The sequence below is a fragment of the Manis pentadactyla genome, chromosome 5 (assembly GCF_030020395.1).
Source record: "Manis pentadactyla isolate mManPen7 chromosome 5, mManPen7.hap1, whole genome shotgun sequence".
In the NCBI taxonomy this organism is placed as follows: Eukaryota; Metazoa; Chordata; class Mammalia; order Pholidota; family Manidae; genus Manis; species Manis pentadactyla.
Window position 1 is genome coordinate 10,081,373 of NC_080023.1, and position 72,089 is coordinate 10,153,461.

A 72,089-nucleotide genomic window follows, 5' to 3' on the forward strand; every position below is an offset into this window, starting at 1 on the left:
CACTTTCACTTAATATTATAAGATAACTTTACATATTACAAGGCTGTTAAAAGCATACACTTTAATGATTAAAAGCCACTAATTGGAGAGAGCACACTTTACATAAACAAGGCCTAAGCAATGGATATGTGGGTGTTTTGTGCTTTAGGTAAGTGCTGAGAAGTAGTATTTTGATGAGCATCTTTGCACTTAAAGATTTTTTGGCAGTTTAAATGATTTCTGTCGGATGAATTTCAGGACTGGCGCTACCGAATTGAAGGTCTCATGTACTTTTCAGCTCTTCCATCCTGAAGCCAACTTCAGTGCTTCTTTTGGTACCTTTACCCCTTTATATGACTTTTACATTTTCCTCTCTTATCTCCTTCACATATACAGCATCTCTCATAAATGTCACATAAACATAGTTGAGATTGAAGCTCCTGTGCCCTAAGAGAGACTGCTTGGAGTATCTTGTTTCCCTGGAAAGGAAATCTGTTGGAGGCGGGAGAGGGACTCCTAGGCATCCTCTGAATGATTCCTTATAACGCTATTGACCACAAGGTTTCTCTCTCTTAAGAAGAAGGCACAGCTCCCTCAGAGTGTGTGTCTGCAGCCATCCCCTGCCCCAGGGAGCCTGAGCAGTTGGTGTTTGTCTAAGGATTTTGTAGGTGGCTTGAGGCTCTACCTGGAGGCTTAGGAATGCATGACCTATAATACTGACTGAATGGTTAAGCGCACAGATGACTAATAATTCTGCAGCTCATGGTTTGTAGAACAAAGTAAGCAAGGCCTCTGCCCTGTTGTTCTGTGAGTCACTCCTGAATAATACTTACTGGTGAGGCAGAGAGCCTTGTCCTTGTCTCCCTGCCGACTTGGTCCACCTGCCTCTCCCACAGCTTGCCAGTCCCACTGGGGCTGCGCCTCCACTTTGAGAGATCTGAGGAGGGCCGACCGAGCACTGGGTCAGAATCAGACTTTGGACTTTAACGTGGCCGCTTCGCATTAGGCTCCATCGCTCCCCAGATGTGTGACCATGGGCAAATGACTTGGCTTCTCTGAGCAGTGGCTCTCATCTCTTAGGCAGGGATAATCAAATAAGTTCTTGTTGGGAGCCACACAAAGACAACAAGATGGCCACAGTTCATGAGGTTCCTGCTTCACTTCCTGGAGATTAGCTGCGAGCCCGCGCGCGCCAACAAGAAAGCCCGCGCGCGCCAAGAGATACTCTTCTCCCCCTCCTTCCCCATTATCATATACCAATCAGAATGTAACTCGCTGCGCCATCCCTGCTATGCAGCCAATCCCCTGCTTACAAGTATCCTATGGCCCACTCTGCCCCTGAACACTGGTGTATATCTACCCCCGTCTTACAATAAAATTTGAGGGCTTGATCAGAATACTGTCTTGCCTTCGCTCTTCTCTCGCCCCCATTTTCTTTCAGGTCGGATCCCCCTCGTCCCCACAAATAACTAGGTCCCGCTGGACGGGACAAGTGGCGCCCAACGTGGGGCTCGAGGCGCGGATCCTTCGCAGGCGGACCCCCGAGTAAGATATCGTCTGGCCAGACCCCTTCTTGATGAAACAATAGGAGACGCCTTTCGCCGCTCACGGAGGTCGTCGTCCCTGGTGAGTACCGGCCGCCTTACAAGAAAATGGGAACTAAATTAAGTAAAGAAGCGGTCTTCATAAGAGACCTAAAAAGTTCACTTAGGGAGAGAGGAGTTCGAGTTAAAAAGAAAGACTTGGTAAAGTTTTTTATTTTTGTTGATGAAGTCTGTCCGTGGTTTATCATTAATGGCCCCGAAATTCATCCTAAAAAATGGCAGAAAGTAGGTAGAGATTTAAATGATTATCTTATCAAAAACGGCCCTGACTCTGTTCCTGTTTCAGTATTTTCCTATTGGGGTCTTATCAGAGATATTGTTGAAAATACTGACCCTGATAAACGTCAACTCTTGTCAGTGGCAGAATATTGCCTCCGCCCCCTATCTCGGGCGGCCTCAAAATCGTCTCTTTCGAGTGATCCCCCTGCCCCAAAATCAGCTAAATCCCCCTCCCCTAGCCCGACACCATCTTTGCTCGGTGCCCTCCATGATACCCCTCCCAAATGTTGCATTTATCCGCCTCTCCCTCGAGATTCGGACTTTGTCGATACACAAAAGGTTTTTCCAGTCGTGACTAAGAGCCAAAATGGCGAGCCTTTAGATCCGGGAGACGCGGCTGAACTAGAAGACGAAGCGGCCAAGTATCACAACCCAGATTGGCCCCTTGCCGCCCCGTCGCTTAACCCCCCTTCTTACACACCCCCAGTTTTGAAAAGAGCCTCTTACACTCCCTCTATTCAGCCTCCCAATGTTTGCGCCCCGGCCTTTTTGCCCCCGTCGGCCCCTCCGCTACCCCCTCCGGCTCCCGGTCCTGTTAGCCCCCCTACCAGCACTAAAGACCTAATAGCACAGATAGTAGAACAAAGAATAACTTGCCATCTCCAAAAATTAGTTGTCTCCCAACCAGTTCGTCCCGCATTATATTCGCAAAGGGGCCTCTCTAAGAAACCGCTTACAGCCACAAAACCTAAAAAACAACCTAAAAAACTGCTCTTTCCTGTTCTTACCCGGGCCTCCGCCCGCTCTGGCCCCACCTCCACAACACATAGCCCGGAGGAGGGCGATCTTGAAAGCGACGGCGAAGACGCCCCTGCTGCTCAGGAAATAGAAAGTGAGGGAGAGGAGCAGGCTGAGCCAGAGCCGGCCGAGCCTGCTGATGGCCCTAGAGAATTTCACAAAATCCATTTCAAAAGCTTAAAAGAGCTGAACGCGGCCGTTAAAGCTTATGGCCCCAATGCCCCTTTTACCCTTTCTGTTCTTGATTCGCTGTCTCGAGGAGGACATTTACTCCCAGGTGAATGGCTGCGTATAGTCCAGGCTGTGCTTACCCGTGGTCAGTTTTTAACTTGGAAGGCAGATTTTGCTGACCGCTGTCAGACCATCGCTGCTGCCAATGTAAAAGACCCTCATTCCCCAACAGCGTCCTGGACTTTTGATAAGCTTACGGGACAGGGCAGATATATCTCTGAAACCAGGCAGCAGCGCCTTCCCCTTGGTCTTTTATCTCAAGTGAAAGATGCCGCTTTGGGCGCTTGGATATCACTCCCTGCTTCCGGGACTGCTAACACTCCTCTAACTAAGATCACTCAAAGCTCGCAAGAAGACTATAGCGAATTTGTTAGCAGACTGTTAGAGGCCGCCGAAAGGACCCTTGGTTCCGCGGCTGCCAATGATAAGATTGTAAAACAGCTAGCCTATGAAAACGCCAATTCGGCATGTCGAGCCGTCCTCCGCGGTAAGACTCGAGACAAAACTCTTGATGAAATGCTGAGAATGTGTAGAGATGTCGATCCTTTTACATCCAAAGTCCAAGCCCTTTTAGCTGTAGGTGCCGCTGTTCAAACTCCCCCGGCTTCTTATCCTCCTTCCTTCCCCAGGGGCGCACCGCCTATGCGTAACTGCTTTAAATGTGGACAGCCAGGCCATTTCGCTCGCCAATGCCCTACCACAGCTCCTCCTCCTAGAGTTGGGTCAGTCCCCGGTATTTGCCCTCGCTGCCATAAGGGGCGGCACTGGGCCAAAGAGTGCCGTAACAATCCAACAAATCCTTTTTACAGTACCACAAATCCTTTCACCCCCCCTTTTCAGGGAAACGGGCTGAGGGGCCAGCCCCGGGCCCCCCAGCCAATTCCATTTCAGCCGGCCTCGGGGAACAGCCTAGCTGTAGCACTCCCGCCCTCTATCGGGCCACACCCGGGAGTGCAGGACTTGACCTCTGTGCCTCCTCCTCAACAATATTAACGCCTGAAGAGGGAATTACAATTATTTCCACAGGAATTTATGGCCCACCTCCCAAAGATACTTATTTTCTAATTTTAGGGCGAGCTTCCACCACAATAAACGGCCTTATTGTCCACCCTTCCTTAGTTGACAATGACTATACCGGAGAAATAAAAATTCTTGCTAGTGCCCCCCAGTGCCCTGTCAGCATTATGAAAGGTCAGCGCCTTGCGCAGGCGCTCCCCCTCCCTTTAAGTACATCTCACCCTGCTATTCATAAGCAGCGAGGCTCCTCTACCCCAGGTTCTTCAGACTTATATTGGATCCAAGCTATTACTAAAGAACGCCCCACTCTTAAACTTAAGATCCAAGGAAAAGTATTTGAAGGAATTTTAGATTCGGGGGCCGACTCTACGGTCATATCTCAGGCTTCATGGCCCTCCAGCTGGCCCTTACACGCTTCCTTGACCCATCTACAAGGAATTGGGCAGTCAAGAAACACCTTACAGAGCTCACAGTCATTAAACTGGGAAGATGAAGAAGGAAATACCGGATTCATTCAACCCTTCGTAGTTCCTGGGTTGCCGGTAAATCTTTGGGGAAGAGATATCCTTTCTCAAATGAAGGTCATCATGTGTAGCCCTAATGAAGTTGTAACACAGCAGATGCTTTCACAGGGTTACCTCCCTGGTCAGGGGTTGGGCAAACTAAAACAGGGAGATCCCAACCCGATACTGGCCACGCCTAAGATAGACCGCTCAGGTTTAGGGTTTGAAAAACATTTTTCGTAAGGGCCGTTGCTCCTCCTGCACTCCAGGCAGACAAGATTACTTGGAAAAGTGATGTTCCTGTCTGGATCGATCAATGGCCCCTTACCACTACAAAATTAAATGCAGCCATAGAGTTAGTGCAGGAACAGCTGGCTGCTGGACATATTGAACCTTCTACATCCCCTTGGAACACCCCAATCTTTGTAATCCAAAAGAAATCAGGCAAGTGGAGGCTCCTACAAGACCTCAGGGCGGTTAATAAGACTATGGTCTCTATGGGCGCATTACAACCGGGAATTCCCTCTCCAATAGCCATCCCTAAAGGGTATGTCAAATTAGTAATTGATCTAAAAGACTGCTTTTTCTCCATACCTTTGCATCCTGATGATTGCAAACGTTTTGCCTTTAGTATACCCATTACCAATTGTGTAGGGCCTTCTCCCCGGTTTCAGTGGAGAGTTCTCCCACAAGGAATGGCCAACAGTCCTACTCTTTGCCAAAAGTTTGTAGCCCAGACTATAGACCCCTTTAGGTTGCTCTTCCCCACTTTGTATATTATCCATTATATGGATGATATTCTTCTTGCCGGTCCTGACCAGCAACAGCTCTATGCGGCCAGTCAACAGCTAGTCACTGCCCTCCGAGATCGAGGACTACAAATTTCCCCAGAAAAAGTCCAGGTCCACCCCCCCCAACTATTTTTAGGCTTTGAATTATTTTCTAATAAAATCCTCACTCAAAAAATTCAGTTAAAGAGAAGCTCCTTAAACACTCTTAATGATTTTCAGCGTCTGCTAGGAGACATCAACTGGCTCAGGCCTTATTTAAAGCTGACCACCGGAGAGTTAAAGCCCTTGTTTGATGTCCTACGTGGAGACCCTGATCCTTCCTCCCCCCGCTCGCTTTCATCAGAAGCACAAAGGGCATTAACCATTGTAGAGCAGGCTATTTCTGAACAGACCATTAGCTACTTCTCTCCACATCTAAGTTTGTGGCTGCTCATTTTCCCTACCCCCTTCTCCCCTACAGGAGTCCTTTGGCAAAACCATCCACTATTTTGGGTTCATTTGCCAGCCTCCCCCCCTAGAGTCTTAGCTACCTATCCTCAATTAGTTGCTGCCCTTTTACGTTTAGGCCGAGAGGCAGCTCTCAAGTTGTTTGGGAGAGACCCTGAAGTTATAACCCTCCCATACAATACATCTCAATTACAATGGCTTATTCAACATGATGATGATTGGGCAATTAGCTGCACCTCCTTCCATGGGACAATAGATAATCATTACCCTGCAGACAGATTAGTCCAGTTCCTTCAAAAGACCCCGGTTGTCTTTCCCAAAAGGACTAAAACCACGCCAATTGCTGGGGCCGTAATGGTGTTCTCTGATGGGTCCTCCTCCGGTATAGCCGCTTTCAGTATTAATGGGCAAGTTACCCGAATACAGACAGACCTCTCTTCTGCACAACTTGTTGAACTAACTGCAATAATCAAAGTTTTTGAGCTTTTAATAGATGCCCCCTTTAACCTTTACACTGACAGTGCCTATGTAGCAACCTCTGTTCCCCTATTAGAGACAGTGCCTTACATACGTCCCTCTACAAATGCTTCCCCCCTATTCGCAAAATTGCAAAAATTAATTCTAAACCGCGATGCCCCTTTTTTCATCGGGCACATACGCGCTCACACTGGCCTTCCAGGGCCGCTTGCCAAAGGCAATGACAGAGTTGATCTGGCGACTCAATTAGTAGCCTCTGTCACGTCAGACTCACCCTTGGCTGCAGCCCAACGGGCTCATGAACTACATCATCTCAATGCTCATACTCTTAGACTCAAATTTTCAATCACCCGAGAACAGGCCCGCCAAATAGTTCGGCAATGTCAAGGATGTCTAACTCTCCTCCCAGAGCCTCATAACGGAATCAACCCCCAGGGGTTAGTTCCAGGAGAGATATGGCAAATGGATGTCACTCATTACCCTCCCTTTGGTAAATTAAAATATATCCATGTGTCTATTGACACATGTAGTGGTTTCCTATGTGCATCCTTGCAAACGGGAGAGGCAACTAAAAATGTTATTACCCATGTTCTCTCATGCCTGGCATATCTACCACCACCTAAAATCTTAAAAACTGACAATGGGCCTGGATACGCCAGCTCTAGCTTTAAACAGTTCTGTGCGCAGTTAGGTATTAAGCACATAACAGGAATTCCCTATAATCCCCAAGGCCAAGGCATTGTTGAAAGAGCCCACTTAACCCTTAAAAACATGTTATTCAAACTTCAGTCGGGGGGAGAAGTACTCTATCCGAAAACAGGTAATGCAAAGACACTCCTAAATCATGCACTGTTTGTTCTTAATTTCCTTACTTATGACTCCGCGGGTAAAACCGCTGCTGATCGCCTTTGGCATCCCTCCACGGCAGATAATTATGCACAGGCTATGTGGAGAGATCCGATGACCAACACATGGCACGGGCCTGACCCTGTGCTCATATGGGGGAAAGGACATGCTTGTATATATGATGCTAAGGCACAAAATGCCCGATGGCTCCCAGATAGGCTCATTAAACTCCTAGACACAAATAAAGGCAAAAAACAATAATAATTCCAGCCCAGGGCATATTAACCCCTGAGAAGCCCTCCCTTTCTGTTTAATTTCAGGAAGCAAGGCCAAAAAGCCTTTCATTGCCTCACCAGTTCCAAGCAAGAGACCTAGTCTCTGTGAGAAAGCACCAGGCAAGAAACCTTGAGCCACAGTAGAAGAGACCTTTCACTGTCCTCCTGACCACTCCCACAGATGTAAAAGAAAACGACATCTCTTCCTAGAGATACGCTCCACATCTAGAGAAAAAACCCCCCGTCAGACGCGGACTGGCGACTAACTCAGACTAATAATCCTCTTAAAGGTTTGCTTGTATAGTATTGATCATGTCACTAACAATTCTTATGCTCCTGACCCAGTTACGTCCCACCTTCCAGAACCCTAACCCCCATGAACCCAAAGTGCTGACATGGCAAGTTTTCTCTCAGACAGGAGAGGCAGTGTGGTCTGTTTCTAAGACTGCCCCCCCCAAGACCTGGTGGCCGTCCCTGCACCCTGATGTTTGCGCCCTAGTTGCTGGATTAGAGACCTGGGACATACCTAGTACACCTTGGAGACAAGCCCACCTAATTCGACCACCCGACCACGATTATTCTGCAGCCCAGAGCCAAGTTTCCTATGGTGACAGCGGGTGTAGTTATCCTCGAGCACGCAATAGAATAAAAACCACTACCTTCTATGTCTGCCCCCGTGACGGACGAACCCGTCAACAAGCCCGGCAGTGTGGGGGCTTAGAATCCTTTTACTGTAGCTCTTGGGGCTGTGAAACTACGGGTAATGTTTATTGGAACCCCGTGTCCAGTTGGGACCTCCTTACCGTAGTCCGGAACCACACATCCCCCAACTGTGAGCAGACAGGGCTATGTAACCCCTTAAATATCACATTCAGTGATAAAGGGCGCCAATATGATTGGGGGGCTTGGGTCACCGGACGACAGTGGGGGCTCAGATACTATCAATATGGATATGATAAAGGCCTCATATTTACTATCAAGCTCAAAGTCGAGACCCTTCCAGCTGCCCCAGTAGGACCCAACGCTGTCTTGCGAGACCAGCCGCGTCTCCCAGCCCCACCTGCGCCAACCCTAGCCCCACCTGCAGACGCTGCCACCCCTTCCCTCGTCTCCACTCTTAACCAAACCGCCTTCCTTCCTAGCACCGGACAGCGCCTTCTCAACCTCCTTGAAGGAGCTTTCCGAGTTCTAAATGCCACCAACCCAAATACTACCAAATCCTGTTGGTTATGCTTTTCCTCTTCACCTCCTTACTATGAGGGACTAGGATTGTTAGGCAATTTTAACAATACGACCAGCCACGAAGCCTGTAGCTGGGGCATGCAGAAGTTAACCCTGACTGAAGTAACTGGAAAAGCTACGTGTTTAGGAACAATTCCCTCAACCCATAAAAGTCTGTGTAATAACACCATACCCATAGTTTCCTCGAGTGAATCTAGATATCTAGTCCCTCCCCGTCAAGGATGGTGGGCTTGTAATACTGGACTAACACCGTGTGTTTTCACCTCCGTTTTCAATTCCTCCCATGATTTCTGTGTTATGGTTCAACTAGTGCCGAGACTTATATATCATGATGATCCCTCATTTGTCACTGAGTTCGACCCTAAAAATAGGTACAAGAGAGAATTAGTCTCGTTGACCCTAGCCACATTAGTAGGAGTAGGAATTGCAGCAGGAGTAGGAACAGGGACAGCTGCCATCATCCAGGGGAACCAAAACTATGAAGGGCTGAGAACCGCCATTGACGACGATCTAAAAACCATAGAACAATCTATTACCAAACTTGAAGAATCTCTGACTTCCCTTTCTGAAGTCGTCTTGCAGAATAGACGGGGGCTAGATCTACTGCTCCTAAAAGATGGAGGACTGTGTGCAGCTTTAAGAGAAGAATGCTGTTTTTATGCAGACCACTCCGGAATAATAAGAGATTCAATGTCAAAGCTTAGAGAAAGGCTAGACCAGAGAAAGAGAGAGCGAGAAGCTAGCCAAAGTCTCTTTGAGTCCTGGTTCACTAAGTCCCCATGGCTCACAACTCTGATCCCCACCATCCTTGGACCCTTGGCAGGACTCCTCCTTTTAGTGTCTCTTGGCCCTTGGGCCTTAAGAAAACTAACAGCCTTTATTCGAGAGCAGGTTGACCAGCTCGTCAAGCCAGCGGTTGCTGTTCATTATCACAGACTTACAGCCTGTGATGAAGAGTCTGACACCGAACCAACCAGTGCTCCCGGCCTCCAGTTCTCAACCTTACAAACGCCTCAACCATGGTACCATCAATTCTGGCATCGTAATTAATGTGGCCCATATGCTGGTCGGCCAGAACCGGACAGACCCCTAACTATGAGGGTATGGGCATCGAGATGAGTGCGAGACAAAGTACCGCAAGGGAGGGTTCTTCCTAGAACCTCTCTGGTCCTCCCTGAGAATATGCCTGGCTTGCATAGAGGTTGGTATCCATATGTACATAAAGCCTTGATACATTAAGATCAATTTGGCTTTCAGCTCTGCCTCTCCTCCCTAAAAGATACCGAGAGCATTAGGGTGAGCATTCGCGAAATGTTACCCTGCTGGAGGAGCCAGGCCTCTATTCCCTCACTCGATTAAGGCCCACCTTTCTGAAATAAATAGAAAGGGAGGAGATGTTGGGAGCCACACAAAGACAACAAGATGGCCACAGTTCATGAGGTTCCTGCTTCACTTCCTGGAGATTAGCTGCGAGCCCGCGCGCGCCAACAAGAAAGCCCGCGCGCGCCAAGAGATACTCTTCTCCCCCTCCTTCCCCATTATCATATACCAATCAGAATGTAACTCGCTGCGCCATCCCTGCTATGCAGCCAATCCCCTGCTTACAAGTATCCTATGGCCCACTCTGCCCCTGAACACTGGTGTATATCTACCCCCGTCTTACAATAAAATTTGAGGGCTTGATCAGAATACTGTCTTGCCTTCGCTCTTCTCTCGCCCCCATTTTCTTTCAGGTCGGATCCCCCTCGTCCCCACAAATAACTAGGTCCCGCTGGACGGGACAAGTTCTAGGGTTGTTATGGGAACTAATGGCTATAAAGTGCCTAGTGCAATGCCTAGGTAGAATGAGAACTCAAGACCTGGCAGTTATTATTAAGATTAGCTACACATTGTCACTAGGCCATCTCTGGAGAATGAGATAGATGTATGATTCAGGGGTTTAAAAAAAAAATCTCTAATCTTTTGTTTATTCATTTTTATAACCAATCATAATAATTTCTACCTTGCAGTTTTATAGGGGAAATAAAACACTATATGATGAAGTGTCTGGCACAGTGTAGCTGCTTAACACATAGTCTCTCTCCCTGGTTGACCAAAGATTCCCTTGGTGTGTCCACCGTCTGGCAACAGCTCTTTGAGATCCTCAGAGTGGAAGGTATTAGTTCTTAAGCACCAACCTCAGAAGAATGATTCCCAAACCCTGGCTTACACACTGGCACTTTGGTATTTCTCTGACTTAGAGAAGAGAAGGAGTTTAGGGTATCTGGAAATGGCAGAGACTCGGCCCTGTTTGATGGGATGTAGCCAGTTACAAACCTAGGAAGGCTAGACACTGGACACACAGTTTAAGAATGACATCGAGTGAAGACAAGAGGGACCATCCCCAAATATTCTAGACCAGGAAGCATGATGGGCACATGTGTAACAGCAGAGAAGGGAGGGGCCCCCGGTAATGGCTGCTGTTGAAGCTTCCTGTTGTTCACTGGGGCTCACAGGTAAACTTAACTGGATTTAGACAAATGAAACAATGTCACATTTCTGGTATGCTCCTGTGGAATAAATTCCCATTGCATACCAAGCAAGGTAGGGCATGATCAGCAGAGCTTAATGAATAGTAGCCAGCACTGTCTTACTCTGGCAGCAAGCTGGGGTTGGAGGAATAATACTTAGTAAACAGTGGGACCTGGAGTTGGGGCAAGAGTGGGCTCAACACTTACAACCTGTGGACTCTTGGAGAAGTCATTGAACATTCTTGATCCCACTTGTTCCTCTGTAAGGTGCAAATAGTAAGAGTATCTCACCTTGAGTGCTGTTGGTCATAAGAATTAAATGACAGAACCACGTCTAGCTTGCAAAACGGATCAATATTGTCAGCTGTTATTAACAGCAATCATGACTGTGTAGTAGCTGTTGATGAAAGCTTTGGGCTTCCTCTTATCATCCTTCCAGGAGGTCAGTGTAGAAAGATAAATATTCAAGGCCATCAATTTCACTTACCTTATCCTTTTTAACATTCACTCTGAGGGTTCTGAGGGGCTTTATGGCCAATTACACATAGACTTAGAAAAAAATCTTTGAAAAAGCCACGCATTTTCACACAGACACTGCTGAAGCCGAGGAAGTATGACTGGAGAAAACCAAGGGCAGAGAGAAAGAGATAGGATATTTGGGGGAAATTTTTAAAACAAGTGTTTCTTTTTGGTGATAATGGTAGAATAAGAAGAATGAAAATTTTGGGAAAATGAAAATACAGAGAGTTCATTTAGAACCTTTAGAGATCTAAATTGATTTTATTGGTTAGCAAAATAAATTGTCATATAACTTTTTTTCCCCCCTTTTTTATCCTTTGGAGACCTAAAGGTCTGGCTCGGGGATGAGGAGAGAAACCTCTAAACGCTTGGAGGAAATTTTTCGTCAGGGCTTTTGCTGTTTGGCGGAGAACTTTACAAATGTCATTTAGAAACATCTCCTGCCACATTTTGTTGTGGAGACCTTCATGCTGGGATCAGCATGAGCTCTTTCTGTGTTTTTTCTGTGGTTCATCAATTCAATTCAATATATTTTATTTCAGTTGAATTTATATAACTTAATTATATTTATTTCTTATTCATTGAGCATGTGTATGCACCCAGACAATCTTAGTGATAATGAGGATACAGAAAGTGACACAGTCTCAGTCCTTGATAGACCTGGGGCCTCACTGCGTAGGTTCTATTGCTTTGCATGAACATTCGGAGCGACTTGGCAAACAGCACGAGTGCGGGTGGGAAGAGGCTCAAACGCACGACTCTGCTGCTCTTCATAGTCCCTCATGCCCCAGGCTTCAAGGTGCAAACAATGGCTTCCACGCTCGGCAGCCTTCGAGATCTCATGCACATTTATCTCGTATCCTCCTCTCTAACCCGGAACCTGACAGATATGGAATTCTGGAAAGTGACTCCCCCCTTAGATAAGCTGACACGTAGCAAAGCCACCACATCCTCTTGTCTCTCCAGACAGTCCTACACAGCACTTGGAAAGTGAGGGTGATGAGATCAATGAAGCAAGTCAGAGTGAGGAGACTGTCTAGGAAACCACGTTGTCCATCCTCATCCCGGTGTCCCAGCCTGAGGCCGGTGAGAGCTGCAGGGAGCAGAGAAACTTCAAACAGAACGAGAGGTTCTGTGAGGCTAGACTGGACTTCATTATATGGGAAGGTGTAGATGATGGAAACTGTATGAGATTCCATGTAGGTGCTGAGAAGGGAGGGTTACAGGGACAGGGAAAGAAGGCAGGGGTGAGGAAATAAAGTTGCTTTTGGACAGAGAAAAATTTTACCTTTTCCAGATTAAAATAATATACATATATGCATGTTTGTGTGTGCATGCATGCATGTGTGTGTGTGTGTGTGTGTGTGTGTGTGTTAGGTTTATGGAAGCACATCAGCTTTGCTAGGTTGCAAACATCAAATGCTTCCTCCCAGTCACTGTTCCCAGGTATATGTTAACTCTCTCTACCCAGTGGCCACAGATTCCTTGATTTCCTAAGTCCCTTTGATTATAACAACTTCTTCAGTTTGAAAAACAATGCCCTCTTCTCCCTGCATGCTATCCAGCTTCAGACTTGTGCATGTGAGTGGGAGGGGCCTAGCCTGTTCCCTGCTCTTACCCACCTTCCTTTTCTGGAAACAGTGCTCCTTGCTGCCCTGTGCAGGTGGCAGGTCCTGGGGTGTGTTGGGGAGGGGAGGGGAGAGGGCAAGGACTAGCACTGCTTATTGAGTTCGCTGCTAGTTGTCGTAATTTTTTTAGTGCACACCGATGGGACTGCAGAGCCCTCTCCAGGCAGAGTCCACTCCCTGTGCCTTCCCCTCTGCAGGGGCCTCCCAGCTGCAGAGATCTAACTCCAGTTGACAATTTCCAACTCTGCCTCAGATACCCCCTTGAGAGTTCCCATAGCCTCCTGCTTCTCAAATCCTCTTCCTTGGCAACCCAGCCTTGTATGTGCTGAAAGATGGGTCAGGACTGTCCGCTGTAGTGTCCGCTGAGGCTCCAGAAGGCTAACGCGTCTTTGCCACACCAGCTGAAGGGCAGGTTGCCCCATGGGTGTACCCTCTCTGCCCTGCTCTCGCTCTCGTGCTCTATCTTTCTACTTAGGTAGGAACAGAGCGTGTCAGCAGGGCTGCTGTCCCCAGGGAATGTGGGGTCAGTAGTCCCCTCTTGCCGGGGCTTCCAGTATTTATGAGTTATGTTCTCAGAAAGCCCTTTCTGTATCTCATAGAACCCTGTTTAGCTCTTGGATGTGCAATAGCCCAGCATCGCCTCTCAACAGCGTGGATTGCCCCGTCCTGCTCTCCTCTGCCTTTACAGACGGAAGGAAGGGGTGCTGCTGATCAAAGGTAGCAGTACCAGTTTAACCAGTTCTCGGCAAGGCTTGAGAGAGGTGTTTGCCTTTATTTAGGGCATGTGGCACTTAATGCCTCTTTGTTCACATTTTTATTTGCTAATTCTGGAGTAATAGGAAAAGCCCCACTTACTTTTTGTTTGTTTATAATACACACAGACACACACAAATGCACATGCACCTGCACCCCACAGGTGAGCGAGGGAGAGAGAGAGCAGGAGGTTCTGCACTGAAATGTTACCAGTGGTTGTCGTTGGGTGGGGGTAAGATTAGGAATTAGTTTTGTTTTCTTCTCTGTGCTTTACTGCACACTCCACATTTTTTCCAATGAAATTGTATCACTCTTGAAATAAGATGAAGTACAATAAACATGATTTCAAAAATATTTCTGAGCTGCAGCACTGTTCAACTGATGGGCCAGATGTGAGGGGCAGGGGCTTCCCAGGGCTCTCTGCAGGCTCATGATTTTATGAAACATCAGCTGCTCTGAATTCCGATAGCACCTGCCACAACAAAAGGAGGCCCTTTGCTGAGCATACTAATGCAGTTGTACATGCCTTTATAGAACAAAGAAGCCAACAAGAGGAGGTCACCAAGTCTCCCTTGGATGATGTCCATCCACCCTAGCCTCTGGGGGTGGGAGCAGTCCACCTGCAAGGGAAGATGCCCATGTCCAGAGTGGGTTCCTGCCGCTTCCCTTTTGTCGTCTCTGGGGGTCTCCTCCCTCCTTTTTCTGGTTCTCTGCCTCCTGCTTGGCTCACACCTCAGCTCCAGCCTCGTTCCAGGAACCATTTAGCATCTGCTCCTCTGATGTTGCCTTGGCATTCTCTTAGAGACCCAACTCTGTCCCACATGTCACAGCTGTGCCGCAGGGACACGTCGGCTTCCCAGGAGCAACGACTGCAGTGAGTGGGCTGCCTCTCAGTCCTTGAGCTTCTCTCAACCCATTTCTCACACACCCTGCTGGCTTTTTTACTCATTTCCAAAGTTAGCTACGCTCTGCTTGGCTTCACTGGCAGAAGACATGCTGATGCCCGTTTCTTTATATTATAATATCTTTATAAAGATTAGGTGGTTTCTGTCCATTCTTCCTATGTAGACCTAAGAGGGAGAGTGTGACCCTCTCCCTAATTCCTCATTCGCCCTGTCCCAAGGGGGAGGAAGGTCCAGCTTAACACTCACTGGGACTTGTTTGCTGGGAGGTGAGGTCACTGTGCCGTAGTGTTCTAACCTCTACTCTTCCTTGTGCTTGGACAGAGTAGGCTCTCTTCCGCCTTTTCCTCTAATGCGGAAAGCACTGTCTGTTAAAGATCTGTCCTTCCTCCACAGTGCAAATCAGGGCCTACTGAACTCTCCCCTTTGACCAGTGCAGTGAAGCAGGCCCACCATTCTCACCTATGCAATTGGCTGGCTAAATACATCAAGTGTTGTTGTTGACCAGTTACATGTCTTCATCAGCATTCCTGGGCATGCTCTTCTTAGGCCTTCAAATATAAGCCATGATCTTTGAGTCCAGCCTTCACCAGGATTCTGCACTGGAATTGTTACAAGCCTGGAAACCCATAGATCAAGTGGTAGGTTTCCATTTTTCTGTTGTTCTTTCAGTATAAATGTCAAATGGAGCTGTGAATGGAGGCTGGATGCAGCCTGCAGAGATGGGGGTTGGATAGACAGTCTACTTGTGGGGAACTCAGTTTTGGATTGAGCTGCCATGTATTCCCCTGGCCACACTCTCCCATTCGTCACATCAAGGTGCTGCCGTAGGAACTCAAGCCTTTTGCAATAATCTGGGTGGGAGTCTCATACTTTCTCCCTGGTCCAGAACCAACCTCCTTCCCAACCAACCATAGAAAGTTATGCAAAGAATTAGTGATGCTTGTGTGGGTGAGCAAATTACACCATGCATTATACTGGGCCAACTGGCCCAAGGAGGAATGGAATCTATGGTCTTGTTTGCAATAACTCAGACTAAGGAAACCTGGGAGGTTGTTGTGGGAGCTGGTGGAAATTATATGGGACAGAAAGTATAACAACTCACACCCCCCAACCCCTGTACCCAGGAGAAGAGTCCAAGATGAGTGAACTTGGACCCTTCCTTTCCAGTATATAATAAGAAGGGGCAGGGCAGAAGATCATGGTCTTCTTGCTTTAAGAGAACAGTAATTCTTTACATGGTGCGTGTCATGGTTTAGTGAAGAGAAGCCTCCAGGTTCAAGGAAGAGAAAATGTATAGTGTTTAGGAACCTGGGCTCTGATTCAAACCAGATCTGAAACCTGACTTTATATTACTTATAAATCTAAAACCTTGGACAAGTGACTGCATCTCTCTTAATATTCTTTGTTTCAGTGGCAAAATGAGAGGTAATTTTAACTAACTCATAGGTCAGGGTAAGGATTCAATGAGATGGCATGTGCAAGGTGCATTAGCACAGGGCCTAGAATGCAGCTAGCCCTCAATGCATTGTAGCAATTTTCTGTCTTATTATTTAACTATATCTTGTGTCTTAAGGTGACCAGTTAAGAAGGGAGAAGGAGGAACCAGGGAGAACAAGGAGAGGGGGTCAGAGGCAGGTTTCTAACCTTAGGTGGGGCCCTGGTGGAGAGGTCAGGGACAAGATGGGGAGGAAGTTCAGGACACATGGAAGTGTTTTCAGACCCATGCATATTTTCTTCCTAAACTTACTGGGGAGCTTGTTCAGGGCCTGGATGGGAATGCACGTGGGTGTTCCTGTGAAGGACAGTAGATGTCACGGAGGAGGTTGGTTCCAGTCTGGCTTTTTGCTAATTTGCTGGGTGCCCATGGAAGATCACAATGGTGGCTTCAGTTCTTCACCCTACTAGCCTTGTCCTTTACTCTGTGACTTTGCAATCTCCTCATTAAAGATGGAATCTTTTACACCCTGAACTTGGGCTGGCTTTGTGATTCAGCTAATAGAATCCATTGAAAGTAATGGTTTCCCGGTCGCAAGTCTAGACCTCAAGACGTCTGAGTGCTGATAGCAACTCTCTGTTCTTCTGCCGTGGCCCTAAGGACATGCAGGTAGCTTACCAGAGGACGAGAGGCACTTGGAGCGGAGCCGAGTTACCCATTTGTCCGGGCAGAGGCTGACCTAGTCGGCGGACCGCCAGCCATGTGAGTGAGTCAAGCCAAGATGGGCAGAGCCATCCAGCCTCACATCCTAGAGACACAAGCAATACATGCTTATCGATGGATGAGGTTCTGTGTGGTTGTTCTTACGTGGCTTTACTATGAAGACAGATAACTTGGCAATACTTAACACGGTCAGTAGCTTGGCCTTGGCAATATAACTTCATTTTATTCTTTATGTTGAAGTCACCCATTCATTCATCAGATACGGAGTATCTCCTGCATCATCCTTGCGCTAAGCACTGCTGCAGAGACAAAGGCAGTGGTAGAATCATTTTCACCAGGAGCGTGTATGGAAGGAGCAAGAATATGTTAGAAGAGCAGGGATTCTGTCTAGCTCATTCACCCATCACCTGGAAGGGTAAGCTGGCACTCGGTAGTGTTTGATGTATTTTTTATCTAATGCAGGTATGTGAGTGAGTGTGTGTGAGTGCAGGTACCAGATAGCTAATTAAATATTTCACAAAACTACATAGGTCCCTTTCTCTGGCCCTTCTTAGACTGGCAGAATGACTATTCCCTATTCTTTTCTCTGGTCCTTTTTTTTTCCCCCTTCCTACAACGTCAGCAGCAGAAACCTCAGTGTGCTATAAACTTACCTCCATAATAGAATGTAGATGCATAAATCAAAACAGTTTCTAACGGGTTGTCAGCAGTAATAAATGCTCCGGAGGCAGCCCAACTGGCAGTGTAAGAAAGATTATACAAACCGCTGCCTGGAGAAAACACAGCATCATGAATAAACTCAGGCTTGAATTATTTATATATTTAAGGCGTTATTTTCTCTGCTCCATCCTGCAAGGCCTGTGAATGATTTTCATGGAGAGGGGAGAGTGCCTGAATTTGGCTATAAAAGGAAAACAGTTTCTGTTTGTCTCAGGCCGGCTTTCAGGGTGAGCATTGCATTATGTTCCATAGGGACCCAGCGAAGCAGTCAGTGTTGGGTTTGGGGAGATGCTGCTTAGAATTCAGGATGGGATGCTTGCTTCTAATCTCAGCAAGTTGTTCCCTAAGGGGCTCCTGGGCCTTATGAACCCCTCAGAGTCACACAGTCAGAGGGGGCACCTTGGGCCCTGCATTCCCCGCCTCCACTACCAGGCTTTGCTTCATTCTCTCTCATGCAGTAGGTTTCAACTTAAGATTTCCTTGTGGGAAGAAATGGTTTTATTGTAAGAGAAAAAGTTTGGAGATTACTGGCCTTGCTGATCTTTGAGACTCTGAAAGTGGACCTCAACTCTAGCTGCCTTCTAGAGCCCCTGGGGAGCTTTTAAAAACTATCCAGGCCGAGGCTTCAATATCGATCAATTAAATCAGAATTTCTGGAGATGGGGCTGGACATCAAGATTTCCCAAGCTGTCTGAGTGCCTTGCTAGCCAAGGCTGAGAAACACTGCTTCAAACCTTTCATTCACCCAACAGGACGTGTGCCAGGAAGCGGCTGCAAACCCAGCACTCAGCAGAGGACTGGGAACCGAGATGAATGAGGCCGGCCTGTGCCTGCCTTCACGGGGTGCCCTATTCAGTAGGGGATTCTGGTAAATAAACATACAACTGCGTTCTGATGGGATGTGTCTTGATGTGGGAGTATATAATGCAAGGAGGATATTAACAGCCATGATAATAACAAGAGTGGTGACATTCTTTGTTGTTGGGACATTGTTTTAGCCCTTTCCAAAACCCAGGCTTTGAACTAATGGTTTACATGAAGTAGCTTATTGAATTCTCATCCCAACCCCCTAGATAGGTACAGTTATCATCTGTGTTTTACAAATATAGAAACTAAAGAAACAATCCCAGAGAGGGTAAGTAACTTGCCCAAGGTTATGCAGCCCATACTGGTGGAGCACGTAGGGGAAGGGGTGCCCTCACAGCCGTGGGGCACCAGGAGGAGGTCACCGTGCTTGGCATCCCTCTGAGTATCTCTCAGAGCTGTGGAGATGAGGCGGCTGAGGGAGTGTCCATGTATATGCTGTGGAAGAAAAATTAATCTTTTCCAAAGCATTGCACTGGCATAAGGCAGGATCTTGTAAGCACACACAGGCCCCTCTGGTTTATCCTCTTTCCAGCTGGTTTTGTTGTGGAATCTGATTATAAAAAAACTTCTAGGTAGACAAATAAGCCAGCTGTGGGTCTAAAGGAATTTCAAGTAGTCCCATCACGCCTCCTTGAACGCATTTCCCTCCCAAGCTGCTCCAGGCTTCTTCCCGAACCATTAAAAGCCCTGACTGCTTTCTTAATGACTTCTGCGTCTTCACAACCTTCGCTCCATGTGGCCAACATCCCATCACCAAACACACCTTCCAGGGAGAGAACACAGTGACCCCTAGAGCTACCAGTATTGGCCTCTGTCCATTTGAGAGTCGCTGGAAACCAGACGGAGGCCCACACTTGCCTGCAGTGCAGGATCCAAGGCCTTAAATGCATACTCTCTCCTGGTTGGTCAGAGAATGTATGGCTGAGACAGCAGTGGTTCTGGATAAGGTCAGAGAGATAATCAATCAATATGTGTTTAAGAACCATATGAGCCCACGAATGAGGGCATGCATATAGAGCTGCTCTTCATTTGCTGCAAGCCTGCTCTTGTAAACCCAAATGTGCTCTTGAAAACACACTCTAAGAATTTCATGAAAATATGTTGCTGTTGAGAAAGAGTAAAGCAAAATCCAGGGCTTAGCTCCAGTCAGGCTTTGCTTCTCTCATAAGCACTATAACACATGCACACACACGTGCACATACTCACAAAATACTACAAGTGGAAACGACTAAGAGATGACACTTTTATTTTGCAAGGGAGCAAATAGGCACGGTGAGAGACATGACAGGCCCATGCTTTGCCATTCCTGGTATGAGAATCCAATTCTCCTGATTCCACATAGAGGGCTCTTCACTTGACCCCTCAGCTTTCACTGAGTATTCTTTTTGCTTACAGTGTGTCAAGATGCAAGTGAAATTCCACCTGATGTCATCAGATACAATTTCACCTGAAATTGTATAATAAGGTCACCCGATTGTGAGGCCATTCACACTGTAAGCACCTTGGTCACCCCAGCCCACAATTCCAATTTTTAAGGCCCCATTCTTCCCTTAAGCAAGTGTATACCTTCATTAGGTATGGATTTGTCATAAGAATATTATCAACCTTTCTACTTGTTTGGAATTGGTACTTTTCAAAGTGCCTTAACAACTATTATCTTACATAATCTTGCCAACTTGTCCACCTAGTAGATAGGAAAGTTGTCATTTTCGACCCATTTTGTAAGTGAATTGAATTAGATTTAGGAATGGCCTTCCCAAGATCCTTTTACAACCTTGATGTCATCACCATGGTAACGAAATGACTATGCTCTTTGGTAAACTCCAGTGATCTTCTCATGCCCTCAAACAACGCCTTCACCAGTCCCATGCGCATTTCCTCCGGCTTGGTTCCTACTGCTAACTTCAGTTTCAAGTCTTTTCCAAGCCATTGGAAAATGACTCCCATATTCTAGACCCTTGGAGATCCCTATACTTAGATGCTTGAGCGAGGAAAATGTATGTGTGTGCGTGCGTGCGTGCGTGTGTGTGTGTGTGTGTGTGTGTGTGTGTGTGTAGCTCTTTATTAAGTCTCCATGAGAGCACTTCAGGATATTTGGAACTGCTCCTCTTCCCAGTATTTACCTCCCCAACAGATAGAAATGCTGTTCTTTCATCTTTCCTAAAGTAGATTTACAAAAGCAACTGTTCCTATATTCACACTGATTTTTCCTCCTTTGCCTCTTTCTATTCTGATTCCCTCTTCCAACCATCATCAAGTTTAGTCAAGATAACATAAAACAGTTATCTAGAGTCTGGCCCAGTTTGTTCTCTTAAAGGCTCATATTCCTTTGAAAACTTATATGATGCCATGAAAGGAGACCTTGTTTCTGAAGTTCTCTGAGCTTCCCTGCTTGCACGGCTGGCAGATTTCATCCAAGGGAGGGCCTTTGGAGAACTCACAGATTAGGGACAGCTGCCCTTGTGGGATTCCTTCCCTCATTCAGTTGAAGCAGAGACTCCGGTTTCTAGAATCAGGATGGGTGGGGATAGATCCCATTCAGCAGATACCATACTCAGCAGGATGAGTTCCAAGAGAGCTGATCGGAGGGAATTTTAGGGCTTGGGCCAAATGCAGGCCTTTCAGGAGCCCTGTTGGGAAGAAAACATACCAGGCTGTTTGTAGTGTCAGCAAATACAGAGACCCAAGGCCAATGCCGACAGAAGAGACTGCAAGGAATCCGGCTGATTAGCAGCAACTATAACTAGGTAGGTTTGACCAACTCTGTGCTCATTTAAGCCTCTTAACTGGATAGAATTTTTAAACATGGTCTTGAACAACAAAGCTGGCTTACTTGAAGCCCAGTCATTGCATGAATGAGGTTTTATGGAGGATTTAAAGCTAAATTTATGTTAACTGATAAAGATAATTGAAATGCAAGGCTCTCCTCGGGTCTTTACAGACATTGGTAGGAAGAGGGCCGAGCAGGAGACCTTTGAGGTTTCATATTCCTGCAACTGGGAAGACTTTCCATTCCAGCCCTCCCACCCTCAGACTTACCCGGAAAACCTGAGAGATGCCTGTCCTGGTGCTGGATGTCATGGGTTTAAAGGCAAAAGGGACTGTTCCTCTTCTGTAGGGCTCCTAGTCTAGTGGGACCGGGTCCTTGGAAGGGGGAACTCGGAGAACAATCCCTTTTTTTGGGGGGGAGAGAGGCTGTTGAGACCCTGTCACTTTCGTTTGATGATTTTCCATTCTCCCGGGAAGCAGAAGAGATTAACAGACCGTGGCAATTGTTTATTGTCCTTAAGCAGAGGATAAGCCATTTCTGCAATGAAGCAAGAGAGCATGTAATGTCTGAAATGCCCTTCATTGTTGGGAAATATGCCTGCCTTTTCAAAATATATTTTTACAAAAGGATTAGGGAGAAAGCTGCTGCTCAGAGTCCCCCATGAGGGAATTGAGGTGTTTCTGTAATTTCTGTACTTTCTTTCCTCTCCTATTGCTTAGAACAGAAACCCCGTGGTGCCTACAGAGCATTAAAGTTCCCAGCCAACCCGTCCATGATGCATCCTTGAGTTCTGAGGCAGAGCACCATCTGCCTGATTGAAAGCCTCATCTTTAGGCAAAGACCTGGGAGCAAGGCAAATCATAACTGGGTGTTGTCTGGGGTTTTTGCAAGGGCACAGGAGGTGGAAAACTCACTCAAGTTTTTCCTTCACTGTGCTGAAGAAAAGATTAAAGTGCTGTGTTAGTTTGCTGGAGCTGCCATATCAAATTACCATAAATTGGGTGACTTAAAACCAGAGAAATTTGTTTTCTCCTTGTAATGGAGACTGGAAGTATGGAGTCAGGGGGTCAGCAGGGCCATGCTCCCTCTGACAACTAGAGAAGGATTCTCCCATGCTTCTCTCCTAGCTTGCTGAGAATTCTTGGCATCCCTTAACGTTTAGATCCATCACTCCACTATTTGCTTCTGTCATCACATGGTGTTTACTGTGTTTGTGCCTAATTTTTCCTCTTCTTATAAAGATACCTGTCATTGGATTAAGGCTCACCTTAATCTAGGATGACCTCCTCTTAACTTGGTCACATCTACCAAGACCCTATTTCCAAACGTGGTCACAGCGCCAGGTACTGGGAGTTAAGAATGGGACATATCTCTTTTGATGGACCCTATTCTACCCACAACAAGTGCACTCCGCTAGCTAGACAGGGGAAGCAGATGCTAGACAGCTATTAGGGGTATACATTATTCCAAAATGTATTTACCAACTGTCAAATATTTCCCACTCATGAGCTGGGCACAGGGGCAGAAATGGAGCCAGTGATTCTCCAGACACCAGCTTGCTTTTGGCGTGGCTATTTTTTTTGTGTGAGGCAGGCAGCCCTTGTTCACTGCTGGGACTTGGCCCTGGACAGGCTATCACTGTGGTGCCTCGCCCTGGGCAGTGCTTGGTGCCAGGAAGAAGCACCCATCTCTCTCCTTTCCTGTCTCTGGAAGCCAGGTAGGGCCTCAAAGCTCCCAAACTTGGAGTTAGCTGGTTGGCCCATCTGCTTCCTGTCTTTCTGCTGTGATGTAGCAGGCTGGTTTCTTCATTGGAGAGAACTGTTGTCTCTGTATATGCTTATTTGAAGGGATTTATTGGGGTTGCCAGTTTGGCCTTGGTTCAATCTTCCAGGGGAGAGTACGCTGGTTTAAATCCACTGCTTTGGGGCTCTTGGCGCACGCAGATGAACAGGGCTCCTGGCCACTTGACTTGCAGCTGTAGAGTTAAGGTGGGTCCTGGGTGGTGGTCACATTATTACAGCCTCTAGAGGGAGCTCCAGGCCTTTTTCCGTCTCTGTCTCCCACAGCTAGTGCCCATGGAAGATGCTCTGGTAGATTAAGGAGTGAATGACAGACACAAAAAAGTCACAGTGCTATGTAGAGAGAAATACTTAGTGGGAAGGAAAAAGGAGGGTTTGGAAGGAGCAGGGGCTAGCAGTCCACTCTATCTATGAGTTCAGTGGGGATAAGAAAAGGCCTAGGTGTCTTTCCTGTTTGGCAAGCAGATGCCTGTGGGCAGGTTTTTGCCCATGGGGAAAGGGGAATAGAGAGGCCAGTTGAGGCCAGTTCTCTTCTAGGTTGCTGGCAGTGATGGGGGGAGGTTTTCTGCTCTGTTCCTCTTACTCTCTTGGAGTGGGAAGATCTGAGGACCGGTGCTCCTGAGCAGGAGGGCCACTGAAGCTCAAATGTGTGTCCAGTGTGGAAGAAATAAGGAGTTAAAGCTTAACTTAGTAATTTTAATGAGAAGGCACTGGGACAGCCTATATTGTGTCATGAATCCCTCTGGAAGTTGTGGGAGCTGGTTGGGACATAGGGCACTGCCTGCCCCATTTAAGACAGAAAACAGAGGCCTAGGACTGTGGAAAAGGGGGCAATTCATTCTGCTACGAAGGCTGTCTGAACAGTCATGTGATATTGGCTAAGTTATATAGCCTCTTGGAAACCTACTTTCTCCAGCCATAAAATGAGGATAATACCTCTTTAATGAGCTGTTCGAGATTTTAAGTGAAAAAACAAATGGATATAAAGACAATGAACATAGAACATAGCGCATAGTAAGTGTTCAACGATTGGTAGCTGTTACGATGGATGTGACTCTGGCTAATCTGATAATGGCCACCACTAATGAACACCAAGGAACAATCAGTATTAAACACATTGTGTCAGCTCATTCAATCACATCAGCAGCTCCATTAGTATTTTATTATCACCCCCATTCTCCAAATGATGAGGCTGAGTGACTTGCCCAGGGTCACCCAGCTAGTAACCGTCAGAACTGGAATTTGAACACAGGTCTGACTATGCCATGCCAGTTCTTTAACTGTCTCTCAGAAGGTGATCTTGAGCCAATCAATGGCAAATTCTAAGCCCTTGTGATTCTGCTGTACGTGTTAATACATCAAAGGTCTTGCGTGAGCAAATCTGGATGGTGGATGGCCAGCCTTAGTTGTTCCCAGGGACTGGCACCTCTGAATTAGGCACTAGCTGTGAAATCACCCTCTCCTCCCTGCATTTGAGGGTGCTTATATATCTGAGAGCCACTTTTTAATCAAGGAGACCATCTAACTCCTGTTGTTATTTGATCTTTTTTGAAACAACAGCCCCAAATCTCTAGGCAACACAGACATGACTCAGACAAAATGAAAAAAGGAGGAAGTCACATCTTTCTCTCATTAATGAGAGAGGAGAAAACACACAGCTTCTGCCTTGAGTGTTTTGGAGATGTGTTATTTTTAGAAAAGAACATTTTGTGATTTTCATTATTTGATTTCTGAGAAGGCTTTCCTTTAAAATTTTTTTTGCAAGTTGCTGAATCAAAAAGGAATAGTAGATGGAGCAATTAGCAATCAATAAGCAAAAGTATATTGAGCACTTCTATGTGCAAAGCATGGAGATAGAGACAAAGAGAGTGCAAGGCTTTGTCTCTGCTCTTTAGATGCTTAGACCCTGTAATGAACGAATGTATAATTATGTGCACATATAGCTCAGAAAATACGGCGATCCGATCTATTGTAGCTCACAGGAGACAGAGTAACGGCAGAGATGAAAATCGTCAGAGCCTGAAGAATGGATGGAGCTGTTCACTCATTTGTTCATTCAGTGAATATGTATTGAACCCCTTCTTTGTATGTAGCAGGCACCGGGGAAAGAAAACTGAGTTAGACCTTGACGCTATCCTTGAAAAGTTTGCAGTCCAGTGACAGATACAGAATTATAGTTATAAACCAAGAAATGCCATGGATTTGTGCAGATGGCATGGGGCCACAGTGGACAAGGTGGTTCAATCTACCTCGAGGAGAGAAGGTATCAGGAAGACCTCTTGGAAGAGATCAGGATGGGGAATAACTGACCAGAGGAAGGTGAGGAAATGTGGTTCAGGCAAAAAAAAGCAACAAATGTGAAGATGTCTGAGCGAGGGCTGCATCAGCAGGGCTCTGTTTATAGTCCGAATGGTCAGAGTTCTGGGGCTCCGGGAGATAAGGTAGAGAGGTAACTGGGGACCCCCTATCTGGAAGCAATGAGGGAATCTTTAAAGGGTTTAATGAAATGTGGTGACTCGGTCAAATCTTTGTTTCAGAAGCATGGGTCACACGGACAACCAAACAAGCCAGTATAATAATTACTACTAAGGACTAAATGTTACTGCTCCCCTCAAATTCATCTTTTGAAATACTAATCCCCAACATGCTGGCACTAGGAGGTAGGGGCTTTGGGAGATAATTAGGTCGTAGGGTGGAGCGCTCAGGGATGGGATTAGCACCCTGATGAAAGAGACCCCAGAGAGCTCTGTTGCCTTTTCTCTGCCATGCGAGGACACAGCAAGAAAACCACTGTCAGTGACCCAGGAAGTGTGCTCTCCGCAGACACCGAATCTGCTTGCACCTTGATCTTGTGTTTTCCAGCCTCCAGAACTGTGGCAAATAAATATTTGTTGTTTAAGCTTCCTGTCTATGGTGTTTTTGGTATAGCAGCCCAAGCTGGCTGAGATATGTCCTGTGTTGGGAATAGTTCAGGTTCCTGTATGAGTGCAAAGGGAAGCACCCCATGCAGATGGGGCCTTTCTGCAGAAGGCTTCTTAAAGGAAGGGACTGCAGCAAAAAATAGCACAATGGATCTAGAATGAGGTAGCAGAAGACGTTCTCCAGGAAAGAGGGAGGTAGTTTGGGCACAGCACACTGCTCTGTGTGGCTGGGAGATCAAGTGAGATGTCCGTGAAGTGAGGGAGGCGGCCAGCCAGGAGTGAGTGGATCGGCCCAGCAGCCTTACAAGGCCTCTTCAACAGACTACTGTGACTTGGAGGGATTTAAGCCATGTGACCTGATCATATCTGCCTTTTAGAAAGAACATTCTTGCTGTTTGATAGGGAATGGATGGGGGGATGCAAATGTGGAGGAAGAGGTGAAGGCGTGCACATAGATAGTTTGAATGTAATGTGTCGTTGTGTTGGTAGACCTATGTACAGAATCGACAAACATTGACAAGCACCTACTCTGTGCCAGGATGGTGCTGGAGCTTTGGATGTGGCCCTGAGTGAGTCTAACAAGAGCCTTTTGCTTTAAGGAGATGGTCTTTGATTGGGGAAATTCAATATATACATGCAAACATAAAATAGACAAAGATTCAGTTAAGTACTGTTGGGTTAGTTTAGGTTCTGGGAGAAGTAGAAGGAGGACTTGGGGCTTGGAAACCTGGGGAAGGTACAGAGAGGATTGGTCTGACTTGGTGGAGAAGAGAGAAGGAAGGAAGGCTGGTAGGAAAATCTCAGACTGCCAGGCAGACAAAGATATCTTCAGGAAAGTGGATGGAGGGTTTTCTAAGACAAAAATCACAGGTCAGAGGACTCCCCTGGAAATAGACTGCATTGGTAACCCTGCTCAGCCATTGGCTAGAAACAGCCCATGGAAGTGGGGCCTCAGCATGCCTGTGGGTGGGTTTCAGACAGCAGCAGTCCTCAACAATTGTGCCCTGGCATTTGGAGATCTGTAAGGAGACTCATATGGCTGCCACAACTGTACTATAAGTAATCTAGATCCTGAGAAAGAGTTACTTAGGAGGGTATTTAGATGATAAAAGATGAATGGCCTTTCTGGGAAGATGACATTTAACCTAAGGCCAGAAGGTGAGAAAGATCCAGCTGTGTGAGAAGCCTGGGGAAGCATTGCATATGGAGGAAACAGCAAGTGCAAAGGCCGTGTGGTGGCATCCAAGGGTCCCTTCAGAAGGCCAGTATGATGCATGTAAAAGGAAAGAAAAGAGTGGCGGACAGTGCAGACAGGATGATAATATAGAGTTTTGCAAATCATTTAAAGGAGTTTAGATTTTATTCTGACTACAAAGGAAAGCCAGTGGAGAATTTAAGTTGGGCAGTGATATGACCTGATGTGTATTTTAAGAAGAACACTCTGGCTGCTACATGGGGCATGGCTTACAGGTTTTCAAGAGTGGGAATGAATCAGATGGTGACAGGTGATGATGAGTTGCACAGTCAAGGCACACTGACCCAATCAGGGGTTGCAGAGGGGTGATGCTACGGTGAGAAAAGGCTTCATGGGGGAGAGGTCATCTGAACTGAGTCCTCAAGGGGTAGGTTTTTAAGGGAAGCTGCAGAACAGAGGTGACATTTAAGGTGAACTTCACTGGCTCTCTGAAGGGAGAGCAATCTCAAGCTCTTTTCAGAATCACTAAAACAGAGCCAAAGCCATCTTTAATTTAGTACCTTTTATAAGACAGAATACAGTTTAGGAGTAACCAAGGACATACGCAGGTGAAACGTGCTTAAATCAGAGAGACAGCGTAGTTAGGGAAAGGAGACCAACCATGTCTTTTTTTTATGGCAGAGAACATTACCTGAATACCTCAGAGGCTGAAGCAAAGAGGCAAAGAGAACGCTAGTCTTCCTTCTCAACTTGGCCCTGGATCCATAGTGGAGCCACCACAGGCCGTTTTGACCTTGGAGGGCTTAGGGAAAGTTGATTTTGGATGGTATTAGAGACTTGCTTTTCAGGTTTCATGCTTCACTACTTCTGTCTATGTTTAAAAAAAAAACAGTAAAACCTAGATCTGCGATCACAACAAGGACTGAATCACAGACCAACATCCAAATGTCTGATCAGGTTGCTCCGTCTACCACCTAGTGGCTTTCTCCAAGATGCTATACACAGATGGTCAGCCACCTCCCTTCCTCTCATTTCTCACCGGCTCTGCCATAGGTTTATACTTTTGAACAAAATTCCCAACCATTCTCCCTGCCTTCAGATTCTCATGTTGTACGCAGGTGAAGTGACAAAACGATGGCTTGTCGAGTAAAAGCAGACTGATACATGCATTTCATTTCTCTTTTGTGTCCAAAACACTTTTTGGAGTAAGATCCCAGACATGAAACTCAGATGATTTTACATAAAAATCCGTATTTCTAGTTTCTTTTGAAAATTCTAAGGCTCTGATCACACTTGTCCATGGCAAGCGGCAGCTGGGTGAAGCTAAATAGTGGTCATTCCCTTGAGCCCCAGTGTCCTTCTCTCCAGTTTGTCATAATTTCTCCTCTTCTGTGGTTGTATGTTCTTCCTTCTGTTACCTGCCTCCACACGGGGCTATTTGAATTCAAAGGCATTAATTGAAGACTTATTTTTCTAAAGCATGAATCTGAGCATGTCCCACCCTTGATTTAAAAACCTTCACCAGCATGTTTGTCTGGCAGACTAACATCCGGACTCCTCACCCGAGCACAGAAAGGCCTTCTTCACCTGGTCTCATTCTCTGTGGATCTCCTTCCTCACCCTCGCCCTTCCCAGAAGCCACACTGAAACGATGTGCCACGTGGCGCCCTGTGTCTTCTGCCCACTGTGATCCCCTCCCTTCAGTTTGAATGCCATTTCTTCGCTTCTCCACCTGGTGAACATTTACTCTTGAGCCTCATTTCAAATATCAGTCCTCTTCTAACTTCTGCCCTATCATTACCCGCTGCTCCTCCACTTCCACAGCACCTTGGACACACCTCTATTATGACCCTTACCAGGACTGACCAGTCCATCTGTCCCCTACACTGCAGGACCCACAGGGTTTTGAGCCATTTTTGCCTTTGGGGGCCTCATGTAGGATGCTTGAGGAGTGTTCACGGAATGCATGTGTCAAGTGGGAAAGTCTGATCTTCTATTTCCTTACCTATAAACAGATTCCAGCTGTTCCCCTACCAGGGATCACTGCGGGCATCAAATAGCATAATGCCCTGCGTAAAAGCACCTGGAAACTGCAGAGTCATACAGGAGTGAATGGAATGGAAAATGATGTATCTTCCACTTCGAGTGGTATCACTGTGTAACTTGTGACGAGAGCAGCGGCCGGGGAGGCAGGAGGCCTGAGCTATGCGGCAGTTTCATGACCAGTCAGCTGGGTGACTTTAGGGACAGTCCTTTTATCACTCAGGACATCCGCTTCCAGAGTCACACTTTGGAAATTTTAAGAATACATACATTCTTCTATGTATTTTTTTTTTTCAGTCTTCCTAGGATAAGACATTTTTTTTAATTCTTAAAGACTTACATTCTCACACATTTGAGACAGTATATTAACTATAATAGAATAATGAATACGCAGTAATTGTTTTTTTCATTAAATATACAAATCAGTAACAATAGCTATTGTGTGGAGCTGATTGAACTAACATTTTCCTAACCTAGAATCGTTTTCATTATTTAATCAACATTAAGAAATGAAAGCTTCAGAGACCAGAACTGAAAGATCTCAGCAGCTGTATTACGGTGTCTCTCACTCAGTCTCATCCAGCCGTTTTCTCTGTACCCACCCGGCAGCTCTGTTCTTCTTCCTGGATTAGCCTAAAGTCACCAGTGCGATTCGATGCATTTGGGGAGAGGATTTGGGAGCAGAGGGAGTAGGGAGGAAATGAGGAGTGTAGAGGGAGGGAAAAAAGAAAAAGCTTCATCCTTTCCTTATCCTCCAAATTGCAGCTTATAAAGTTGATTCACTGTCTGTGGTTTAAAGTGGTGTCTGCCAGCAGCCCTGGTGCAGTTTCTCTATAATGTGTAGTAAAATACATAAGAGGGCTTAAAAGAAGATGTAAACTCAAAACACAGCCATAAATTTGGACTGACAATCAACTACAGTAAAGGCTGGATCCAGGAGGATATTCTTTGCCAACTTTAGGGTCAGTGGACCTGGGGGGAAGAGCGTGGTCCTGTGGCGCGGGCGGGCTCCCGGGGGGCCGCTCTGCAGGATGGAGGAGGGAAGGGCCGTTATCACCCTCTCACCATGTTTCTGTGGGATTGTATATCCTGGAAAGGATTCCCTGGGGGGAATGCTCACCCAGAACCTCAGCAGGTGACCTTACTTGGAAAGAGGGTCTCTGCAAATCCATCCTTCGGGTGAGGATCAAGGTGAGATCCTGCTGGATTCAGACAGGTTCTACATCCCCGTGGAGTGTTCTCGTAGGAGACAGTGAAGACACAGGGAAAAACGGCCATGAGAAGACCGAGGCAGAGATTGGAATAATGTGGCCACAAGCCAAGATTTGAGGAGACACCAGAAGCTAGAAAAAGCAGGGATGGGTGCCCCTCCACCCTTCTGGGGCCCTCAGAGGGAACCTGGCCCCACCGACATCTTGATAGTGAATTTCAGATCTCCACAACTATGGGAGATTACGTTTCTGCTGCTCTAAACTGCCAAGTTTGTAGTCATTTGTTATGACAGCCTTGTAAACAAATAAAGTAGGAAACTGAAGTTTATATCAGAAATTGAAAATTCAAATACCCGAGATCACAAAAATGAGGGGATGAGGCAAAATGGAAAAGATGTGCCTTATGTAAAGACACCAAGTTGTTGTCCTGCAGAAACATAGACCCAGACTTGCCAAATCTTTCCATAGTTCAAGGGAAGCTGGGAGTCTGGACTTTATTTGTACTCTCTTATTTATTTATTTTAATATTGTGCCAACTTTATTTTTAGTATGGTACTATTTCAAATGCATCAGGGTCCAAGTCCTCCCGTGGGCAGCCAGCTCGCCACCTCCTGTCTGTTCTTTGTAGATGTCCTTACCTTGTGTGGCTCCTCCATTTTATGAGGCAAGTTCTGGTCTGCCTCCCTTTCCATGATTTATTTTACTACTTCATGTATGGCCCTTCTCCAGAACAACGGGGCAGGGTCTGGATGGTAGGAAGAGGGCTTCAATGGCAGAAATTCACAGCATCTTGAGGTGAAAACATATAAGCCCTGTATCTTTGGTGGGGGGAGAAATATAGGAAGATCCTGTACACGTTGGGGGTCTGATGATTATTTTCACTTTCAACAACTGTTCCTGCCATCAGAAATCCAGGAAGAACTTGGACGGAATTCCATTTCAGTCTTTTAAAGCCCCAGTTGATGAAAGTTATTAAAGTGTGGAACTCAAGCAGGAGCTGTGAACATTCAACTGGTGGGTGGTTATACCCCGGAAAAGAGGAGCCGACCAGAAGGAACATTCATCCTTGATGTCTGCTGGCAAACACTGTGCTTTCATACATCTTTTTTATTTAAGGATGAGAAAACCACAAAACCTGAAAAAAATGAGCCCCAACAATGACAGTCATCACAGTGCAGAAACTTTGAATAATGATTATCAAAGACTATCATGAAGACTCAGATGAAGAACAAACCCTTGATAAAGATCTGATAGAGGAAATAGGTTTTCCTTTTTTAAGGAAATTATTTGGTATCATTAGATGAGATGCAAGAAACAACAGACTTTTTCAAATAGGACAAATATCATAAAGAAAGAACAATAGAATGACGTGTAAGATGAGCTGGATGAGATGAGGAGGAATTTCTAGGAAACCCGAAGTTCACCGGTAGAATTACAGTTAGCATTACAAGCAGTGAAGAGCATAGTTGAGAGTACAGAAAATCAGTTTTGTAAGAGACGAATTTTAGAACTTTGGGAGCATTGAACATCAAAGTGTCTTTTCTTAGACTTCATATGCAAATTTTTAAGCAGAAAAAATATTATGTACTGTAATTATCAGGGTTTTCCATAGAAACAGAACCAATGTGATGTATATATATGACACTGATTATAAGCAATTGGGTCACATGATCACCGAGGCTGAGAAGCCCCACAGTCTCCCATCTGCAAGCGGGAGACCCAGGAGAACCTATGATTTTACTCTCAGAACTGGAGTGTCAACGATGTGAGTCCCAAACAAGGGCAGGAGGCCACATGGCGGCTCAAGCCGTCAGGCAGAGAGCCGATTGCCCCTTCCTCTGCTTTTTTGTTCTATTCAGGCTCTCAACAGACTGAATGGTGTCCTCCACACTGGGGAGGGTCATCTGCTTTACTCTGTTTACTCATTCAAATCTTAATGTCATCCAGAAATACCCTCACAGACATACCCAGAGAAAATGTTTAATCTGGGTACTCTGTGACCCAGTCAAATTGACACATAAAATTAACCATTACAAATCTACCCCTTGTCAACTTGGTACTCCTATGTATCTTCTTAAACCACACTGCATTTCCAACTAAAGACGACAACGAGGTCATATTTCTGCCTAGCATAAAACAACTATCCCGAGCACGACCGAAATGCACTAACTCCTTCCCCAGAAAAGGAGGTAACATGCTGTTTCCTTGATATCCTGTAACTTAATACTATGACTTGAAATGAACAGAACTAAAATGCAATGATATAAAGTCAATACATCTAATATTGCACAATTATATCAGGTAGGACAGAGAACGTACACTGCTGGCCTTGCTAGCTGAGAGCAAACTGCTTCTAGTAGGTCTTATTGTCAGGAATGGAGAAAAACATCTGCCAGATCAAGAGCTGCATATGTGGTACCAGGGGATGTGTTTATTTGCCTGGGGCATGAAACCACCTCTGGTCCAGCAGGTGCAGTTGGAGTTACCTCCTGGTTAAGCTAATGATGATCTACTATCATTCTCTAAGATCCATTTGTCTTCTGCACAGGTCAAATAGGGGAGTTGAATGGGGATGTGGTGGACATCGCCAGTATGGCATCCTTCAAGTTCTTGATGGTGGCTCCAATATCTGCAACCCTGCATAGTTTTTGGTTCACTCTTTTCCTAGGTAGAGGCAGTTCTACTAGCATCCACTTGGCCTGTCCCATTGTAACAGCCCTTACTCTCTAAGTCAGGAAGCCAGTGTGAGGTTTCTGCCAGCTGCTGAGTATATCTATCCTAATTATGCATTCATGACTGGGTAAATAACCACAGGATGGATACAGGGACCCACTGGACTTGCTGTGAGATGGACCTGATCTAAATTCCATGGATCACCTGACCTCCATAAGCCCCTGCTCTTATTGGTGGGCTGCAATGACATTTTGAGTCTCCTGGAATTAGTATGAGTTCAGAGCCAGTGTCCAGTAGTCCCCAAAGGTCTGATTATTTCCTTTTCTTCTATACAGAGATTACCTGGTAAAAGTGTATAGGTCCCTCTGGAGAGGGCTGGGAGAAACAGTATAAAAATTCTGTAGTTAAACTGGGGTGCTGCAGATGTTTTAAGTGGAAACAAATACTGTGTACAAAGAATTATATACTCCTTCAAGTAGTCCTGTGTAACAAAATGTCATCCTCTGAAAACTGAAACTTAACAATTTGTCTCCTGTCTGCCAACAGTTTGTGGGGAAGGAAGGAATTCATATGGAATATGAAGATGTATTCCATACTACCAAGAACTGATCACAAATGAAGATGCTAAGAATGGGAAAAACAGGGCTTGAACAATCTGGCGGATCCCTCCCCACTCAGATCAGAGTGCACCCCAGGAACCCAGTCCTGGTGTGGAGTTGCATTCTCATGACACAGTTTGCCCTTGATGTTAAACCCTCTTGTTCTTCTCTTTCTGCAACTTTCCAGGGCATGTGTTTCTAGAATCCTTTATTGCACCATCCAGGTGGAATCTCTGCCTATGATTGATGCCATTTTAAACAATAATTCCTACTATTCTTTTCAAGGTCTTGGTAATTATTGCTAAAATACTGAAATGTTAAAACACCTCTGAGAGGATTAATAAACAACAAAAAATCCATTTTGTCTCTATAAAAGTAGAGCTGCAGCGAGTGACATATGACCGTTTGCAATACCACAGAATCTGAATAGTGCTTTTCTGCATCTTTAAAATTTATATGAAGTGCCTGAGTTTTTGGAAAGAAACATACCACCCACTGGCAGATATTATCTGTCATTAAACCACTCTTTATTTTATCTTCCATCTAGGAACTATGAACATGCCTGAGTTCTTTATGCTTAAAAGCAGTGTATGTGCTATTATTTCAAGTACATTAAAATGCATTAAAAAAGCAGAGGACATAAACAAAAGCAGCTATTTCTGGTTATCATTAGTTATATATTTGATTATCATTCTCTTTTAAGAGTCACAGTGTGTCTCATTCTTTCTTTGTACTTTAAAATTTTTCAACTTTTCCACAGAACGAAATTTGCTCTCTTAAAATGAAAAGAATGTAGACAGTTTTAAAAATAACTATGTTTAGGGACGAGCCCTACAAGAGCACGGTTGGGTGACACAGAAGGACAGGGAACAGGTCTAAGCAGGAAGCAGGACCCAGCGCTTCTGGGTCGTTGTGTCCCTGTGAAGCTCAGCTGTGTCCTGGGCTCCGGAAAGGAAGCAGGAAGAGAAGCCAAATTGAAGAGATAGTGGGGGGTGGGGGGGGCACAGAGGTGGCCGCTGGAGGGACTCCTCTGGCCTCCAGCCGCCTGTGGCTGCTGTTTCCCGGGAGCTGCTACTCTGCTTTGGATTGAAGAACAACTGGGTTGGTGCCGTGATTGGTCCCCGTGGGTCAAAAATACAAGATATCCAAAGTACAACAAACACCAAAATACAAATAATGGAAGGACATCCCAAGGGAGAGGCCAACTTTTTTGGCAGCAAAGCAATGCAGACAATAGCAAAAGCAGAGATAGATAATTTTGGTAAAATACAAGAAAGCTACAAATCAGAACTGAGAGTTGATACTGTTGCTTTCCAACTTTTTGTTGGAAGAGATGTAAGGTACAATTACAGATCAGTCATTGACAACCGGGATCAAATCCAAGAAGATGCTTTTAAATGAGCAATAAAAAAGTGGTCAGATTTACCTCCAATGAAAAATAATTTTTACATGGAGTCAGAAATAATAAGTTCTGTGTCTCAAGTACAAATAGACAACTGGAGAAAAGAAAATTATAATGTGTGATGACTTAAGGGATGATGATAAATGTCTGACTATCCCCAATCTGACTTTTCAAAAGCCAACACCAATTCAGTCACAAGCATGGCCAATAGTTCTGCAAGGAATAGATCTTCCGGGAGTAGCCCAAACTGGAACCGGGAAGATCTTATTCCATTTAATGCCTGGATTTACCATCTTAATTCTCAACCAGTAGCTAGAGCAAGAAGGAATGGACCTGACATGTTGGTCCTTAGACCCACTCAAGAATTAGCTCTTCAAGTGGGAGCTGAATGTTCTAAATATTCTTATAAAGGTTTTAAACAGTGTTTGTATATATGGTGGTAGAGACAGAGAAGGACAAATACAAGACCTGACAAAAGGTGTAGATCATTTTTGCAACTCCCAGCAGGTTGAATGATCTACAAAGGAATACTTTTGTCAATCTGAAAAGTGTAGCCTACTTGGTATCGGGTGAAGCTGAAAGATGCTAGCTATGGGATTTGAACTCCAGATAATGAAGATTTTATTAAATGTGCACCAGGTAGGCTATTATAGACTATTATGATGCTGTCTGACTGTATGCACAATCTTATGTGAAAGAGCCTAAGATCATAAATGTTGGTAGTCTGGATCTAGTTGTAAGTACTGTGAAGCAAAATATAATTGTCACCACAGTAGAGGAGAAATGATCTCATACGCAAACTTTCCTAGACAGTATGTCTCCCAAAGACAAAGTCATAGGGTTTATCAGCAGAAAAGCTGTTGCTGATCACTTATCAAGTGACTTGCTTCTCCAACACATCAGTAGAATCTCTTCATGGCAATAGGGAACAGAGCAATCAAGAGAGAGCATTAGAAAAAACAGGTGAAGTGAGAATACTGATTGCTACTGATTTAACATCCCGGGGTCTTGATGTCCATGATGCCACACACATCTATAGTTATTATTTCCCCCGAACATCAAAGAATATGTGTGCAGAGTAGGGCACACTGGGAAGGCAGGAAAGACTGGAGTGTCAATTACCCTTATCAGTAGGAATGACCGGAGGGTTGGCCAATGAATTAATTAATATTCTGGAAAGATCCCAGAGGATGTTGTGTCAATGGCTGAGTGATACAAAGCAAATAAACTGAAAAGAAATGGAAAAAAACCTGAGACAACCCCAAGGAAAACCCAAAAAGTTTTATTAATGTTTGTGTTAAAAACTACTGTCAGCCTACATACAGGAGAACTCATTTTTTAGAGACATGCTATTTAAGATACATGGAAATATTGGGAACATGTTGGCAGTATGAAGAGACTTAACTGATTCTAAAATAATAGTGTCTAAAAATGTAAAATTCAGGCAAAAATAGCCCCAAATATCAACAATAGTTATATCTGGAGAGTGAAAATTGGGGTGGTTTTGTTTTTTCTTTTTACATATGATATAAAGAGCCTTACTATTTTTAAATTATGGAAACAGAAATTTTAAGTATAAAGAGTGCATTCAACAAGAATTTTATTATAATCTGTTGTGTGAAAGGATTGCTGTGAATGGGACATGGAGCCTTATTCCAGAAGTTTTCATTCTCATGAGCAATTGTTTTCTTAGTTGTCCACATAAAAAATAAAGGAAGAGATGAAATGCTTCTCAGTGATGGAGAACATCTGTATGCTGAGCTCTTAGGTTGATCTGAATTGGCTACGAATAATACTCTTCGTTAAACATATCCTGGCAGGAAACATGGCAAAAGCATGATTGGTGGAGTGAGACCCATTTGTATTTGAATTTCCTTTCACTCCAGGTTTGGCATGTAGAGCCAGGCATTAAACTATCTGCACCTCAGTTTCCCCATTTTTAAAATATGGAGACAGATGGCCAAGTCATTGTGAAACAAAGTATGAGAAAGTGCATATCGCAATAACTATCTAGGGGTCTCTGAGACATGGGAAATTCTCTCTTTGCCTTTATCTCAGGATTAAAATTTGCATTACAAATGATCGTCCCTCATATTCGGTGCAGTACCCTGAAGTCTGCAACCCAATCTCACACACCCTGTTCTTCTTACAAAAGTCCTCAGGGCATCAGGAGCACGTTAGGAAGTTTGGTGGGATAAATGACAGTAGGATGCCCAGTGGGCTCCCAAGGTGGTGGCCAGTAGGCTCAATATCAGGGCTCAGTAAGGCATGTTGAACTTTTCCCAGAGCAAGGCTGGGATTGATGACCAAGGGTCAACCAGCAAAGGGTGGAGAGAGAGGGGCAGGGAAGAGTAACTCTCCTTACCTGAAAGTAGGAGACAGGACCTCACATTTGCCAAATCCCTTCTCTGTGCTAGCACTTCCAGCTACACTCTTCCAGCACTGTGTTGAGAGATTTACTTGTAGCATTATAGTTAATCTTTACTATCACCCTCAGATCTGAACAGTGCTTCCATTAATAACTGAGGAAACACAGACTTAGAAGGGTGACAAGTTCAGGATGATCATGATGGGAAATGAGGAGGCTAAGGCTTGAACTGAAGGACAGCTGACCCCACCTCATCTTCCATCCCTTCCCAGGAGGAGAGTGACATCCTTGGCGCTGTTGGGATTAAACTGTCAAGTTCCTGGATTTGGAGTTTCAGGGTTTAGTTTCTAGAGAGAGGAAGTTGATGCAGCTAAGTGGGATTTCAGCACTTGAGCCTGGAAGGGCCTCAGGTCTATTCACCGTGATTGATGTCAAATCCTACAAACCGAGCATGTGCAAAGGGGCTGCTGAGAAAGCGTTCAGCTTAATGGCTCCCAGTGACTAACCTTAGCTACACTGGCTGCCAGACTAAGAGACCTACCAGCCTGGAGGACCACACTCTTCTTCCGTGTGTGCATTGCGTCTTCAGGATCTATATTGGAGAATTGTCAATGCCTGCAGCTTTGAAGAGCTGGGACAAGCAGAGCAGCAGTTCAGGCAGGTAGATCAGCAAGTGTTTACACTTCATTAAGGAGGAAATCGAGACTCCCAAAGGCTCCGGAGACCCAGTTCAAGAGGCAAAGCCGAGTAGACCTAGGCTTTCTCTGCATTCTGATGCCCGTCATCTTTTTTTTTGTGGCTTTTCTATGTTTTTCCTGGATAGTGGATAGTGATTCAGACCACTAGGCAAAATGAATGCAGATGATTTTTCTTTCAACAAATGTTAAGTGAATATTTTACCAGGTATTTGCTCTGGGGATTTGGCATAAATAAAGCTGACAAAAACCCCACCCTCAGGGAGCTTACATTTTAAAAGAGGAAGATCAGATAAACAAAACATGATGTTATAGCATGATAGGAGGTGATAACAGCCCAAGGAGAAAAATAAAGACAGAGGGACCTCAGTGAGCAGGTGACATTTGAGGAAAACCTGACAGGAAAGAATGCCAACCGTGTGGGCTTTTCTGGAGATGAATGGCTCAGGCCCAGGAAATAACCAGCTCAAGAGCCTTGAGATGGGAATGTGCTGGAGGTGCTGGTAAGTCTCAGGAACAGCAAGAGGTCACTGTGCTCAGAACAGTGTGAGGACAGGGTGCGGAGAGGCAGCAGGTGCCAGACCATGTATGCCCTCAAGGTTCATTTCAAGGACTTTGGCTTTATTCTGGGTAAGATGGGGGCCCACAGGAGGGTGTTGAGCAAAAGAGTGACAACATTGAACTTGCACGCTAACAGGATCAGTCTGGCAGGTGCCCATTTCGGACTGTGTGGTGCCTTCTTCATTGCATATGTAAATATAGGAAGTCTCCCTACCCCTCAGCCTCAGGCTAGGTCTGATGACACGGGGCTTAGTACTCCAGATGGGCACAAGCCAGGCATGCAGAGCAGTTTGGGGATAAAGCACTCCAGGAATTGGGCCATTCCCAACACCTCAAGAAGAGGTACTTTCCTATAGAGAATGTCTCTTAAGAGAAAATCTATGAGCTGTCCTTTTATTTCCAGTTGGCACTTTCCATATCATACTGGCTGTATTCTACGAAGCACACCCAGATGCTCTTGACACAAATACATCAGCCAAAGGTGGTATCTGGTGACTTTGAACTGGTCCTTTTTTGCAGAGTCACTCATAATAGTGCCAACCTTGCCAGGCTTCTTGACATGAATCTCCAAAGGTACCTGCCTTCCCGTGGGATAGGACCAGGAAGCCTTTATCAATGCAACATTTTGACTTTGGAAGAGTTTTATGGACAAAGTCTCTCAATTGTTCCTGGACTCTTCTCAAAAATAGCCTGATAATTTTCTGGACCTATTTTTAAAAAATCACAGGACATGCTAGTTTATTTTAACACAGTTTTCATTTAACCAGGCACTTAACCAAACATTTATTGAATGCCTCTAATGTTCCAGACACCACAGGAGTTAGGAAACAATAAGGAAAATGTATCCTCTGCTACTGATGAAAACACGGACGGTCTAGCAGGAAGCCCAGACGACTAAGTAACAATAGCAGCTTATAATGCATGCCTTTACAGCTGCATGTCCATGATGCTACAGATGCTCAGAAGAAATATTTCACTCTATCAAGAGTGAAAAGGATTTAGGGTTAGGAAAGGCTTTCCAGAGGAATTTAAAAATAGAAATTTTTTCTTTAGGGAGAATATAAGTCGATATATTTAAAGGTGTTTTTTTCATTCACTTTCCCTCTCTCCTTTTTTCCCCTCCCTTCCCTTACTCTGTGTCTTCCTTCTTTTAAAAAATACTAATTGAGTTTCTACATCAATTATATGTAAAGTATTTGGGATTGAGTAGGTGTTCCTGCTCTCACAAAGCTTATAGTTGAGAGAGATAGAAGAATACATTCAAGAAAGTGCAAGAATATTTTGGTTTGGCTGGATAATGGTACCTGTGTATGTGAAGTTGCCAGGTAAAATGCAGAATAGCTAGTTAACTTTGAATTTCAGATAAACAAAGAATAATATTTTCAGTATAAGAACATCCAAATGCTGCATGGGACATACATACATAAAAAATTTACTGGGTATCCTTTTTGCTTTTTCCCTTTTTGCTAAGTCTGGCAACTGCAAATAAAAGAAATATTAGGAAATGAGGTTAGAAATGTAGTCAGGAATAACATTTTCTAAATCATCTTAAGGAGTTTGGATATCTTGCTGCCTGTAATAAGGGTCAATGGAAGCATGTTGTTCAAGGAAAAAACAAAACCAGACTGGCTTTGCAAAGGTGATTCTAGCCACCACGAGAAGAACGTGTGAGAGAGGGTAGAGAGAGGGGTGCTGGAGTTAGCAGGGCCGGGTGGACGCCTGGCTTGGGCGGTGGCTCGGACAGATGGTATTAGCCCAGTCACCTGGCAAAGACAGAGGAGAGACTGAATGTGGGAGGAAAAAGAACAGAGGTACCTCAAAATAGCCCCCTGGCTTCTGGCTTGAATGCTTCTGCCTTTCTGAAGGCTGATGTTTCCAGGAGGAAGAGATACGGCAAGACATACAGTTTTTGTATCCATATTACTGTATTTAGGCAATTTGAGACTTAGGAAGCTTCCCCAAGCTGTTTCCCTTAGACCTCATTGTTAAACAAGAAATCTCTCGTCCTAGATTGGGCCTGATCCCATTCAGTGTGGAAAGAATGAGAAGCTGGCCTAAACTTGCTTTTTGCAAAGATAACTCTTTTGTTAGGGTCTGCTCGTCTTCAGTCTCTTTCAGTCCTGCATGGGATAATCTTCATTTTCAGGAATTCAGTGAACTCTTGATAAACACTCCAGATATTTTTGAGAACTTGTATGAGTCCCTAAATATTCAAAGTTTAATGTTCAGGCAACTAATCTCATATCCCAGCTGAGGGATTCTCTCTGGCATATTAGACGTTCAGCCCAGTGGGTTCAAATTTATGCTTGTATAGGATATTGACCTTGAAGGTGAAATCCTCAGATGTCCAGCTTTTATTATATGCTGTAAATGAAATAGAAAAACCAGAACTCACTGAGAAACAGGTCTTCCTTGCTCTGCTTTTATGAACAGAGAAGCAATTGGAATTTAAAACATCAAGAGGATGCAGATGGATGCTGCTAAAGCATGCTTTTCACCGTGCCTTAGAAGTTTGCACTTCCTTAAACATGTCAATGCATTTCTCTCAAATCTTGTTTTCTATAGTTTATTTGCCAAAACAAAGTCTCAGAGAAGTAGAAAAATAACATAATATGTGTGTGTGTGTGTATACATGTATAGCACTGAAGCTTTTAAATGGGTTGCTAAAACTATACAAATAAAATGAACAATTGTAAACAGATAGCTAGATGAGTTAAAAACAGTACCATATGATGAGGTGAGGGTGACTGAGATGTTTTATGAGAGAGTGCTATTATTAGAACAGTAATACTTGAAAATAATTGACTCATGACTTTGCAGCAAGCTAAGAGAGAAGTAGGAGGGGCAGAACACTGTGTAACAATTCAAGGTAAAATGGAACATTACCAGAGGGATTAAGATACAGTAGGCATGACACCAATAGCATAATTCCACATCTGGGAAGGAACGATAAAACTCTCATTTATTAGCAGGGGAAATGGATGGTCGGCTGAGAACAGTGGAAAGGTCTTACTGTATGTGTTGGTGGGGAAAGGAGATGGGAAAGCAGAGAAACGAGCATTTACAGAGCTCATACTGTGCCTCGTCAACTGTGCTGAGAACACATATTAGCTCATAGGAACCTCTTAATCAATCACAACCTTCAAGTCAGGTTTTATTATCTGTACAGAGGAATAAACTGAGGCTTAGAGTGACTAAGGCACTCTGTCCTTGGTCACAAGTGAAGTGAAAAAAAATGAGATCTGAATTTGAATCTTTGTTTCAAAAGTCACCCTTTTTCTGTGCTGCCCTTACTGCTACCTGTGGTTTATAGTGGACACTACATCACTGTAGGAAGAGCAAGACCATTGCTTTTCCTCTTGACAAAGTGCTTTCTACCCTGGCTCTCTGCAGGCCCAAGAGAAACATTTTCTTTTCTATCATTGTTGCCACCTTCTGTCTGGGGCAGTGGGCTAGTGACCCAACCAAGATCACCAGTGAGCCAAGCCCTTCTCTGGTCTGGCTGCCCCTTCTAGCCATTTGACAGAGGTCCCACGCTCTGAAGCCCATATAGGATTAGATATTCGAATCTGCTCAGAAGCAGTCCCACAAGCTCACACTAGACATTGCTATAGTCAGTGCAAAAGGTTCTGGGATTAAGTTTATATAAGAAAAGAAGGCTGAATACCATGTCTTATAGATAAAGAATATTGTCATCCATTTTAAAGATAACCTACTATGTATTCTTGATTTCACCTTATTTTTTAAGATTGAATTAATCTGCCATCATAATTTAAAAAATTAAAACCAACAATTTAAATATGTCTAATATAATTTCAAGGTAATATATTTGCATAGTCTATATAGGAGTCTATACAGCCTTAGGCCAAATCTAAGCTCCCACTTATTTCATAAATAAAGTTTTATTGAAACACACCTACTAACATTTTTATTCATTTAGTATTGCCTGTGGCTGTTTTTGCAATACACGGAGTAGTTGAGTAGTTGTGACAAAGACAGTATGGCACTCAGAGCTCAAAGTTTTACCATCTGATCCTTTTCAGTAAATATTGCTGAGTCCTGGTCTATGACAAAAGGAGATGTGTCAATCTTACTTTTCTAATATGAGAGTTGTATACATGGCATTTCATCCTGTTTCTTTCAAGAGATGCCATTAAACACTTATCTTATTTGATGGCATCTAAATTTGCTTAGGCATTTCTTCATCACAAAATATTTATTTCTACAGGGAATTCTTTTTTTAAAGATAGGGAAATAGTTCTTTAAAATGCTCACCAAAACACTGTGATATAATTGTTATTTCCACTTTAGAAAGGAAACATATTTAGGCATAGAGAAAATACTCATTTTTTGAAAACTATGTCTGGGTGCCTATTAATTGTGTCAGGTCCTGAGTTGGATGATAGAGATGGAAAAGGAGTAGGGGAGACAGAATCCTTTGAGGAATCAGATCAGTATGGGAATTGCATAAAAATAGATAGATTAATGGAACAGAATCAAGAGCCAGAAATAAACCCTCATATATATGATCAACTGATATTTGACAAGGGCCAAGGATATTCACTGGTAAAGGGGAGTCCCTTCAATAAATGCTGCTGGGAAAGCTGGATAATCATGGAGAAGAATTAAATTGGACCCATATCCTTTACCACTTAATGGAAATTAACTCAAAATGGATTAAAAACTTAACTGTAAGACTTAAAATGGTAAAACTCCTAAAAGAAAACATAAGGAAGAAGCCTCCTGATGGTCATTTTTTTGATATGACATTGTGAGCACAAACAATAAAAGAAAAAAATTAGCAGGACCACCTCAAACAAAAAAGCTTCTGTACAGCAAAATAAACAATTAGCAAAATGAAAAAGCTACCTACAGAATAGGGGAAAATATTTTCAAATCATATATCTGATAAAGAATTAATATCCCAAATGTATAAAGAAGTCATACAACCTAATAACAACAAGAAAAAGAACAATCTGATTAAAAAATGGGCTAAATATTTGACTAAACACTTCTCCAAAAAAGACATGCAAATGTTCAACAGGTACATAAAAAGATACTAGCATCATGAATCATCACAGAAATGCAAATCAAAACCACACTGTGGTATCATTTTATAGATATTAGAGTGTCTCTCACCAACAAGACAAGAGATAACAAGGGTTGGAGAGAATGTGGAGGACAGGGGACCCTTCTTCACTATTCACGAGAATGTAAATTGGTGCAGCCACTATGGAAAATACTGAAGTTTCTCAAAAAATTAAAAATAGAAGTAACATAAAAAATAGAAGTGACAGCAATCCCGCTTCTGGTAACATCTGAAGGAAATGAAATCAGGACCTCACAGAGATATCGGCATATGGTAATGTTCTCTGCATTTTTCACAATAGTCAAGATATGGAAATAACTTGTGTCCATCAACAGATGAAGAGATAAAGAAAATGTAGTGTGTACACACAATGAAATATCAGTCATAAGAAGGTTGACCTGCCATTTGCAACAACATAGATGGTACTTGAGGGCATTCTGCTAAGTGAAATAAGTCAGGAAGAGACAAATACTATGTGATATTGTTTACATGTGGAATCTAAAAAAAGCTGAACTCATAGAAACAGAGTGGAATGGTCGTTACCAGGTGCTGAGGGTTGGGGAAAAATGGGGAGATGTTAGTCAAAGGGTATAAACTTTCAGTTATAAGATGAACTAATTCTAGGAATCTAATGTACAGCACTGTGACTGTAGTTAACAATACTGTATTATATACTTGAAACTTACACAATGCTATGTGTTAATTATATCACAATAAAGCTGGAGGAAAAAAAAGAATTCCTAGCTTTGGAGAGCTCAGACTGGATTACATAACTTGTCCAAGTCATACACTTAATAAACAGCAGTGTTAGGTTTTAAACTTAGCCCTGAATGGTTTCAAAGCTATTTACATTATATCTGTGCTTTCCAAGCTGAGAAATGGGCAGCCCTACCCCCAATACTCTAGGTAGCAGGAACCAAGAATATACAAAGATATACAAAATAACATGGCTTCGATTTTACTAGACAGCATGTGATTTCAAACAAATTTTTGTATTAGAATAAGCAGGGGCATTTTAAGAAGGAGAATGCAAATTTCAAATGAATATTTCAGATAAAACAAAAGGCCTCACATAAATTAGGCTTGAAGTGCACCAAACCTTAGGGATGGAATATCCTCTCTGGAATACTCTTACACACAGTAAGAAGAAAAGAGAAAAAGATTCAAGTCTATGGGAAAAAAATGCACAAAGGGAAAACTCATGAGCTAAGATTTAAATAGACAGAAGAAATAGAGAAAAAGTCTGAAGGAGAAGAGAGCCCTCGGATGCAAACTTGAAAATGACTTTCACAGAGTGTCGACGGTCAACCTGCCACTGAGAAGCTTAATTAAGACATCTGCTAAGAGTTACCAATTGATGGTGGTCCCACTGTCACACCATTTTAATTGACATGCTGCGACTTTGTTCCAGATTAACTTCAGAAGTGTTCCTCCTAATAGAAAGATCACTTAAATTAAAAGTGGGCTGTAAATGGGGATTTGTGATGTTAATAGGCCAGTATAACCTCTGTGTCATTTACATACATTTCCATTTTCCCTATGCATATCTGCATAGATTGGAGGATGCCACTGAAGGCCTTGCAGGGCAACATTACTACGGTAATGAGCATGCAACTTGCACAGTGTCCAAAGGGTCATTTCTTTGACCTCCTCTCAACACCAATTTTGAGCTGCTTTTGAGCCTCCAATATCAGCAACATAAAAATTCATGTCCCAGGAAAACATGAGATTGGCCTCTTTACCCATATGCAATAAAGTTTGGGAGGCTGAATCGAAACACAGAACTTCTATAACATTGGGAGAGTTTCTTGGTACTTGAGCCGCTCAGCGCATCAGTGATGCTTAAAAACCTCCAAAGATATTGGCTCAGTGTGCAGCCCATTCATATTTCTCAATGTGGTAACCCAATATAGCATGTCTGCCGATCTGGGGAAGCTAGGGCAGAGGCCAACTCAAACAGGGCTCAGAATGGGTGTTTTGGGAAGAGGGCATTGAAATTGGAATTTACCAGACCAGAGTTTAGCTGTGGGCCTGCCATCCTGTGTGTGTGGAGAAGACTGAGACGATGAATATAAAAGCTCTTGTATGTGAAATTTAATAATTGAGGACAAAATTGAGCCTCCTGGTAGCCAAAGCAAAGAAGGGGACAATGGACTTTTCAGTTTTCCTTGACCTGTTCTGCGACTCTCTTTAGTGCTAGAACCATGTATACAGGAATGACACTTTTAGAGGGACTTGTGCTAGGTATTTTGACAGACCTAGTGGAGCAGAGCAAGTGTAACAGTGTAACTAACCCTCTACTTCCTGTTATTTTTCCTGTTCCTTGGGCCCACAGTCTGTAGGGCTGACCTGAAGTACCTGAGAAGCTGAGCTGTAGTGCTGGTCTCTCTGAGTGCACAGCAACGGGGGCGGGATGGGGGTTCTTTGGCAGTTTCATTAACCGTGACTTCTTTTTTGTTACTCTTCCCTCAGCACTCTCCAACTCTCCACGATAATTGGACTTCCTTCTTCATTACCTCATTTCAATTCCCATCTCCTGCTCACCATGACACATATTAAAATAATTCTCTCCAGTATATTTCCACCAGAACCAACTCTAAAGGAATGAGCAATTCTTTCATTCAACAATGCTCCTCTGGTTTTGCAATTTAGTGTTCATAGTATCCACTCAACTTGCTTTGGAGAAAGGATTGCAGATCCACCTTTTGTGATTATTTTAAGCCAGAAAATGAAATAGGGGCATAGCAAAGAGGCTTTGTTAAGGCTCATCATCCAGAAAGCCCCCCATGGAAGCTTCATGAATAAACAGGAACACCCCATAAAATCGGCATCTTACAGACAGAGACTGAGTCTCAGGATGTGGCAGATCCAATGGGGGATAATGCCTGGCAGCACCTTGCCCATGCACTGTGGGAATGAGGGCTGGGAGTGTTCCCACACTTCCAGATGTTCACAGACAGAGAGCAGGGAGGTTGGTAAGGGAAGGAAAGACTGTCAGGGGACAGGATGTCACCAAGACAACTTTGTACTATACAGGAAACATTTCTGTGTTCTGTAAGTGGCAATCCCTTTGAGAATTTTAGAGGGCTTGGCAAGGTGTAAAGATCTTGAAAATGTCCTACTTTATTATTGTAGCAGACTATGGTAGTCACAATTTTTGGTGTATATCCTGCATGCTTTCTGATCCATTCTCTTCTGATTCCTTTGGGAAACCTTTCCCTCAGTCCACGTGGGCTTGTTAGGGTATGGAAACAATTGTGTACCTACCTCCAGCTAAAAAGCGGGCATGTGACCATGGCTGGACAGATCACCTCATCCTTCTGGAAAGAGTTACTGATGTGTATGCATGACCAAGCAGTGTCAGTAGCCAGTGTTTTTATTAGAATTAATATGTAGAATTTGGGAGCAGAATTTTTTCCTCTGGCGTTTCCAAACTAGGAAGATGTGGGTTTAAAAATGGGGTAGGGATATAAGAACCTTTCAGCAGATAAAGCCAAGCAGGGTTGAGACAAGGAGAGACAGAACCTAGTACCTATCCATGCCTGGGATTCCAAGCCATGTGAGCCGAGGAATTCCTCTCACTTCAACTAGTCTGAGTTTGCTGTCAGACACTTGCAAGTCAAAGCCAATTAATTAAGGCTTGGAAAAGGGGAAGAGAGGTGTACAACCCAAGAAACTAAGTAGGAAACCAAGTTTTGGCAAAGGGTGTAAGGCAAAGGGCTGGGGAGAAGTTAGGCTGTTATTGGCAAGGAAATAAAACTCAAGTGCCTTTTAGTTAACCTTCTCTAGTTTTTGTTCTGTGAACTTTGTGCCTGTAATGTCTTAAAGGTAACTAATTATTTGGGGGCAGATGTTACAATAATACTTAACATCAAATCCCCCATTCAGCATGTGACAAAGTCTAGACTACTGCACCATGCAGGCCTCTCCACTTTCAAGTCCTGTTAAATCAATTTTGAAGACATTTGAGAGAAGCAAGGTTGAGAAGCAATGTGAGATCATAGGAAGAATATTGGATTTTCAATTAAGGGATAAGATTGGAATAAGCCTATTGACAACCCCCTTGGGCATATTTACTTTGTTGTTCTGAGTCTTAGTTTTTTCCTAATGGAAATTGGTGTGAAAATAATAATCCTTACTTCACATGGCTTTCATGTGGATTCAGTGATGTACTGTAAACGATGTACACTGGTTGGCCCTGACAGCAGTAAGTTCTCAATTAGTTTCATTTCTTGCTCTCAGACAAGTTCAAAGCTGTGTTGATGGTATTCAGAGGGGATAGAGAAACTACCTCCATCCTTACCCACAAAGCAGAGGCCAAACCCTTTCCAGGAGCCAGAAAAGAGTGGAACTATTTTTGTTGTTCATTTTGTGTGTGTATGAGTGTATGTGTGTGTGTGGCGGGGGCGGTGTGGGGGCACATTTTGGAAAGAGTTTCAGGGCAGCCTTTGGGGTTAAATCTCTGAGTACTGTTTGTAGTACTGTCTTCTTGGGACCTTCCTGTGGTTCTGTAGCATCCTCCCCACACACATTATTATTTCCACTTAGATTTTAATACCAACGTCCCCCCCCTCACCCCAGCTTCCAGCAGCCATTCTCAAGGAAAACCTTGATGCTGCATTTACTTATTTAACCTTCTCAATGACACATGCACAAAATGCAGTGTTTATTAATATTTCAACATACAGTTGAGAAACAAAAGTCTTGAGAGGTGAAGAAATTTGCTGAGGACACACAGCAAAAGTGACACGGAGGTCTATGGGACTGTAAAGTGCATTCTCCCCTCCCTTACTGCACGCCATGCCTAAGGGGGACGCATGAGTGAAAAATGGACAAAAATCTTACTGACAGTCACACCTTCGGAAAACCAAGGCTGAAATGTTACTAGTCCTTCCTGATCCCCTAGATGAGAGAACTGGTCTAGAAACCAGCCCTGGGGCCAGACTACGGGGACATTCATTTGCAGGCTCTGCCAGAGCCTGGCTACCAGCTCTGCCAGGCCTGGGAGATGTGTCAGTGAGCCATTTCCATGAGGCTTTACAAAGTTAAGCCTATCATTTGGCCCTTCATCCTGGCTTTTTAAAAAGCCCTTCACAGACACACTGGGAATAAAATAATGAATGTCTGCATGCTGGGCACCTACCTTCTTAACAGTGAAAACTTGAAGTCAGAGAAACTTCACAGTCAAATAGTAGTGGGTTTGGCACCTAGGAACACTAGGTATTACAGGAACATGACACATGCTCAGCCCTATTCTCCAACAGGCCACTCTCTGAGAATGGGGTGAAGTTCTGCCCACCAGTTACTCAGGAGGCACCAGTTAAGGCGTCGGGATTGCCTGGGCAGGGTGACACTCTTTTCCACTTTGTGAAGGGGGTGAGTCCCCCACTGGTTTGTGTTGTTTAATAGTAAGATGCAAAGATCGCCAATGATCCCAAAGTTGAATTTATTTACTTGCCTGGCAAGGGAGAGACACATCCCTTCAGTGAGAGTTAGGCGGGTCCCTCAGTACAAAAATGAAAAGGACTGGATCAATCACAAACCATGGAGAAAGTACCTTAAATAAGGCCCTCTTGTGAATTTAGGTCTTTGATGGGCTCAGGACTTTGTGCTCCACATTGGGGTCCCCTTCATGTTTCACGTCATCCCTCAGGCTGAGGAGCCTGGTAGAAAATTCCAGCTGCAAATTCAGTTGACGTCTTCATGTGCGAATGCTCAAAGATTCAGGTCATTCTTGAACAATGTCAATTACAGCATTGCACTAGCTCTGTATTACCCATTGTGGTGGCTATGGATTACCCTGGGAAGCAGATTCTGAAAGGCAGTTGTGTGTGAAGCCTGACATTTGCGCAGGTGTGTCCTTGGGCTCCAGATCTGTAGAGGAGAGAAGGAACCAGGAGTGGGTGGGAGAGAAGTTGGGTCGGGATCCTGGCCCAGTGACAGCCTTGGCCAGACCCAAGGATACCTTGGAGCTACCAGCTGGAGTGGGCTGTTCTTTGCTGGGCTGAGACCAGTGCTTCATGCTCCCTCAGTGGTCACTGGCTGTGGGCAATCTGAGGTCATCCCCCAAGGGGCTGAAAGCTGGAGGCCACCCACCGCCAGGGTCAAGGACTTCACAAAGGAGGATCCGGCGGCACAGCCTGCTGTTCACCAGCCCCCAGGCTCCTCCCCAGCCTTGGTTTCACTTAATGCTTAAGACAACTTTGGGAAGTTGGTGCAGGGGTGAGAACTGCAAGAGGGTTAAGGGGCTCCCTGAAGGTTGCACGCTGGCTAACTGATCACCTGCACCCTGACACCCAGACCTTAGCTCCCTGCTTCCCTCAGGCTCTCTTAGAAGGGAAGGGGGCTTTGATATGGGCAGGGAGTGGACATGGCAGAGCACACAGGGCCCAAACCAGATTTGAGCTAAGTCTACAGGCAGGTCAGGATGCCGCAGTGTAGATAAACCATGCATTCTCATTGGGGGCAATTTGTAAAAATTGATTCTTTTGTGGGGGCGGGTGAAGAAATTGTTTATTTTTAATATATGGAGCATATAGAGTTACATAAGCTGTTACATAGCATCTGGGGTATTAAAAGTTAATGGAAGGTGATTAAGGAAAAAAAATATCTGCAATGACTCCTGGGTCGGGGGATACACCAATGTAAACAAATGCTAAGAGAACACAAAAAAAGGACAACAAGGAATCTTGGAGCCCCATGTTTTCATCATCACTTTCACATCCCAAGAAGTCTGTCCAAAGTCCCAGAGAAGGAGTCTGCAACTGGTGGCCCAGTACTACCAGGATACACGATGCTTTTTGTTTTTATTTGATATTTTGGTTTTTTTTCTTGGCTTATACAACACATTAAAATGAAACTGAGAAATAATTCCAGCTGGGCCACTATTTTAAATTTTAGAGATTTTACATGTGAGAGTGTTAACACACACACATGATCTCCAGCTTCTCTTGAGTGATGGACTACTTGGCAGCCCTGGACTCCCCCACTGCTCCCCACCTCCTGCTGCCCTCCTGGAAGCAGTGGTCTGTCAGGCATCACCTGCTGCCCTTCCCAAGAGGCAGCCATCTGTGGGCACAGCCCCACTATGCTCGTTTATGTCTGCCTGGCTTCATGCACTTACATTGCCTGCTTGGCACAGTTGAATTTGCGAGCCCTGTCCTAGAATGTAGAGTAGAGGGGTCCTGAAGCTTCACATCAGGGGAATTAAAAAATCCCTCCAGGGATTCTGGCTTAATTTTCAGGCATCTGGCTGTTGTAAGAGCTGCCTAGAAGAGGAGATTCTGATGTGTAGCCAGGACTGAGAACACTGACCTAGTATAGCTCTTCATATTGCATCTCAGGGAAGGAAATGCAGAGAGGGAAGGTGAGCTGCCCAAAGACACGTAGCTTTGTCGGAGGAGCTAGAATTAAAATCCAGTCTCTGACCATGGCCCACAGAATTCCCCTCTACCTCACACTGGCTTCTTTAAGTTTGTAAGGGGAAAGGTGGGATGGCAGGTAACCTGGTCAAACTGCCAGACATGGATTTTATTTCTAGTTTGTCCAGTGACAAGCATTTAGTGCCTTTAATTAACCTAGAAGCTAATGGTGCCTTTTCTTCCCTTGTTTTTATAGCTCAGATAGCATGGGTCCTGAAAATAAATGGTAAAAGAAAGAGGGGACCTCACATACATCCAGCAGCTTCTATAAGCCAAAATTGTTCTAAAGGCTTTGCTGTGGTTTAGTTTGTATTCACCGTAACCCCAGAAAGTTGCTATTATTAGCTGCATTTCAAAATGATGAAACAAGGCTCAGACGGGTTTGATCAAATGCCTAGGGCCTCACAGCAGAGAAGTGATTTGTGCTCAGTTCATAATTTTCCAAGTTGGTATTCTCAGCAGCAGGAATTTAAAAAAAATATGCTTGCTCATTGATTTCTGTGTGTTTACAATACTGAAGGCACCTAGTAGGTGCTCAGTAAAAAAGCTGGTTGGGTCAGGGAATTAATACCACTGAACTGTTACATAGGCCTTAAGACTTGAGAACTGCAGATTTTTGAATTCAAAAATGTAAAATATCAAAGAAAGATCTGCCTCTTTTTAATTTTAGAATTTAGCAGTTTTTGAAACATCTGCAAGGGAGTGTGGTGTATTTAAAACACCTCCTCCAAGTTGTTGAAGCCAAGTGTTGAAGTGTACCAAATGCAGCAGTATCCTAAGGCTATCAGAGTGTGTGTGTGTGTGTGTGTGTGTGTGTGTGTGTGTGTGTGTGTGTGTGAGCTGCTGTGACGTTATTTAGGGTTTTTTAAAAAAGCTGTTGTTAAGGGGAGAAAAAGCAATCTCTCATAGGTTATTCCAGCACACTGGGCCCAGTAATGAGCTATGCCGATGAGAGGCACTGACTGTTTGGGAAGTTCTGGGAGGCACGGTGCTTCTTAGCTTCTTGGACTTGAGCTAATCTGCATGCTAACTAACAGCCTCCCATCCATTACTTCTCATATCATGGCGACTTCTCGGAAATGGAGCCTTCTCATCCTTGCACCTCTAGGACTTGGCCCACATAGCCACCCTATAAATGCCCATTGAGAGAAACGGAGATTGTGTTCCTATAGAAAAGGCGTTTCTCTTGGTTGAGGCACACATCCCAGGTATTGTCATTTCTCTGACCTTCCCCCAAGAATAACCTTCAGCTTATTTCTAGTCAGGCAGGAGGTACCTAGTTTTCACTACTTTTTATAGTTTATAACATCTCGGTGACAATTAGCGTCATGTTATTCTCCCAAGCATCATCATTATACACATTTTACAAGTGAATCAGAGGAGGCTCCGAGAGCTTCCACTCAGCCAGGGGGATATAAACCCTCCCCTGCAGGTCCAAGTTCTGGGCAGTAAAGGACAAACCTTGCCCATAGAGAGATTTGGTCCTTGACTGGCTCCGGGGGAGGGTAACTAACTTCTAAGCCCTTGAATCTCCTTCCTTGGAGGCCTTGGGCTATACCAGAGTCCAAGCTAACAGTGCGCTTTACTGCAGGCTTGGGTCATGCAGTGTGGGCTTAATCTCTGGGCAGGTGGGGGGTGGGGGGCTGAACACAAAGGGCAGCTACACAGGCAGCCAGTCATGTCTATGTGGCCAACTGCTAATAAAAATCTTGGACACCAGCCCCATCTCTGTTTCAAATGCCTTATCTGCTGTATGGGATGGACTAGCAACTTCCTCCTGAGGTTATGAGATGGGAGTGACTCCATCCCTCATGCTCAACCCCTTCCAACACTACTGAAGTCCTAGCCATTCATTTTAACAGGGTTCCTACCCACAAAGCATTCTCCATCTTCCCAGGGGAGGGCAAGGAATTGACTAAGATACAGCAAAGATATGTATATTTTAGGTCAGTCTAAGGCGTGTGGACGCTGCTCTGATAGAAGTAGAGCAGTTTCACAGGACTGAGATGGAGTGTCCCTCCATCCTAGGTGAACTTGGTTCTGTTCTCTCTATAACTGAGATACCCAGATTTCCTCCAAGAAATGAATTCCTTGGTCACCCAGCTGCTGTCCTCTCCCCCTGGCAGTGGGATGGTACACAATCTCACACAGCTGATTGTCATCTAAAATCTGTAACTGCTGAGACAGACCTGCCTGGGGTCCCCATGGCCTGGAGGGCAGCATAGTTCTTTGGGATGGCATTTGGAGCCCTTCTTGTGCTGAATCACAGCAGTGGATTTTAACCTTGGCTGTATACTAGCATCCTTAGGGGAATTTTTGCAAAGTCCTGATGTCCAGATCCAACACTGTAAATTCTGATTTAATACACTTGGTGGGTCCTGGCACGGTAGCTCCTGTAAGCTTCCTGGGGGCTCTCATCTGCACCAGCACTTGCGGATGACAGCTGCCCCTCCATCACCTACTGTGGCCCTCCCCAGGAACACCAGCCCTTTTCCTGTCTGCATGACGTTTGCCTCTGTTCGCACTACCTGATAACACTCTTCCATCTTTGTCTCCTGGCCGAGTACCAATTCTCCCTTTACAACCTGCCTCAAGTGACCTTTCTGAACATATCTAGGCAGGCTGATGTCAGGCAGAGGTAACTGCTGGTGCCTCACCTGGGTTCCCATTAACACATTATAGAGATTTCTATTACAGTACTTAGAGAGAATTACATGGTTCTTGTGTATCAGTTTGTTCATTTGAGAGTCAAGATCTTGTCTTCATCACCTTTTTCTCCCCAGAACCTGGTAAAAAAAGCAGTCAGTGAATTTTAGTTGGATTAAGTTACAGCTCTCATATCATGGAGGCTGAACTATCCATTCCTTACGAGGCTGGTTTCTTTGTTTGCTGGTGCAGTTACCGCTTGGCATACCAATATGCCTCATTTGTGCAAACACTGTATTCCCACTTGAGTTTTGAAGTATTTTGTTAATTGCAGGAATTGCTTGTGGCCACAGCATGCTGTTTCTTGATGTGCCAGTCACAATTTACAACCAAGAGCACAGGGGCTAAAGCTAGTGGTGTGTAGCAAAGCTGAGTGTATACAAATGCTGACACGCGTTTAGGGACTACGTGGGTACAAATGAAAACCCAGAAGATATTCTGTCTCATAGTCCATTTCGAGCTCACACACCTTTTGATTTTCAATTGAGGATGACTTCGATCTTCTAATTGTAATGTCTCTTTATTTGCTGTTAATAGCAAGCCCTTGCTACAGTGCTGTGCTGTGGAGAGGGGTGGCTGTGAAGCACTGAGCCGACCAGGAGGCAGGAGAGATCGTCCGCAGGAATCAGCAGGTATGCACCAGATGGCTGTGCCGCTGCTTAGGACAGTGACATGCACGGTTGCTTATGAGGGGTGTGTGTCCATTTTAATTACTCTTTCCCTGGAACTCTCCAGTCATAAGTGTTTTCACTCTTACTCCTGTCAACAGGATTTTGGAAGATCCATTAGAGACATGAAAAGACTCAGAGCAAAGTGTTAATCAACAGAGGGATAATAAGCAACTTCACTCTGGGGTATCTGAGAGGTCTGGTGGCAAATGTGGGTCCGGTGGAGTGTAGACCGTGTAGGCAGCAGTTACTGGATGGCCCATGGCTTCCTGAAGGGTTGGAGGAGAAGAGACCACAGTGCAAGGGGGCCAGTGCTGGGCATATCTGGGAGAAGATCGTGGGCCTGAGTCTGAGAGGGCCTATTAGTTAGCATTCCCTTTTCCTGCTGTAATATAGTCAAGCTAGATAAAAGCTCTTTCTTAGGTAACTGTCTGAGTATAAGCAGTCCACCATATTGAGTCAAGCTGATATGGACTTTCTTATTGCTCGGCCATCCTCGATACGAAACTTCTAACTCCTGGTCTAAGATGGCTGTACCACTCCCATTACTGCATCCACATTCTAGCCACCAGGAGGCGGGCAAGAGGAAGGAAGGATATGTGCTCGTTGTATGTTAAGGGACCCAGAAGTAACAACTCAGCACTTCTACTCATACACTATTGACCAGAATATAGTTACATGGCTAGACGTAATATCAAAGGGAATTGGGAAATGAACTCTAGCTAGATGGCCCTGTGCCCAGCTAAAATCTTTATTACTCAGGTGAAAGAGAGAAATAGATACTGGAGAAATAACCAGCCATCTTTGTCCCATAGGAGACATTTTCCTGGCTAATGTTCAAACTCAGCAAAATACAGCCTTCCAGAAGTGCTAGGAGGGATAATTCAGAAAGAGACATATCTCAATGTCTTAAATGCCATCTCAGAACAAGGAATCAATGATTGAGGTTAAACATATTAGTTCTTGGAGGTTGCCCAGAAAATCTCAGCATCTAAAAACAACACTTTCTGTTTGATGCATGTGTCATACAATATTTAATGTTAACTTAACTTCTTGATATAATTTCTTAGTGAAAGTGTTTGCCCGATATTCTCAAGAGTGGAGTATCAGGAGTGTGGTGTGTATGGGGGAAGAATGCAAGCTGGAGAACAAGGATTGTAAATTTCCATAAAATTAATTACCTGGAAGAAGATATAAAAACTGCATGAACAGAAGTGCTTTATGTAAAATTAAAAGTTTCTGTTTTGAAAAAGGCATCACGATTTTATGTGTGTGGACAAATAGTGTGTGTGTGTGGTCCCTCGTGTATGAACGTGATGTAGTTGGAGAAAGTCTCATTTCCATGTTATAGGAATTTGGGTCTGGAGCTTGAGCCTGATGCAGTGATAAATGGAATCACTTGGGAAGTGAGATGTCTCAGGAGAGGATTAAGGTAATTTTATGGGGAGGAATGTAAACACGTACAATTAGAAGATGAATTGTGGTGGTTTTAAAAACAAGTGTGCCAGTTATTTGACATTTCTTTTGTTGAGGTGAGGAGTCTGATTTCCCTCTCCTTGAATATGGGCTGGTCTTACTGACTTCAATCTAATGAACGGAATGTGAAGGCGTGACCCTCCATGCCTTCCAATATTAAACCATAAAACGCGATGTCGTCTCTGCCTGGCTGTCTCTTGGTGTCCTTGTTCTCAGACCCGGCTGCCATGCTGCTAGGAAGCCCAAGCCACATGAAGAGGCTCAAGTATGGGTCTTGTCCACACTCATCCTTTGTGTTCTTTCTTTCCTCTCTTGAGTTTAGAAGAAAACTCACTCGTAAGTTCCTGGAAAGCAATAGTTCTTGGCAAGGAGTTTTTATTTTTCCCATCCCACAGATGAGACACATCAGGGCTCTTTGGTGAAAGACACAGTGCAGCTGATATCCTCGCTAATGCCCAAACTAGCTGTGCCCAAGTCACTCCTGCCCTGTGTTCAAACACTTCTCTTCCAGAATCACAGACACTCATCTGAAACTTTCTCTCCCTTTCAGGGGCAGGGCTGTGCCCCAACAAGAGTTGTGTGGAGATGTGCATAATCCTGTGACTTCAGGCCAGATGCTCTCATACTTGTAAGCATTTCCCATATGTCAAAGTTTTCAGCCCCGTTCAGAATCTATTGTTTCCACTCTAAGATATTGCATGCTGAGATCTCTCTTAAAATCTGTGTATATTACTGCAAGGGCTTAACCTTTGGCATGTGTGTAATTAAATGTTCAAACAAACCGAAGGAAAGTCTGACCAGCACAGGGAAAATCAGGACTAACACTTCCTCATTGTAGATACTTCTCTTAATGCCCTCCCAAATTTCATAAATTATCTAAAGTTGTTATCTTACATCTGACATATTGTACATTTGCAGGTTTAAGAAAAACAGCACAATTACTTCCCATGCTCTAATGTCTCCTCACATAGAAGATGGATTTTAAAATTATTTTTCTTGTTGTTGTTTATTTACTTAGCATACATTTGCTTTGTACCAGGGACTGTGCCATTGTCTTTATATACATGATCTCCTCCTGGCCTCTGAGTTGGACGTGTAGACAAGATGATTTTTCCTTCTTAGCATTCATTTCCCCTTCTTTTGGTGAATGCACCATTCTTTTCCTTTGGGTAATAGTTTTTCCTCCTTGTTCGTGGCTCTGTCTGTGGTGGTGCTGCTCACAAGGGTTTCTACTAAGCTCCCCTCCTCCTCTTTCTCTCCAACATGTTCAAGGGGGCGGGCACTTGATCCAAGCTGGGTTAGTCACTCTTTCATGGGAGTTGAAACTTAGGGACCTTGCATGGAAGAGGGGCACTGGGATGTAAGTTTGTAGCATCTGTGTCCTCAGAATGTGTCCATTAGCATCTGCAACCACATTGCAGACTCCGTCTTCATCCCACTTTCAGTACTCATAACAATTCTAGATGTGTCACAATATCTGTGGAATGAACAAATGAATGAATGCTCAGACTACCGCCTGGCTCATGTATTGCCCCAATCCCAATTAGTCAAATCTTCCTTTGATTTTCTGCGCTCCTAGAATACTTCAGTTAAATTAGTAAGAGTCCATTTCACCTGTTTATACTAGGGTATCCTAAGGGATGCAGGCAGATGTCATTGGCCCTGCTTATTGACAGTGGGGTTCTTTTTAATAAAAAAAGGAGGTGTTGGTATAACTATATTTACTATTTGTAAGAGCCTTTGTGGCACCTCTCTAGCCAGACTGGATTCCTTAATATTTCTGAAGATACATATTCATAATTAATTCATGCTGTGACCTCCTCCTCAAATGGTTTTCTTCATATTGGATCCCTCTCTTGGTCTTTTGGTCAGCAAAAAATTGACCTCAGGGCTCCCTTACTCTCTCATTTCTGAGAAGATGTGCTCTGCAGGGCAGGTCAATAGACAAAGACTTCAGGTCAGACACATGTGGCTGTGAGCCACGCTCTGAGGCTGTACCAGATGTGGGCATATTACTTAACCTTCCTGGGCCTGCTACCCTTCCCTAAAGGGAGGATGATGTTGATGATGGTCACCATCCCTCAGGGTGGTGGTCAGGATTAGAAAGAGGATACATCTAGGAGCTGCCACACCACAGGCGTTGACAGCTGATTGCTCTTTTATATTAGTACTGAGGTCCAGTGTAATCTTATTCCTTGGGAATCCTTTAAAGGATCAGTTGCCATCATTGACATCTAGCCTTTGCAAGACTGACCCCTCGTCTCCATTTCTATTCTCTACCCAAAGCCATAGCTCTAGTTATATCCATATACATCTGAATTTTCCCAGTTCCTGGGAGGCAGAGATTACACTTTATAGATATTGTGCAAGGTGCCCAATGAATGAATGCCAATCAAAAGAAAAAAGGAAGAGGACCATTTAAAAATGATTTTATCTCTACTGTGTATGTATTTTTTAAGGCTTTAGAAGGTAAATTGGGGCCTATTTTCATAATTCTTTATTTTGCTTCTGTAGAGCATGTCTAACGGGTTCTTTGGTATGATGATTAAAAAGCATGCATAAACATCACCTCATTTGATCCCTTTGATTTCCCTACAAGGCATTTTCTGATTATAGCTAGTTAATTGCATCTCTGTGAGGTGAAGTGACTACCCATGGTTGACCAGCTTGGGCAGTGGGGACAGGGGCTTGGGCCTCTGTCAGTCCCCTCTGTGCCTGACTCCACGGGGAATGTCCTAATAGATAATGGATGTGAAAATCCTTTACAGACTCCAGAGTGGAATATGAATGTAGGGGATTATTGCTATTATTTCTAGGGCAGCTGCGCTATAACCTCCTGTGGAATCATCTATCACCCAGGAAATCCTGTTGCTGTTCACTGAATTGTACCCTTGTGACCCAAAAGATAATGTATTTCCCAGCGTACTTAACTTAATACTATGGGCTGACCTGTACCTTGAACTGAGCTGGGTGAATAATATTTAAATGCAGAGTCTGACAGCTATAACCCAAGGCAGCGCACTTCCCCCGGTGGCAAGCAGCCAAGCCAGGGAGGGAAGAACAGTGGAATGTGAGGATGAATAAGATTAGGGTGGGATGGTGTTTCTCCAAAAACAACCAAGCCTTAGATTTATTTTTGATGCCTTGATGAAAGGAACGTCTTTGTTCATTTTGATCATCAGGAGTGCTCCTCCGGCGCCTCCCACAGCCATGCTTGGATTGTCAATTTCAGCCGCCCTCACACTGGGCCAGAATCATGCCTTGTCGATTAAAAAACCCAGTGGGGGATCTGACTGGAGTTTGATATCGTGGTTCAACACTGCCGGATCCTCTGGAGCCTGCGAAAAGGAAAATGCATGCTGGACTCTTCTGTGGTCCAGAGTTAGTGGGGAGGGGAGGTGGGGAAGAGGTGAGGGGGTGTTTCTGCCTTAATCTCTTAAAACTGAGGGTGCATTTGAATCATAGAGTTAAGTGTATGTTTGAAACAGAAGGGAGCTTGGATAACAATGCAAAGACCCTAATTTTATAGGCCAGTGAATGGAGGCTTAGAAGGGTGAGTATTTGCCAAGTGATTTGATGTGCAAATCATCAAATTTAGATGTGTATCTCATCCAAGTCCCCATTTGTTTTTTGCACTCTCATGTTGTCAGCTACCAAAAGTGGTATTTGTCCAAATTAAGAATGACCCAAATGAGTAATGTTTAGAGAGCCATTTCCCTTTTGTGTTGTAACAGCAGTTAATCAACAAACAGGCAGAGCCCCATTCTGCACCTGACAGAGTTTGGAGCTGTGAAAGGGACCTGCAGTGCCCTCAGGGCGGTAACACCTTCAAATGATATGAAGATAGTGGGCAATGGCCTATAGTCATTGAATAAGGGCCTTATATAAATCTTTACATAGTAGCGCATGCTATGTAATTTGGGAATCAAGTTTGGGCCATTGCTTTTCATGTCATTCACAGTTGACACAAAACAAAAATAATGCTCTAAGAGTCTCTGAGCCTTTGGATTGAGTTTAAAGACACTAATTAATCACAGGCCTTCTGTGGTTCTGAACCAATTGAAAAATAACTCCAAGAACCAGATAATGATTAAAAAGTCAGCTTTATTGCAGGTAAAACTTGAATTGGACAATAGAGCTTGACTCAGGTGGCTGAAATGAACTAAGTTACCCAATGCAAATCCTGGAAAAATCATATTCCATAGGGAAAAATGTAGGGAATAGAAGAAGTGTGACCCAGGTAACTATGGAGATAGAGTTAGGGATTAGAAAAGAGAGAAGGTGGGGAGGGATCCGTTGCCTTAACTCACTGCAAGGTGAGTCTAGCCTCTTGGTGAGAAGAGGAAAGAAGGAAATGGGGAGGATGAGCCTTCCTCTTTTAAAGGCCAAGGATCATGCAGAGATGGAAAAAAGATTCTCCTATACCTTTGAAGTGGGCATGAGGACAAAGAAAATGCAGACATGTGAGCTACTGGGGCAGTGGTGGATGCATACTACAGCGATGAGGGTGGACTTAGGGTTCACAGGTTTGTTCTTTAGTTTTGTTTTTAAATGTGGCAAGGTATACATAATGTGCAACTTGCCATCTTCATCATTTTTTAAGTGTACAGTTCACTAGTGATGAGTATATTCCCATCTCCAGACCTTTTTCATCTTGTAAAATGAAGTTCTATACCCATCAAACACTAATTCCCAATTCGCCTTTCCCCAGACCTGACAAACCACCATTCTGCTCTTTCTCTTAATGAATTTGACTACTCTAGGTATCACGTGTAAGTGGAACCATACTACATTTATATATTTTTTATGGGACTGTCTTATTTCATTGAGCGTAGTGTTAAGTCAGAATTCTCTCCCTTTTTAAGGCTGAATAATATTCCATTGTATGTATATGCCACATTTTGTTTATCAGTTCATCTGTAGATGGACACTTGGGTTATTTACACTTTTGCTGTTATGAATTATGCTGCTGTGAATATGGGTGTGCAAATATTTCTTTGAAACCTTGCTTTAAAGTCCTTTGGATGTGTACCTAGAAGTGGAAGTGCTGGATCAGGGCCTCTCAATTTTGACACAGCAAAGCTTGATGTTGCAAAGAAGATTAAATGGAAGTTGGAGACTAGAATCTACAGCCATGCAGCGTAAAGATGACTTCTGGTCCAGTAGGATAGAACGGTTGCCTTCCCAGGGAGAGAGAGACAGTGGTAAAGTTTAAACAGCAGCAGGGCTGCTTTATGGGGGAGGAAGTGAGGTCCTTGTTGTGGAATAGCTTCCAAATGCTATGGAAAGAGCTTAGGGCCTTGGGTGTGGAAAGGGAGGGAGTAGTATTCCTGTCCTCAGAGGGAAAGGGACACAAAGCGGGTGAGAGCCCAATTTATACCCGGGAGTATGATTTGCTCTCAATTCTTTTCCTAAATGGAGTGTACATCTGCCTATAAGTGAAAAGTAAGGATAAAGATGTACGAGACATTTGTTTAACACAAAGAGAGGAGGGGCCAAATCATATGTAGTTCATGCTGTGAACCAGAGTCTCTCACACATTTACCGGAGGTAAGACCTTCCCACTGGAACTCCAGCTGGCCCCAAACCCAGGTGTGCGACCTGGAGAGAAGGGGTGTCCGTGCAGGAGCTTCATTTATTTCCACAAGGCTGGTCACACACCTCTTATCCTAATTCTGTGCTAGAAAAAAGGCCAATAATAATACCCACCATTTATTTATTTGAGTAGTTCTCAAGCAGGGGCACTTTTTGCCCAACTGCCCACAGGGGACATTGGGCAGCATCTGGGGATATTTTTGGTTATCACAACTGGGAGGAGAGCTGTGACTGGCATCTTGTAGGTCAAGGCCAATGAGGCTGCTAAGCATCCCACAGTGTGCAGGTCAGCTTCCCACACAAAGAATTTTCCAGCCTAAAATGTCAGTACTGCTGAGGTTGAAAAATGGGATTTGTTATACCTCCTTCTCAACGTATAGTCTCATTTCCTTTTCACAAGTCCATATTTAATAAGATACCTATTCTCATCTTCTTTTATTGATTAGGAATGTGAGGTTAGGTGGGTCTGAATAGTCTGACTGCCGAGAGATTCAGTACTAAGATCAGGTGTCCTAACCCCGAAGCCCATTTCCCTTTGTTTGCACGGTGAAGGGTCAGACAAGAAGCAGTCACTCAGGGTTGAAGTCACCAGCACAGAAGTTGAACGAGGGGAAAGAGCATTTATCCAGAGTCCACTGTGCCTGGCGAGTGATACGTTGGGAGGTTTAGTTGCACTTAACAATCCTCATCATGGTACCAGCCTTTTACTGCAGTTCGGTATATTGCAGTTCAGGAAATGAAATTAAATAGCTTGTAAAAGGTCACATTCAAGCCAAAATCTATGCTAATCTTGGCTTTTGCCTTTAAAACACACTGCTCCTTTATTGGAGAATGTGTGATTAAAAAAATAATTAGTTCAAAAACTTTAATAAGAAGACACTAATATCCAGACACTCCAGATTCTAGTCATTCTCTCAAAAGACATTTTTGTGAGACTGCTACGTGTCATGCACTGGTCTAGGGGCTGAAGAGGTGCTGGCTTCCTAGACAAACTTAGGTTTCTCTTAGTGGGACAGGAGTGGGCCAAGTGCTAAAATGCTGCTGCCTTGTGTTCCAAATATCCCATTGATGGTGTGTGTGTGTGTGTGTGTGTGTGTGTGTGTGTGTGTATGTGTGTGTAGATAGGCTCCCTCATGTTTTGATGACAAAATATTACTGTTTTATTCAGTTGTTTATCTGCAACCTCTTTATCCCAGGCATTTCCACCTGAGTCTGTGAGGACAGGCCAGGGCCAAGTCTGAGGGATGTGCCTCATTGGATGGCAGAGGTGTTGTTGTGAGATGGATCTTGGGTCCCTGCTTCTGCTCTCTGAGGCTGCTTGCTTTCCCTTAGGAGAGAGCAGGGAACAGGCCATAATCACGTGGGCTCAGTGCTCAGATATGCCTGGGTTCAAATCCCCCTTCTGCCGCCTACTACCCACGTGGATTTGAACAAATGGCTTAACCTCTCTGCGTCTTGGCTTCTTCACCTGTAATTCAGGGATGATCGGAGTGGATACTCTCCACTCCAGAGTATGTGCATTGACACTGTGGGGCCGGAGGTGGGCACAGAGCAGAGGTTTCAGTAGTGCCAGAGCCAATAGGGGTGGTAGTGTCCTCAGTACCTGCTGCGTTCTTCAGGCCAGCAGGGGAAGGGGCCGAGGGAACCCACTTTCGGGTGTGGGAGGCAAGAATAAATTGCCCCCAGGACTCTCAAGGACAGCAGAGATGCTGGATCCGAGCGGTTTAGACACCTTTTTGGGACTGGTGGGAGAGTAGGGAGACAGTCAAGTCCTCGCTTTCAGCATGACGAGTGAGCCAGAAAAACAGTAGTGTCTGCTTTCACCCCCAGGGTGACAAAACCACAGAAAACATGGGCAACATGAGTTAGTGTTGAATAAAAGCCAACAGGAGCAATGTAGGATAGACCCAATGTCATAAACTGACCCGAGACTATTTCAGAAGCCCTGGAATAACAGTGGTAGAAAATGTACCCAAAGACTGATGGACAATGGCTTCAAATCTCAACTTCTTCGTCACTTATTAGTGGCATATTTGGAGAGTCATGTGAATTCTCTGAGCCTCAGTTTCCTCATATACAAATGAGAGAAAATACTATTGCACATGGTGGCTGTGGATCTTAAATATAATCAAGGGTACAGAAATACTTTGAAAAATGTCAAGCCCTCCCCATGTTTGAGAAGTGGTTATGTTATTTCCCACTAGTCTGTGCTACTGAGGATTTTAGGTGGTGAGAACAAATTCTTCTAGTTCATGTTCTATGTGGCAGCATCTTCAAACCTCAGGTTCTCACTTATCAAACACCTTAAAATATGGAGACAGTGAGAGTGGCAGAAACAGATGACTCTATCATCTAATTCAAAGCATCCTCCTTTCATTGGAAAGGGGGTGGAGGGCATTTCTTTTGTTGAGCTAGCTTAATTCAAGAGGGCAAAAGAGAGTTGCAAATGAAAAATGCAAATCTAAGGAGATATCTATCAACGTGCCTGGCTTTAGTAATTGCTCACATAAGAAAATCTAGTCTCCACTCCCACCCCAGCACACATTCATGCATGTTCACACATAATATTTTTAGGGCTCAGGTTTTGGTTAAATGTCAGTATGTCAAAGATCCATCTCAGACCTACCCTAGCTTATTCCATCTCCTTGTTAATTTCCTTTATCACTTTGATGACTATTTGAAATCATCATATTGTTTGTGTGTTTGGTTGAAGACTATGTTTTTCTCTGCTTGATAAGCTCCGTGAGGGAAGGTCTTATTCACCTCCAGTCCCTAGCTCAGTGGCTCATAATGAAAACTCAGTACATATTTTTAAATGAATGGATGGGTCCCTGAATCCCAGAGGCTCTGGGGGACAGAGGCAATGGTAATAGGGACACTGCTTGCAAGATGTGTCAGCAGGGGTAGAAATGGAACAGCAGCAGAGTAAATTGTGGATGGAGGGCCTCCTGCCTGGGACCCCCAGTGACACCACTCTGAGCCATCAGGACCAGTGTACACAGAGGCCCAGAGCACTGTGAGCTCTAACAAGAGCAAGTGTAGACGCCTGAGGGGGTGGAGGGCTGCTGGAGGCTGCTCAAAGGCCAACCTAGGAGGAGACAATGAAGACCTTTCTTTTCTTAGACTGGTGGCTTGAGGAACTCTCATCAGAGAAGAGGAAGAAATCGTAAAACACAAATGAACTCCTTCTCCCTAGAGTCCCTTAAAATGCATAACATTTTAAATATACTTATGAATTGAGGACTGAGGTGACTCTACCCACATCACCTCGGTTAGTCCTGCCAACTTGGGTCAGCTCCTTCTTGTGTTCCCATTTCACATGTGGGAAAAGCGAGCTTCAGTTGAACTGACTTGTCCAGACTAATCAGTGGTGGAGCTGGGGTTGGAGCTCAGTCAGTCTGATTCCAGATTCAGTGCATATGAACTGTCCAGATTCGACTGACGATGACTTTTTGGAATCATAACAAATCCTGGAGACTTCAGGATTCTGTCTTAATCCCAGTTTTATTATTTTGATCCCACATGGTTCCCAGGGGATGCTCTTAGTCATGTCTCTTGCATCAATCCCACATCTGTGATTCTAAGGTGCAGATCTCGATATCCAGTTAGCTGCTGACGTCTTTACCTGGTTGTCCTGTAGAAACTTCCAGTCAACGTGTCCATAAGGGAATTCACCATTCCCTCCCCAAACCTTCTTTCTTTCCTTGTTAAATGATACATTCATCTAGCCAGCTGCCCCCAGTGAGAATCTGGACCTCATTCCTAATGCCTCCTACCTCCCTGCATCTTGAAAGTCTTCCTCCTTAGTCTTCCTCCAATATATTGAGTCCATCCCAATTGGCAGTGCCTCAGTTTATTATTGTTGACTATTTCATATGTTTTTTAACTGGTCTGCTTATAACCCCTCACAAATCTATCTTACATAAAATTACTAAAGAAATTGAAATTTGTGCTAAAATGCAAATCTGCTCCTGTTAACCCTCTGTCATCTTTTCCTACTCAAAATTCCTATGTCTATCAACCCCTGGCAGATATTTCCCCACTTTACAATTTTGAAAACTGCCACCTGTGTATTTATCTCTTTCCTCTGCTCCTTCCTCCTCATGCCTTTCCTTACTCCTTCCATGAATTTTCTTTAACCCCTTCTTGATGCCAGCCTCTGAAACTCACATTATAAGAAGGTTTACCATCTAAAAAATATTTTCACGTACAAATTTCTCACAGTGCCTTTGATGGGCAGGTAGACCTATATCACCGTCAACAAATGGGATATGAGCTTGAATAGGTCAAGTGCATTGCCCAAATTCATAGAGCCAGTGGGCGCCGTGACTCGTACTGGGTCCTCAGCTTTCGCGTCCTGTCATTGCCCTGCTCGGCAGCACTGCTCTTTGAAGGCAGGAGCCTCTGCTACTTGGCACCTGTTTTCACCTTTCCAGCTCATCCCAATACCTTGTCAATACACAGATCTTTGGTTCAATGCAATCCGAACAAGTGGGTTTCAAACAAAAGCTAGTGGGGACAGAAGCACATGGTGTAATAGAGAGGAGTCTGCTGGTCGTGAGCATTCACTGTGCTGAATGAGTTTGCTGAGAATGAGTCAGTATACATTTTATCGTGAAGAAAGGCCTTCCATTGTCCTGGTTACCTGGCTGAGCGGAGGGCACTGGCCAGAGCTTCTCCTGTAGCTGTTTGTGGCTTTGTCTGGCTCTAGCTAGACTGTGAACACCACAAAGCAAGCATTGCTCCTCATTTTTCTTTGTGTCTCTACTACCAACACAGACGCGGTCTCTCAATAAGTAGTTATCTATTCTGTGGTTCAACACTTAGGGATTTAGAGATGGAAGGGACCTTAACAAATAGCTTTCCAGATCACGTTTTTCCAAATGCCAGTCATCTGGGCAGTACATTCACACAACAGATCTGTGTAATACATGGCACATGTTTTGTAACATTGGAGTCTTGCCTGTATGGTCATTTATTAATTATTCACTCTTTGTTATTTATTTATTTTTTTTTACCATTATCACCATCTCTGATTTCATAGGTAAAGAAATCGAAGTTTAACATGATTAACATGTCTGCCCAGGCTTGGGAATTAGTGTCAGAGCTGAATTTGAACATAAGCACTCAGATTCTGGATTCTGGGGTGTGTGGCCAGCCCGTCCTGTTTCCATTCCTAAGGCTCTTTCTGCTTCTTTCTGCTTCATGCTGTAAAGAGGCTGTGGGTGGGGAGATAACCAGGTGCCTGCAGCCATCCGTGAGGTGAATGCAAGTAGCCTTGGAGGGAAAACTTCGGCTGTGCTTTTTGGAAAGAAGGAGGGAGCTCCGCAGGCGGAGACATTAGAGGACTCTCCTGGGGCCCGAGCTGGGGAGCATGGCAGTGCCAGGACAGGAGGCAAAGCCAGATGGATTTCTCTCTGAATTGAGCTGAGAACACTCACCATTCAAGTCTACATTTTGGAAGGAAAAGATCTAATGCCCCCTTCACATTGTTCCCTCTTCCTTTCTAAAATGAAGGTCAGCAGGGGAGAGAAGTAGCATCTGAGATGCTAATGAAAGAAAACCCAGATGACTTCAGAAGCAATTTAAAGATTTGCCTGGATTTGTTGCGGCCCCCGGGGCTGCGCCTTCCACTTGCGATTCCTCCCCAGCAGTCTGGACGGGGAGATAAATACATTTTTAAAAAGTCCAACATTCAGGCACTTTTGAAACTGGGGAAAGCAGAACCTGGGAGGCTTAAAATATTAATCATGTATCCAAGCTTGCCAGAGAAAGAGGATGGCGTTCTGCAGGTGTAATGCAGAGAGAAAATCCCCTCCAGGAATGAGTGATAGGGAGGTGGATTTCACTCATGTGTGCACCAGACACAGACAGAAAGCTTGATTCATACTTCATGCAGACCTGGTTTCAAAGGCCCCTCCTTAAAGGGAAAGCTGCAGGCCAGAAGCATCCCGTTAGGACACTCTGAGACCTCATTAGACCATCATTAAACAGCCAATGAAGCTTTGCTCTGGCAATAGGCTGAGTCCAGATATACAGATGAAAGGCTTCAGGAATGTTGAATTAGAAAACAAAGCAGAAGCATTCAGAGGTAGGAGTTTAATAGCAGGATTCCCAGTCCCTAGCCCCTAGAGAACTGCGTCACTACACAGGGGTAGTGATTTCACTCCTATTATCTCTTTGCAGCTCTAGAGTGTCCTAGGAAGTAGACTTGGTAGGGTCATTTCTATTATCCAGGAGCACCTGGGCTTAGACCCCCTTTATCCCTAGAGCCCCGCTTGAGCCAGATTTACTTGTCTCTGCTCACCTTGGTTTCTTACCCCAGCGACTCAGTGCCTCCTGATCCTCATCACAATGGTTGCCTCCGCGTACCAGTTTACCCTCTGAATCACCACAGGCTGTTCAGCCCCCTGGGTTTGTGCTGCCAAGGATGAGCCTGCAGGACCTGTTCTGAATTAAGGATTTTAATTTCACTTTCTACAAAAAAAGTGATGGAAATAATGAGACTTCCAACAGTAAGGAAGCAACTGAGAAGGTTCCAGACCTTCTTAGAGTGTGGTGGTTGATCTTGGGATTCTGTCCTCATTCTGGGATGATCCTAGAAGTCCCAAGGACCGGATATTGTGTTTTTATTCCTGAACTTGTACCTAATTTTCTACCTCTTTATTCCTGAAACTCGTTCCCTCTTCTTTAAGTAGAATAAGCAGCTTGTTGGCCCTTGACCTTGTGTACACACTGTTTTAAACCTCTATGACCATCTTTGCTTTGAATCTTTGTCTGAAACTCAGCTGCTTCTCTTGAAGAAGCTTCCCATTCTTCTGCCCCATCTTCTGCCCCTGTGGAAGAACCAGAAGCACTGGCATGAGTGAGCCTGGGGCAGGTGCTCACCTCCACCTCAGCACGATTTCCTTCTTTAAGACTCCAGTGTTAATCACCACGCCCTGTTTTGTAGAAACAGCATTAGAGTTGGACACTCAGATTTGAGTTTCAGATCTGTTTCCTACTAGCTGAGTAGCAGTGATGATTGTCTTTAATTCTCTGAGCATCAGTTCCCTCACTTCTAAAGCGGAGTCAGTAACACCTACCTCACGGTTGTTATTTTTTTTTGCAATAGAGATTATTTTTCCCTAATAAAAGCATTTACAGAGCAAAGAGGAATACATTTGGGCAGATACCCCTAGAAACTAGATCTGTGTTTGTGTTAGTTCTAAGACTTGCTCTGGTCTCTAGTTGAAGTTTCAAGGAAGAGACTATAGAGTGGTGGGTGTTACCCCCAGAGGCTGGGCAGCAGTTGGCAAAAGACCCTCCTAGCATGTCCATCACCACAGAGTTGGTCTTGCCCTGTGCAGAATCAGAGTCCTGAGTTGTCTGTGTGATGAGAGGCCAGAGAAGGTGCATGAGATACCAGTTCATCTGAAACAAGTGTAAAGGTCTTTACATTCTCAGGATGCTTTCCCCACCATTCATTTCTGATTTTCCAATTATTCGAATTGACTCAAGCTTCACCTGCTGAATAGTTTCACTTGTCAAGTTCCTTGTTCAGACTCTCAGGGTCCTTTATCAGAGAATGGTTTTATTCCTCTTGTATCAAACTTGACAGGTGCCCTGGACTTCAGGTACCAAAATTCTGATTCTCAGGCCATTCCTCTTTAAACTCCACTTCCTCAGAGGCACCATGCTGGAACATAGACTACCCATTTCTTTCTCTGAGTCTAAAGACAGATTTCTGACAAATCCAGAATTCCAACCACATTTTCTTCCTGTCTCTGGCTCTCCAAAGAAAATTCTGGAATAGAGTAACACAGACACACACACATACATGTATCGCACATTCTTCACATTTCTCCAGATGGTCCACATAGAACCAGATGGGGATTAGAAAGGAACCAGCAGCTGGTAACCAAAAATTCCTTATTCTTTTGTCTCCTTCCATTATTCCTTGAGTTGAAGACCCACACTCCTGTTCCTCTCATCTCCAACATGCTAAGTGAACTTCTTACTATAGTACTAAAGATACAAACAAATAAGTAAGCACAAATTAAGTACTCAGTGGGCAATTTGTGCTATATTATTGACTAACAAGTGAAAAATATAATATAATTGACATAGGAAGGCAGAACGTTCAGATGCACATTTCTAGTTCTTTCCTTTCCTAGCAGCCCTATGCAAAACCCAAGTCATAAATGGAACCTTGCTTAGTGAGAATATAATCAGAGCAGAGGACATTTATTGGATTTGGGAATGTAATGACATCATAGGATAGTCTGATATCTCCATTTTCCATTTGGGATGCTTTTGTCAAATTGGAATAAAGCAGAGTTATCATTTTTCCTTTCTTGGATCTAAGAAAGATCCAAGAAGATCCATGGATCTTGGATCTAAGAAAGATCTAAAGATCCATGATTTCATAAACCTCAGCTGGCAAGATCAAGGTCTCAGAAAATGAGGGGTTGGGGAATAGCTATTTAAAAATTTCACTAAATACACTTAAATAACAGAGTGAATAAGTATTCTAGAAGATACTCACTTGTGTTAGCAAACTGGATTCGTGACTGTGAATTCCTGGTCCAATGAATAAGCTTCTTCTGGATGACATTCCTCCTTGTTCAGGAAATATTGCTGCTGCATTGCCATCCACGAGACTGACTATTTCACCAGCGTTATGTTGTGCCAAGTGTATGTCTCTTTGAACTTTCGAAACCAGGTCTTCCTGGTATTTGCTGGTTTTTGCACTTGAAGTTTGGTTTTTGCATTGCTTTCCTAGGTCTCAGGACAATGTCTGGCCATTTCACAAGTTTCAAACATATTGTGGGGCCCTGGCTCCCTGTTGGGTGGGTTTTAGATAAGATGGGCAGGAAAGACTTCTTTGTGCAGTTAAATCTGAGCAAAGAAGTGAGGGAGGGAGCCATGTAAAATTTAGGGAAAGAAAAATCCCAGGCAAGAGAACTGAAATTGTATAAGCAGCAAGAAAGTCAGAGAGAGAGTGGACAGAGTGAGACGGAGACAGGTGGCGGATGACATGTGCTGGGGCTAATCATTTAGGGTCTCAAGCCACGTGAGGCATCTGGGGGTTTGTTCTCAGGGTGATCGGCATCCACAACAGATTCCAACACACTGGATCAGCAGTGCGACCTTGCTCAGGGCTTGAATCATGCTGCATCCATTGTCTCTGTGATTCTCTTGTTCTGTTTCCTGCTGACCCAAATAATTTTTCTGTAAATACCTTTGTATCTTCACTGAGGCTAGTCCCCATCCTGCTGGCCTGGGGCTCACTCTGCCTTTGGGAGTGTGTTTGCATATCTTGCTTGAGCTGTGCTGACTTTCTGGTTCAACCCTTGGTGGTGGAGGGTGGGGGCAATCTCTGTGTCACATTTCCTAGTTCTTGAGGTGCTTGTCACTATTTTCTTTGCACCTGTGTACCAAGAACGTAATCATGCACACAGGGGCTTTCAGGAGCCAGGCTGACAACAGCAGCAGTGATGGTAACAAAAGATTTAAAAAGGATGCTCTTTGGAGTCCAGGTGTGTTGGGAGCTCTAAAAGCAGAAGCCAGACTGAAAACACTCAGCATTCTCAGAGAGGGAGAGTTAGAAATAAACACTTACGTCATCCCTTTCTGCCCCTGCATTGACGCGGTCCAGACAGATGATGGTCCAGCATTTCAGATTTGTCTGGTTTCCTCATTAACTCTCCTCTCATTTCTGCTTTTATTAGCTGCAATGACAACTGCGCGCTATCCCTGGGCAGCTTCTAAAGTCATCTAGCTGTCATTAGAGCAATAAAGACTCGCATCTTTCTGCACAGTAAACAAATTAAGCTGTGCCTCGGTGTCTAAACCTCTTGATTAAAGCATCATTGACTGATGATTGCTACTGTCTTTTGAAAGCCTACTGTATGCTAAGGATACTTTGTTGCTTTGCATGCGCTATTTCATTTAATATTTGCAATGACTTTCAAGCTAAGAATCATTAGCTTGATATGCAGAAGAGGAAAGGAGACTGTGAAGTATTTGCCTGGAACCACAGTTAGTGAGTAGCCAACCCACAGGCTTCTAAACCAGATCCACAGACCTTTTCACCCATTCTCCCCAGGCTCCATCCACAGTCCTCCATGCTTCTCTGCCACTCTGCACTGTTCCTGACATTCCCCTCTTGATGGCTTTGTGTCTCCACTGAGGTCCATAGGGGATCACCTTGCTTTCTCTTCTCAGGGCATGTTTTTCAAAATCTTGAGGGCATCCAACTTCTCCTCCTTTTTTTGTCACTCACCCTTAGGGTCATAGACTGTCATTGATGGACAAGACCTGGAGAGTATATTTTCTGGAGGTTTCCAGTCTTGAGTCTCCAGATGGAAGACTTCAAGCTAGTTTCTATATTCAGAAATCCCTAATTAAATCACAGTACTGTTGT

At 44.3% G+C, this 72,089-nt stretch overlaps 1 pseudogene; it reads left to right on the forward strand.

Moving 5' to 3' along the window:
• Window positions 1–12,152: 12,152 nt before the first annotated feature.
• Window positions 12,153–36,261, forward strand: LOC118930334 (probable ATP-dependent RNA helicase DDX43; annotated as a pseudogene).
• The last annotated feature ends 35,828 nt before the right edge of the window (window positions 36,262–72,089 follow it).